The sequence below is a fragment of the Neopsephotus bourkii genome, unplaced genomic scaffold (genome assembly GCF_033783945.1).
Source record: "Neopsephotus bourkii isolate Nb327-2 ecotype Australia unplaced genomic scaffold, CSIRO-AGI_Nbou_v1 NB_384, whole genome shotgun sequence".
NCBI lineage: Eukaryota > Metazoa > Chordata > Aves > Psittaciformes > Psittacidae > Neopsephotus > Neopsephotus bourkii.
Window position 1 is genome coordinate 2,065,286 of NW_026900889.1, and position 72,089 is coordinate 2,137,374.

General features: G+C 45.4%; 1 long non-coding RNA gene across 1 annotated transcript; it reads right to left on the minus strand.

The window, feature by feature from the left end:
- Nucleotides 1–32,704: 32,704 nt before the first annotated feature.
- Nucleotides 32,705–33,787, minus strand: LOC133210017 (uncharacterized). Its single transcript, XR_009724835.1, has 3 exons — nt 33,756–33,787; nt 33,504–33,665; nt 32,705–33,209 (listed from the first exon to the last, which is right to left on the minus strand). It is a non-coding gene; the product is annotated as an uncharacterized LOC133210017 (long non-coding RNA).
- Nucleotides 33,788–72,089: the final 38,302 nt, after the last annotated feature.

Here is a 72,089-nt window from a genome sequence, read left to right on the forward strand (position 1 = left end):
CACTGCATACATTATGCATTTCGGTTTCAGTGATTTCTGAGCCTGTTCACTCTCTCAAGCACACTGCAGTTGTGGTTTGTTCACAGGCAGAGCTAATAATTGCAGTTTCATATGGAAGGGAAGGCATCACAATTCAATAACGAGTATTTGATGGAAGGAGAATACCAGTAAGACAGAGGTCATAAAAATACCATACACAAACCCAGCTGTTTAGCCATTTCCTCCATTGCTCATCACTGCAGTGTCTGCTGGCTGAATGATTTCCTTTCTGTTTAAAGGAAGAGAAACGACCAGGCAACTGAAAAGGAATTAAGCCCTAAAGTGAATGCAAAAGGTTCCCAACCAAAAGAGCATTTCTTTTTCTTGCAGATTGAATTATGTTGGTGGACACTATAAAAACACAGGCCACGGCTAACTGCAACTGTTCTGCTTGCTCACGTTTACAGTGCACTGGGATGTTTCTAAGCAGAAGGTTCTTTTAACCCTGGTTAAGCGGTAAATAGGTGGGGTCTTCTTCAATTGGCTCCAAATTTAGCTTGACCTCTAGGTCAAGTGGTTAATTAGGGGCTGTCAGCTCACTAAGGTTCCTGTGAAGTTGCTTTAAGCTGTACTTAAGAGCTGCAAACCTCAAGCCAGGGTTGCTTTGTGCAAAGGCAATTTGGGGTGTGCTGCTGCTCCCTGAAAGGATGCTGCAGAGATTGCTGCAGATGCAGCCCTGAGGCCTTGGTTTGGATGCTGGCATGGTCCTGGGCTCAGCACAAGGGAAGGGTGACACATTCCCAAGGTCAGGTGGGTACATAACCTTTCTTTCCAGCTCTATTCCGATGGTCTTTTCCACTTCTGCCTAACCTGGAGGTCCCAGAGGAAGGACTGAGCATGCTGTCCATCCTTTCCCCCCCCCTCCTCCTGCTCTGCGGCCAGGAATTTCCACGCTGCTCCTTAGGCGAGGGGTGATTTGGAGTCCCCCAAACAATCATCAGGAAGGAAGACAATAACGATTTTAAATGAGAAGAGTTACAAGTGAGGAGTGGCCGTGCCAAGACGTAATTCATTTCAGACTGCCTGTCTTGCAGCTATCTGCCAATTCCTTCAGCTGTAATCTTCCCATTTCCTACAGGCGAGCTCTTTTCTGCACACTTACAATTAGGTGCGTTTTTTTCTCCCCTCTCTCCCTAACCTCAGGCTCCAGCTTCCGAAAGGAGCTCACGTCCCATTAATTACTTTCTCTTTATTACCCTGTTCTGCAGAGGAGAAGGGGGTTGGAGAAGCTGATTGCACAGAGTCAGAGGGAAGTGTTTTGGCTGTAGCATCCCGGAGCAGTTTGGGAAGGAGACGGGAGCCAGCAGAGCAGTTGCAAAGGGCTGGGGGCCTGATTGAGCTGAGATGTGCCCAGTAGCATCAGGGAGGAGTGGGAGAGAGCTTTGCCGTGGGAACAGAGGCATCCCAGGGAGGCTTTCGGCTGCAGAGCTGACTGCTTGACTTCACCCCACAGAAACATGGAGCAGAGGCGGTTTCCCCTTTATTGCTTTGGGGATTTGATGTGATTACATACATTAACTTGTGGCTTTTCTCTTGTAATTGCTGGTTACTTCCTATCAATGTGTATGCATGGATATACACACTCATAAGCTTATATATGCACACATGTACATGGATATGTCTCTATATAGAAGTGTACAGACTTCTCACACCTTAAGGCAGGTCCTATCAAACACCAGCTACCAGGACTCTGAAAATATGCCCTGGGTGGTCTGGGGAATGGAACAATATTTATCTGCCTATCTCTTATCTATTTGCTTTAGCATCTGAGCTCCACATTTGCGGGCCCCTGGGTAAGGGATAAAGTCACAACCGTTGTCTCATGGGTGCCTGGGTGGAGGGAAGGGATGAAGGCTCAAATGATGCTCGCTTCCTGAGCAGAAGCAGCAGGAACTGGTGCCCGAGCTTCCCCAGGTTTGTATATGAGGTGGTGTGGGATGCATGCCAGGTCACAGGGAATCGGGATTTTCAAGATTTGAAGGTAATTGCTTCTGGTTTGTATCCAGACTATTCCTTCAGTTTCATAAAATACATATTGTAGGAGGTGCGAGAGAAATTATGAGTTGGTTGTTAGGGGGGAAGAGGACCAGGTTTAGGTGATGCTCGCTGTGTATATAGCCTGAAAGGGGGAATTGAAATGTGTGCATAGCTGGGCTGGGTTCAGAAGATACCTGCTTGGCTTGGTGGAGGTAATGAGGGTGAGACACATGGCCCCAATTTACTCATGAAGGAAAGAGGCCAGTTACACTCTGCTTTGCCCTACTCAATGTTATACAGATCAGAAGAGCATTTGGCATGAAAGCAGCCTGAAAAAAACCTGAAAATACATTTATCTTATTCAATAAAATGCCATTGTCTGATGTATCCTGAAGATAAAGAGGAGAGTGAAAGGAGAATGAGTAGCTGCTTGTTTGTATTTGTTTGTGCTGGTTTCATATGATATCAATTCCATTTTTCAGGGGTTCTACAGCTCACCCACAGGGGCAAGAAAGGATTTGTTCCTGACCCTTTTAGCATGATTTAGCTTCTGGGTTTGAGATTTTCTTCCTTTTTCTTTCCTTTTATTTCCTCAGAAACAGTGGAAATTGGCCACAGCTCGGAACAGGATGTTGAGCAAAGCTCACACTCTGCTCCTAGTGGTATTAAAACCTCTTGGATGCCTGGTGGATAGATCATCCCTCCGTGCTCTGGGTTAAACAAACTGATTTAGGGTGCAGAAATAACTTCTCTCAGGTCACAAGGGTGAGGCCTTTGGCGCATGCATGGGATCACTGTGGATTTCCCCCAGCAAATTCCTTGCTATTGCAGGAAACTTGACATTAGTGATGCTCTTGCACATTACAATGGTGGGTCTGTGTGTTATAAGGTGCTGGGAGGTTTCTGTGGTAGCAGTGGATGGGAGAGGTGGGAAATGGGTGCCCTGCACTAAATGCCTCTCATTTTCCTGTGAAGTCAAGGAACTGGTGTGGATGTTGAGTGTGGTCCATTGCAGTCCTTTATTCCCAGACTCTATTGTCTTTACCCTGACATGACAAAAAAGGGTTTCCTGAATGTCTCTCTCCTGATTTTCCCTAAATCCTGGACCTAACAGTGCCTCCTGCCCTGTCTGTGCTCTGCCTGGTTTGCCCTTCTGCACTGAGCTTCATTTCCCCCAGCAAACCTCAGCAATGTTAAGCGGCAGACCACAGTAAAACCTGAATTTGAGCTGTTTGGGTCTATAGGGATATTTAACTCCTGCTGCCTAAGAGTATTGTACCTGGCATTGGTGCAGAGATAACTCATCAGGTAAAATGTTAACCTAGCTGCAGCCAAACTTTGCCATTTGACTTATGATAAAGAAAGTTATCAGCTAATTACAGCTGGGCTTGGAGCCTTTCAAAGAACTCACAAGGGTTTTTCCCCCCCTCACTCTTAAGGAAAAGTAGTGAAAAGGACAATTCAGGCTAGAGCTGAATGAAACCCCACAGATCTCCCGATTTAATCTGTGTCACAGGATCTCTTGTTCCCTGCGCAGCTACAGACCCTTTGGGGACCGGCTGAGGCTCGTACCACGGCACAGCTTGGCTCCGGTGAGGTTTTGACAGGCTCCAAGGATTAGGCAGCAAAGTTTGCCGTGGGGAGCTGTTGGCACAGAGCAGAGTGCAGCAGCTCCTTCTGCTCGTGGTCTTTTTGCAAGGCTGATTGTGACCCCTGTGCCATGGTAGGGCTCGAAGGGGAACTGCTCCACAGCTCGAAGGAGCCATCATCCCATGGGCTGTAAATCAAAACCCCTTGAAACACAAGGCAACGTGTTTCTGGAGGGAGTTCTGCGCGTGATTATGGCCACAGAGGAAAAGCCTGGGTGTACTAAGGAGAGCCCAAAACTAATGTCTGCTCTGTACGCTCCTGAGGCTAAGAAATCTTCCCATGTAACACTGGGATGCAGCATGTAGTGAGACGGAGGATTACAAACCTGCCAAAAAGAATGTTGGTGTTCAAAAGCCGTTAAAACTCATTAAAGTGAATGCAGATTTCACAGTTGTCTCTGCTGAATGACTTACAAGATGCAAGCTGTCATTTGGGTGGTCTTTTCCTCTGGTATCTCATCTCGCCCTGTCACCCCATTGAGCTGCAGCAGAAGCCCAGGGCTTTGCGGATCCGTTCTCTAATACAGAGTGTGGGGGCTGGTTTGATATCATTCTTTTATTATTATTGATTTATCTTATCGATAGCAGCCCTGGAGCAGGGACAATCTCGTCTTCCAGGAATCTCAGCTCCAAATCACAGCCTGTTTCCCAAGCAGTTTTTCCACCCTGGGAACTAAAGCTAATCACAGCCTTTGCAGCCACCCGCTTCTCACCATGGTCCTGCCTGATAATCTCTGCTCAGCTGCATGGGACCCTGCATAGGCTCCAGGACTGGCTGTTTCCTTCTGCTGAGACCACTATTGCCACCTGATAGCCCAAACAATCTAACAATGCTTAAAGAAAACATGACCAAAGGTGTTTTATCATTCCACTGAATGAATTATGCTTCGATACTGCATTGCATTTCAGTTGCTGTGTCTCTAGCAGCACAGAAGGCTGTTCAGTACTGGAAGGGGGCTCATGAGAGAGATGGGGACAGACTTTTTGGTAGTGCCTGTGCTGATAGGATGAGGGGGAATGGTTTTAAATTAAAAGAAGGTAGATTCAGACTAGGTATAAGGAAGGAGTTCTTTACTATGAGGGTGTTGAGGCGCTGGCACAGGGTGCCCAGAGACGCTGTGGCTGCCCCATCCCTGGCAGTGCTCAAGGCCAGGTTGGACACAGGGGCTTGGAGCAAGCTGCTCTAGTGGAAGGGGTTGGAACTGGATGAGCTTTAAGGTCCCTTCCAACCCAAACCAGGCTGGGATTCTATGATTTTTTAAAGGGCCCAACAAAGAGGGCTGAAGATGGGGAAAGGTTTAAAGTGAGCTTGTGTGGTTTGGAAAGGAGAAAAGCAAAAGGTATTTTGAAGCGCGTGCACAAAGCACAGGAAGAAGACTTCTTTCATGGTCTTGCCAACTACCTATATTTAATGGGGAGCTGCCTCAAGCAAGGAACTCCAGCACCAGAGAGCAAATGTGGGTCCCCCACAGCCCAGCACATGCTTAAACTCCTGAACCAAGAGCAATTTTCATGGCGTGGTGTCATCTATCCACCCCAGCCTTGCCAGGATGACAGGGAGAAACAGAATCATTTTCTCCAGTGCAAGAAAACAGCGCGGTGCTGCTCGCAGTGACACGTTAGTGCTTAAATCCCTTCATTCCTGCAGAATGAAATGGATACTGGTGATTATTAATGGACAATAAACTTGCAGACTGGAAAGGCAAAATTCATCCAACCACGGACTGACTCCTATTTACAAATACGTCAGCCCAATGGAAAACTGCTGCTGCAATCATATCACTTACTGGTGTTCCTGAGTAAGTGCTCCTGAATAGTGTTTTAAGGAATTCTGTTTTAGGGAAAAGCCTGAGCTCCTTATGGTAGGGAGGTTAAATTGTTCTGGGTATCAAAGGGTTAACAGTACTTGGGGTTGGTTGCTGCTTCTTCGAGGCACTCGAAATATTCCGCTTGAAACAATGTTCTTGGGAATTCAATTAAATGGGAATTTCCAAGTAAAAATGCTGTTTGTTTTTTATTTTTCCCCAAATTCCCATATTTCTTGGTGATAAATAAAATACTTGAATTAGTATTAAAATGACAGTGGATTTTCTTGCACCATTCAGAACACATCCAGTTAGAAGTTTCTGTCCTATTTATTTGGCTTTTCTGTCTTTGACTTTATTGTTATTGTTATTATTTTGGGAAATATTGCTATTTTGGGTTTTAAATACAACCCCCCCACTCCGAAATACTGGAATTTCCAGTAAACTGAGCTTCTCTTTTTGAGCCACTTTGGCTGATAACTGCACATGTTACGAGCCTACAATGTGGCACAATAACCATACTCTGCTCATGGGCTTGTCCCTTTATGTTTGTATGGAGTTTGCTCTGGAGTTTGGTCCCTATGAGCTATTTCCCATGCAGAACAATCCACTCAGCCCTGTTATTCCAGTAATGGGTGGAAGAGTGCTCACAGCAGTGACATACAGGTGGTTTCGGTAGGACTGTTTAGAGGTTGTTCAAGCAGATTAGAGGCTATCAGCTTGGTCAATGTTTTCAGTCATTCCAAGGTGTCTGAGCTCTACAACTGCAGATATTCCAAGGGCAGGGAATTGCTTTTGTTCTAGTTAATTGCTGAACTGCTTTCTCTGCAGCTGACACATTTCAGGCCACCACTGTGCACCAAGGAGCTGCCCTCACCAGCTGTTAGACAGGGAATTGAGAAGGACATTTACCATGGCCCAGGCTTTCTGCCTTCCTAGGAAGGAAAAAGAGTGTTTTGGATGGATTCCAGTGAGACACTCTCCTGCAGTTCCCCCCTCAAGGATGGCTGATGACCAAGCCTGACCCATTCTGCACTTAGCTGACAGATAGTTACAGGCAGCAAAAAAAAAGGCAGATGGCTGAGAAGGGGAAACCTTTTACAGCCTGGGATTAGTGTCCTCTGGCCAGCTGGCTGTTTGTGCATACTTTATTGGGACAACTTTGAAATGTAGGATAATTTATGTGTTCGATGGACCAGAACCGGCTCTGGGAGCCTTCAGGATCTTCCATCATGCTAAGAGAGGAATAGCTGATGCAGACGTTAGAGACGGCTGTTGGTCCAGAAACCCCTGCTGCCTTTTCACAGCGCGTCTGAAAAGCTCAGATGAATTTAACACTACTCAGGTCCTACCTTTCTCCTCCTCCCCACTCCTGACACATCCACCAAAGCCCTCTGCTTAGCCGGGCTGGAACCAGTTAAAAAAGCTTGCTGTGTTATTGCTTGATCTGCTCTTGTGTTTCCCTTGCTTGCTTCCGAAAGATCAACCAGCTCTGAGTTTTCCTAAGGAAACCTACTCCTGTGAGATACCCAGCTGACTTTGTAGGACCTGGATGGCTGAAAGGAGAGCCAGAGGTGGACAGACCCTTGGGTGCTCCTGCAGACCAAACTCCATCCAACCCGGTGGAAGTTGCCCCTTCCATAGTGCATTTCCATGCTTTCCATGCATTGCAGCAGTGCCTCAGAGGAACCCCCCCAAGCCCCAGGGAACGCTCACACTGAGCATTTCAAATTCAGCTCCAACGTGAGGCTAGACATGAAGAGCTCAGCCCACGTAGGAGCCAGAGCAACCTCCTGGGGTGCGCGTTACAAGAGCCTTCCCTCTTTGCCAATCCACAGAGGTCAGGAGCTGTCACAGCCAGCAGCTGCAGAGCCTGTGCTCTCTGGTTCAAGCTGTTACAGCTTTTAACTGAGACGTGGATTTACCAGGGATGAGAAAACTGAGCTTCAGCTCTCCCATTAACTATATCCTCTTGCTCCCTTGGCAGCTTGCTCAGTCAGCTGCTGCCCACCGGCTCCAGCCGCAGTGCCAGGACTCTGATTTTACTGTGATTCTGTAGCACTTGCAACCCCATCACACTGGATCCTGCATCCAAAGGGGCTGTCTCTGTGCTGCTATCACACTAAGGGCAATAGTTTTCAGCAGGGCTGAGCTCTTCCTGCCAGCTTCAGCATCACACAGTCCTGGCAGTGAAGCAGGATCTACCCATGGGCAGAGTTTAGCTTGTGAAGGTGTTACCTGCTTCCTGCTGGTCCCATCCTGCTCTGAGAAGCAGACATGTCAGATGCTTTGGCTCCTTCCATTCCTTCTCATTCTGCTTGCAAAGGGGTGATGTTATGATGAGAAAGTGTCTGCAGGTCTTCTGCAAGGAAAATGCTGGGCATCTCCCTCCTGGCCAGGCAGGGTGCTGGTTGTTTTGGCCCTAGATTTAGGCCTAGATGTGCCTAAGGACAGCCTTATTTCTTCTTCATACCCTAAAGTTCCTGAGAATTAGAAAGAAACAGCACATGTAAAAGGTGGATGCGCAGTCCCGGCTGCAGGGTCTGAGCCTTGGCAGGCAGCAGTCACGCACACTTCAATGAACCTAACTTTTTTGATACCATGTGTTTTGCATTCAAGCCTCTTCTCTCTCCATCCCACAAGCATTCAGGAAAGATAAAACAAAAATAGCAAGTTTAAGCCAGTCCCTTTGGCTATGCAGTATGAGCATCTTAGCAAACAGTTGATGCCTATATGCTTCTGTCATTCCTTCATTAACTCAGGTTATCAATCAACTTCCTTTAGGAAAGCTGCCTGGAAGAGAGATACAAGCAGGTACAGAGGGAAAACCAGGATGAGTGATGTGGGACTCCCAGGTCCCTAAGGCCAGAGCTGAATACCTCTGGTCTTTGTGCATGAATAGATTCCCCCACAGGAGCTTCCTGCCAGGCAGTTAGTGTCGAAGTAAAGAGAAGATGAAAACAGAACCATGTTTGTCCCTGGTTTGTTCTCCTCCTTCTTCTTCATACGGCTGTAACCCAAATAACTGCCCTGGAAACAGCATTTTCCAAGTGGATGGGTTATCTGCACTTGATCTGCCCACCTGCACTCAAGCCACTTTTGGTGATGGATGCATCCTGTCTCCCCAGCTGGCAGCTCTGTGCTGGCTTCCCATGTCCTGGCTGCGGCTCAGCTCTTCCATTTGCCTCCAGTTCTGCTCCCCTGCAGCGCTGGCGCGGATGCTGCTGCAGGGATGCCCCCACTTTGGGGATTTACCTCCTTGTTTTTCAGAGCCAGATGGTCTCTGGCCTTTAGTTTATCCCCTTGACCCCAGCAGCCTCCTCTGCTACAGCCTTGCTTGGTGCAACTTGAGTCCCTTCTAGCCCTGATGGGACTGCTCCTTTCCTTGTGTCCTCTGAGCCCTCCTTGGTTCTCCCCTTACAGTGGTTCCCACCACCCCACTGACTGGGATGCAGACACATCTCCAGCCCTTCTGACACTGGGATGAAGCAGAGGTAGCTCCTTCCGGCTGGCACCTCAAGTGTTAATCCAAGCCCAGAAAACCAGGGCTGATTTCTTTTATTTCTGAGGATCTTTTGGCTTTTTTTTTTTCTCCTTGTTTTGGTGTTTTTTTGAGCTGTTAAGTGACATCTGAATGGGAGATATGAATATCGAAATGGTTCTTTGCTGAAAGCTGCAGAAAAGCCACAACCCTCAGATCAAACAAGTTTTTGTGCCACAGCAAAATTAAATCCTTGTGATTTCCATATTCTTCAGTCAACAGGCTGGCGCCCAAATCGTTGCCATAGCTACTGAAGTACAGGCTGTCAGGAGCAGGGAGACACGCTGTCCGAGGGTTAAGGAGCTGTTTAATTATTCAACCCAATAGCTGGCAAGCACTCCACGTTGACAAAGGGGGGTCTCCTGCGATCTCCGGCTGGATGGATCACTTTAACCCGTTCTCCTCCCTCCCTGCCACATTCCCTGATGAAAGGGAGAGAAAAGTGGATTTATTTCCCTTTGCTTTTATTTCCCTTGTCCCCCATTACTTATATTCCTCTGCCAAACTTGCTGGACACTGTGTGAGTCAAGGAGTGTAAAATGGGATAACCCATCCCTTCTGATACCCATCCCCAGGCTGTGCCTCAGTTTCCCCACTTCCGCTGCAGAGATCCCATAACTGGCTCTTCCCAAGCTGACCCATTCAGAACGTGCTGTGGTGTGGACACGATCTTGGGGCATTAATCCTCCTTGGATACTTGGGGAGCTCGGCTCAAGGGCTGCTGGAGAATGCAAAGCACAATTGCAAAGTGCTGGCTGAGCAGCAGAGGATGGTGTTTGCTGCCTCCACAACCTCCCTGGGATGGTTTCTCTCAGGTTTGCATGTACAGCATATTGGGACCATGGGCTGCTTTTTCCTAATGTGTGAAACAATGGAAACACTTGGAAAAAACCCAACTGTGCTGGTCAAGACTCCCTCATTAAGGAGAGTTGTGTTTTCAGACACCTTCCTCTCTTTTCATCTCTCCCTTTATTATTTAACTCTAGAGAAACCCATGCTCTCATACAAACTCCAGGGCTTTTTCTATCTGGAAATCATATTAAGCACATTGCCTGGCCAAGCTGCTTTGCCAAGCTGATTACTGTGTTGTCCTGTGATCCGAAAACACTGGGGGTAAGGTAAGGTAACGGTGCAAAATCCACCACTGAGTCATTGCTGGACATGAGAAACTGCTTTGGTTATCAAAGAAATATGTTCAAAGTGGACACTGATAGCCCCTGGGGGTCCAGCTACCTGGCTGGTGCCAACAGAAAGAGACAGATTAATGAGGTCTATGGCCAGTTGCTTCTGTGCTCTTTTCTTAACCTTGCTATTTCAGAGGACTTCCAGACAGATAAAGGACAGCGCCTGGTTAATCATTTATCCATCTGCATATCCAGCCTCTCTTTTCATCGTCTTTTCTGGCCTCAGAGGAAAAATTAACATATGTATTTTCTGGTTTCTCCCCCACAATCCTACGGAAGCAATTTTGGTCGCAATAGGAAGTCCTGTCCCATCCAATTCGGTGGAAAAGAAAGGGAAGAAGCAAGGGGGAAAAGGCAAAAGGAAGCACGCTGGAGTGATTGGGAAGGTCTGCGGGGACAGGGTGCTCCAGCCGGCCCTGGCCTGCCTCGAAGCGTTTTGTGCTCCAGTGTATTTTTAGCTACTGTCGCAGGGTGATTTCCTCGCTGATGGGCTCGAGGTTCATGTTCCACTGCTGGAAAGCTCACTTGCTCCAGTGCAGACCTCCAAGCTCGAGAGCTTCTGACCGCGGATTTTCATCTGGATGCTTTTCTGCTGTCGGGGGCCAAATAGCGAAGCCTTTTCTCAGCCTCTTTGCAGACCAAAGTCCCATCGGGTCTGTGGCCTGACTCATCTCTAGGCACTTTTGACCAAGCCCCAGATGCTCCTCACCACCACCCCTGCTTTGCTGTGGGGTGCTTTGGCTTCCTGGTGATGGGGCTGCCTCCAGATGTGGCTGCAGCCTCCAGCCTTTACCCTCGTGTCCCATCATCACACGTTGTGAAGGATAGAAACACACAGCCGGATCTTCAGGCCAGTGCTTGGACCACAGTGGAGTGTCTGCATCGAGCCTGCTCTCACGAGCCTGTGCCTCAGTTTCCCCATCCTCACACTGCAGTGGCTTTTTATGTCTTGTCTTTTGTTAGTGCTTGACATTACATTTTGTAACCACTACTGGTCACAAAGCTGTGTGGCATTGCAACATTCCCCGTATAATACATCCTTCCTCTCTGTGTTTTCCTGAAAACCCATGTCCCAGAATGATCATGAAACGCTCCAAGAAGAAATGCCAAGAATTTCCTAGTAAATGTCTTGGCTCTTAAAGTCTTAGGTTTTTGTTTTTCTATAAGTAATGAAAATGAAGCATCATTTAAAGTCTTTATTGAGTCTACTAAGCTGGGTTGGATTTCACTGCCTTCTGGTTTCTTGGGAAGGCTGACTGAGCTCGCTCTAATTTCAATCCACAAACCACCTTGGCCTCTTCTGTTGGGAAAGGGAAGATATTGGATATTCATGCAGTAAAGTCTCATTCACCTGATGGGACATCAGAAACAGTGCCCAGGGGAAGAGTTCTCGTGGGCCATACTGGGTTATTTGTGTAGTAATGGGGCACTTTGATTAGAGTACAGTTAAATGGAAGGCGTAGATAACATCTATGCATCATCTCCAAAGGTCTCTTCATACAGTTGTGTGCTGCCACTTGGTTTTTTGTTGGTGCCTTCTCTTTGGTTGATTTATTCTCTTTGGGGACTTACTTGGCTTCAGCTGAGCTACTGCGGCTCTGCATTGATCTGCTTCGGTTGGGCTCATTTAAATAAAATGACATTTTCATTCTGGATGTTGGTGACAGGAAGAGTGATGGGGTTGTGGGGAATGCTCACAGCTGGCAGGTCCATGCTCTTCCTATACATCACCATGGGCTGAGCTACAGCGCTGGCATGGGGCAGCCGCTTGATCCTGTGTTTTCCATTGCCAAAAATGACTCTGGCTTTCGGGTGCTTTGATTTACTGCAACCTGTACTCAGAGACATGAACATTCTCAGTGGTAGAGGTCAGGAAAGGAAATGCTGTCAGGAATTGGGTCTGTTACAGTGTTTTCTTGAGCACTGGGTTTGCTGATAGCATCAGTCCCTACACCCGTTCCAGTCCCAGCCCCATTGCCCACACCGATTTCTATGCCAGAAGCCTGACCAGCACTTTGGCAGTGTTTAAACCTTTCCCAAAGTGAATGGGAAATTCCTGGTGGTGTAACAACAACCTGGAAGGTAGCAACCGTCTCAATGGCTTCTTCTGCTGCCCCCAGCCAGCTGATGGAACCTCTGAGAAGGACAAGATGTCACCTCTGCATCAGTCATTTGTCACTTGTCAGCTCCCTCCCTGGATGAGCAGGTTTTTTCCAATGGCACATCAGGCTGTGAACGTGCCTCAGCCAACTACAGTTAAGGGGTTTGGGCTGGAAAAACCAGCATCACTTAAATCAAGGAGATGGGAAAAAAGCCCTTTGGGTTTCACGGGGGAAGCGGGACTACCAGGCCTGTGAGCACAACAGCGTGTGGCTGTGTTGAGCTTAATTTGCCTAATTGCTGCACGCTGTTAGCAACAGTTCCCATGTTTACCGGTTGAGTCAGTGCTGCTGGTTGAAACTCTAATTCAAAGGGACCTCTAATAAAAACCAGCCTTGGAATAGTCTTTCGCATTAGCTACTGTTGCTTTGCTACAGCAAACATAACACTGCCTTCACTGAGCACTCTCCTGTTTGGAAAAATATTGATCCTTTATGGACAAGGCTGGACAAAAATGTGGAATTTCATATTAAAAAAAAAAAATTGACTTTTTTTGCCCCCAAAACTGTCATTTCTGGATTTGGTGCACAGAGGCAATAGGAAATTGTACCCCCCTCCTTCTATGGTTCTGTCCCTCTTCCTATGGATGGGGTCAAAGATGGAAAACCAATGCTGCTGGTGTGCCACAACACACCAGCAAGGGATGCTGATGGCAGCCAAGGGCAGGAGTGTGGGTGCTCTTTCTGTTCTCAGGCTGATCTGGTGGTCTTTTCCTCCTTTGCCATCTTGGTATGTAGGTGACAAGAGCTAGGAGTCATTAAGCAAGGAACAGGTACCTAATCCAGTTTGAGTCTGATCACCTCGTAGCCAACAGCTCTAAAATTCAAGAGACAAATAGAGCTATCTATAAATACTGAGACCTCACTGAGCTCCAGTACATAAGGTTTCTGATCCCAGTATTTCTGCACAAATGGCTTTCCTAACTTGCTGGCATACATCTCCTTAATTGCCCATTATCACCATATCTGTATCACTGGCATGCCGTCTCACCCTTCCCTTGGCATCACCTTGCTCTGTCTCACAAAGTTAGAGAAAACTTGGTCTAATCTGATCTGGGAAGATACATGGGCTATTACAACACTATCTACGAATCCAGGGCAGTCATAGGCATATCCATCAAGCTATTCAAACTGCTGGGTCTATAGGGCTTAAACTACGACAGGCTCTGGCTCCCTAAATAGTTACAGGAGACAGTCAGGGACTATTGTCATCTTCCTCCTTTTCACACGTGCTAGGTTAGCTGTCACACATCTTTAACTTCCACAGAGGAATTCAGGCTCCTTCAGCCTTAGACACCACAGCAGGTGCTTAAACCCATTATTCAAGCAGAATAACTGGGGTTTTTATGGCATAGAGGCAGGTACCCACCAAACAGGAATGAGAACAGTAGGGAAGGTAAAGCAGGAGGGGGGAGTGCTTGAAACAAGGAGATATAATTAGAAGGCTATGATTTTGCTCAGAGCAAAGGCACTGCTGCTGGAAGTTGCAGCATCCCTCCAATGCGGCACAGGGCAATGCTCAGGTGTACAGGTTTTTGTCTGAGTGACACTTGTTTCTGTGGGACCAGCTGAGATCTGAGAGCTGGTTTTCAGCTGGGAAAACCCCTGCTTGTACTGGATTGTCAGGGAGTCAGGAACTACATTAATAACACCCCACAGACCTCATAAAACCGGAGGGATGCTGCCAAAGGAAAAGGGCTGAGCTTTACAGTTGCAAGAAGAGTGCAGGAGGAATCAAAGCTTATGATGCAATTTTGTGTGAATAAGGTCAGAACATTTTGTTTTGGCCTCATGAGTGGGACTTTCACTGCAGGACACAATGTTGAAATGTTCTGACTGTTGTTTTTGCTAAAGGAGGTAAATCCCAGAATCCAACTGCTTCATGATTCCCAGCTGAGTGGAAAGGATACAGTCCCATGAGGTGTGGGTGCAGGCAATTCCCAGTTCACCCTGGGTAGAAGAAATATTGATCCTGAATCCCCTGTGCTTTTAGAGACGACTGGGTGCTCCAGCTTTGAAGGTCACTCCACCATTCTTCCATTAGAAATGATCAAGGTGCATCCTCCTAATGCATCTGAAAGTCTTGCTCTGCCTTCAGCAAGGAATAAACTCCCACAGCCCCTCTGAAGAAGGTGAAGATGTACCTGAAATGCAGCCCAGACAAATCCCAAACACAGAGCTGCTCAGTACTGAAGGGAAGAGCTTTACTCACCTTTGTACCATGGCAGGGCACTAATGGAAGAAGCCTTCCAGTATCTGAAGGGGGTCTATAAGGATGCTGGGGAGGGGCTGTAGTGATAGGACAAGGGGTAATGGGTTAAAACTTCAACAGGGGAAATTTAGATTGGATATAAGGAAGAAGTTTTTTACTGTGAGCGTGCTGAGGCACTGGAATGGGTTGCCCAGGGAAGTTGTGAATGCTCCATCCCTGGCAGTGTTCAAGGCCAGGTTGGACAGAGCCTTGGGTGGAATGGTTTAGTGTGAGGTGTCCCTACCCATGGCAGGGGGGTTGGAACTGGATGACCTTAAGGTCTTTTCCAACCTTAACTACTCTGTGATTCTATGAATACACCTCTTTACTCAGCAGTATCACTTAATTTCAGCAGGGAAAAATGAGCTCATGAGGACTGCTCCATCCTGCTCTTCATCTCAGGGCAAAGGATGGGTGACAGTCGGACACCAACTCATCATGGTGGCTATTTCTCATGTAGTGATTTACCATCACACTTTCTGCTAAGTGCTCTGTTAAACATGCTCTAATTCCTGCAGTGCCTTTTGCACCTTCAGTTTGAAGTGGTGGGATGACAGGGAGGTTGGGACTTCACTAATATGCAAGTCCTCCTGCCTGTGTGTATTCCAACATCCCATATCAGGACCAGAGTTGGCAAGGGTCTTTTGAAGTGCAGATGTCTTGGAAAAGCAATGATACACAGAATTCTGTTTAAATGATAGTTAATAAAAGGAAAACAACTTTAGGAAATACATGTAAACCGTCCCTAATCACAACCAGGAAATCAACTTTGCTAGCGAGGGGCTATGCATGTGTCTAAGTGGGGCTCGGGGTCGGAACAGAAGAGATGTAGAAGGAATCAATTTTTACCATGTTATGCTGAGCCTCATGCTGACAGACACAAGCCAGCTGTCAGTGTCAGTGCTTAAGGCATAAGCTGACCAAATGGCTCCAAACTTTGGGGCCAAGATCCACTGGCAGGACACCTGCAGCTCCAGGGAGCTCCATCCTCCTGGAAACAAGAAGTGAATGCAAGGAGTCAGTGGCATTGTCTGAGTAGGAAAAGATGTCCTGGATGTGATCATGCTTGTGGATCTGATGTACCCTCTGGGAATTCTGCTGGAGGAACCTGCTGGTTTCTCTCCCCTTGATGTCATCTCATTCAGTGACAATGTCAAACTATGGCTTCTGGCTCTGGACCTGCCAGCTTCCAGCTCTTCGGCCTGGCAGAACCACTGTTGTGCTTCTGCATTCTCTCATGCAAGAGCAATGCCAGTGAATGCAGGCAGTTTGACTCACTAACTCTCTTCCCCTATTAATTCTTCTTTCTTATAGGACTTTCTGATCTCCAGAAAGAGCTGAGGGCAAGGAGAGCCCATCCACCACTTTGGCCAACCACATCTCCTGAAAGCATACAGAGGACTGAGGTCCTGAGGTACCCTGTGATTGCTTAGAGAGATGCCAGTAACATGGCAAAGTACCCAAAAGAGGAAACCTGAAGCATTCAAGCAGATACCATGGTTTAAAAAACCAATCTGGTCCAAAAGTCATCAAAATACCATGCAGCATCATGCAACAGGCTTGTTCTGAAAGCAGGGATCTAGTTCAGCTATGTTCTATAGGGCTCTATGCACTCATGCATATATAAATGTTGAGATCAGCACCGGATGGTGTTTTTTATTTAGTTTCATGCTTTGTTAACTTCCCTAAATTACGTGGAACGCTCTGTGTTTTTTTCTAATACCCAAACTTCTGCCTGTTCCCAATTACCAAAATGAAAAAAAGAAGAGAAAGGAAAAGAAAGAGTCAAGCCTGTGGAACAAGCTGGCACCGCAACCGAGCACTCGTCAGCTACACAATGCATCCTTCCCTCATGGAAACATCAGGAACATCGGAGGTTGGAGAGATGGAGGAGTTAAGGCATGCGGTTGCAGGCAGCAGAGGAAGACACTGACAAAGATAGAAAGAGGTCTTGAGGATTTCAGAAACCCTGAAGGAAATGTCAGAGGTATTTGGATGATGATCATCCCTGTTTGCTGGTTTGGGTACTTGGGGGATTTACATTGCCTTGGAAAAACAAGAAAGCAAATCCTGCAGTGCTTTTCTTTGGGGAGGGGGGATAGTTTGTTAAATCTCAATAGACAGAAACCAAAGCTTCATACTCTGTCAGAGGCTTACCTTGAACAGGAAAACTGGAGCTAAGCAGAGCCTTGAACAGCTCAGGACATGCAGTTTGCTCTGCTTTTGTGTCTTTATCCAGCATCCAAGGTTGCTTTTTAATATGACAATTGAAGATGGTTTTTATTCAATTATTGCATTAGTGGGAGTCTGAAGCAGGCTCATGATCGCCAGGGTTATTGCTGTATGAGTTAATGTTCACACCCCTTTTGGGTGTCCCAGAGGAGCGCTGCAGGCTTACGGCCAAATCTTATTTTGACTTGGATCCCAGTGTGCAAGCCAACTGTTTCTGCATTTCATTTCTGTCATATCCTGTACATTAAAACACCATTAATTCAAACCTTTTGTTTCTAAGAACAACTGTGCTGTAAAACGGCAATAAAAAGCTGCCAAAGTCCTCTTAAACCAGTGTAATATCATGTTCATTCACACAAACTGGGATGTAAAGATGAAAAAAACCCCACAAACATACTGGTTTTTGGTCAAAACCACACTACAAATAATATTTGTTTCCTTTGCAGTGGGATGTGGGAGGATGAATCCAAGAGCAGGTTTCTCCTCATGACCGTGGGTTTACACAGCATCTTCTCCCCCTCTCCTCCCCAGTTTTATCCATTAAATAAAGAATAATCTGTTAAAAGATTTTCATGTGCTGTTGTGAAATGCATTAACCTCAGACTTGTGATGTAAGTTGCTCTGTACTACTTTCATTGGCTTCTCGGTGGTAACATGAGAGGCCACTTCAGCTTTATTCTTACCTAATTGCTTGGTGATTCAATGAGGTCTCAGAGTGGAGAGGAAGGCTGGACCCAACGAGGTCCCAGCATATGCTTGCCTCATGGTGAGCACCAAGGAGACACCTTCAGAGGCACGTTCCCTGGTCTGACCACAACTAGGAGCCAGGAATCAGACATGCAGTCATGAGTCCAACAGCTTTCCCATCTCCACGTGGATCCTGTTACTTTTATCTGACGTTGGGCTTGTTGCAGGGTTTAATTAGAGAGGCAGAAAAGGCAGTGAAGAGTGTTTTCCACGAGCTGAGTAGGGATTTGTACCAGAATTACTCCAAGCATCCCCTTTTCCCTAACGCCCCCCCAGGACCTGGATGCATGTGCAGCCAGAGCCAGAACGGAGCAAAGCATGCCCAGACCTTGCTTTATTCCCAGGGATGGATGGGCACAGCCATCTCCCCACTCCAGACACTGTAGCTGGGAAAAGCACTGCATGAAGCCAGCTGCATCCCTTGCCACAGAGGTGATGTGGCCAGCTTGGCGCATGGCATTCATCCTCTTCCAAAACAGCAGCTCCTGGGCTTTCTCTTGACTTTCTCCTGCAGAGATCTCAGCTTTTAGATTTATGGTCAAGCTAATAGGGAGTTTCAAACAGTGTGATATGCTTTCCTGCTCCACCCAAGTGGGATCTGCTTCCTTGGCTTCCCAAGGCTCTGGATGAGCTGAATTTATAACCAATTTCCTCTCTTCATAGTGTATTTGGGATTATGGTGGTTATTGTTATGGCCAAGTGACAGGAAACAGGCACCCTTAGGTGGGGTTCCTCATTCTCACATGCAGGGACTAAGTGCAGGGTTAGGCTCCTAAGCCAGAGCAGCTGAGTTCCCCATCCCTTGGGGCAATATCCTATGCAGGTAAAGAAGTCCTGGAGCTTTTCAGGCTGCCATCATCTTTGGTGCATGGGCAAGTGTATCTTGCACATCCCTTATTTCTCCAGAGTTGGGGCTTTTTTGCAGTCTGCATTCAATGCTTATGAAACAAGAAGTCAGAAACTGGAAGGAGGAATTAGGGAACAAAGTCCATCAATGGTGCTGGGAGAGTGTCTTTGGCACCAGACACCCAGGAGCCATGAAGGGCACAGGAGCAGCACTGAGCCTCTCTCAGGCTGGATTTAGAAGTGCCTTCAAGTAAGTTTAAACACTCTAACAAAGAAATAGTCATCAAAACATCAAGACTGCATTACTCAGCTTGTGCCCCTGGATCAACCTGCTGCTGAGGAGCTGGAACGCCCTTGCGTTGGGGTCCTTCATCGCACACTCTCTGTCTTTCACGTCAGGGCTGATCAGGGAATATTGTCAGTGGAACTAAAAGCACTCTAAATCCAAGCTCCATGTTGCTTAAAGTCAGCTCAGAAAGAAAGAAAGAAAGGGGAAAAAGCCCAACCCAATACCACCAGGAGAGAGGGAAGGATCTTTTCCCAGGCCAGAAAGATACCAGATGAATTTATGAACCGGTGGTTAAACCAGTGCTTATGGAGTCCAAGATACACTAAGAAACAAGCTTAAATATATAAGTGGGCTATGTTTTGGGTAGGATATTTTGCTCCCATTTGCTATAGCATTGTCTCTAAAACATCCCAAATCACATCCTGATCGTTCTCTCTCTGCTCCCTGGCTTAAAAGCCTTGTTTTGGCTCTTGCTGCAAGGAATAATGTAACGGAGAAGGGGAGGGAAAAAGAATCTCCGTCAGCTGCTAAACATATAAACCTGCAGATTTATTTAGTTGTAATAATCCCTGAAGGAGAAACATATTCAATACTTCATCATCCGAGAAACTGCCCACATCTGTTCGGAGACAGCAACAGGCGGTCGGGAGCATGTGCCAGCAGCAGCTCGGAGGCAACCTGTTGCTGCTGCCCTCCCTCCCTCCTGCTTCTGAACCCTCTCAGCTTGCCTGTACCCTCAGAGATGGTTCCAGATATTTCCCTTCTTCATGGACACACTCTCTGCTTCAACGCAAGCTCTCCTCGGCCGCTGAAGCGCTGATGGGGAAATACCCTGGGACAGCCCGGAACGGCGAGGAGCTCTCGAAGAAACCCTTGGACTGCTGAGCATCCTCCCCAGGGACCCTCCAGCCAACACCATGTGCTTCGAGCTCATTGCAGGGTTGGTTGCAGCTCGCTGGGCTGTTGGCCGTGTTCATTAAAAACCTCATCCGTCACCGCTTGCACTTGGCCGGCAACGTGGGAGTGTCGAGGAGGCAGGACCACTTGGCTCCTCCGCTTTGGGGGTGAAGTGACCTTTTCTTGGGCATGAGCCACTTCTACATTTGAAGCCGGGATGTGAACACAGCGGGATGATCATCTGCTGCACGGGAAGAGAATGGGCTGCAGGACAGGGCTGCTGGGAGAGGGATTGGGGCTAGTAGCCAGGGTGTCAGCGTTAATGAGAGCCCAGGAGAAATTGAGGGGTGACCAGAGAGTTAGGCAAGTGCATGTCTCACAGAACAGGAAGTACATCTCTCCTCTCCATCTCCAGGATGCAGAGGGGGCCACAGGTCCAGAAGACAGCGTTCAGGGATGCACCACCCTCTGGACTCTGCCTTTCCCACAACCATGGGCTGCAACAAACCATGCCTGAAGCTCAACTCTTCTGCATGTGGGGCTGAAGAGAAGCAAGTGTTGCTTGTTGGCTCCTGAGCAGCTGGACTCAGAGCCATGGAAGCAGCTGCTTTGTACTTTGGTTTCCAGAACTTTGGTTGCCACATGCCCTTTATGCTCCTGTGATGTTATCAACAAGCAGGGCCATGTCCAACTGATACGTGTTATCCTGCAGAGCTGAGCTCGACTGTTTCCAATGCGTCATTCACAGTGATTTTGTTCCCTCTAAGCTTTTAATTTCTTCATTAACAGAAGCGCAGAAGTAGTTTTCAATTGCTCAAAGCCCAATTGCATTGAAGCAGAGTTGCTTTTGGCTTGCAAAGTCAGTTTGTTTTCGTTGGAAAAAATGGATCCTGTTTATTTAATTTTCCTCACACAAAACAAAATATGTGGGTGGAGGAAATGGGGCAGATTGGAAAATACTTTGACTGATAAAAAACAAGCATTTCAACATTAAGAGCTTTTAGATCTGCAACTGAAGCCATAAGAAAGTCATCAGTAAATAGTTACTGCAGATATCTGCAACTCCAAGCATAGGCTGGAAATGCTGATAAATTACTGATGTTCTGTGCTAACTGCTGGAAGATGGAGACTACATATAGCAACTGGATTTGCACAGACACTGGGAGATATTAAACAGGGAAACTACAGGTTGGTTAAATGAATGTGTTGATACACCCCCTATAGTTGATGGGACAACTTGTTTCACCCATCTGCAGAAAGCAAACCCCAAATCTTGATTTGTATTTCTTGGAAGCTACACATCAGAAATAAAAGGAATTTTCACCTTCAGCTTTAAAGAAAAAATACTCCTTGTCCAATATAAAATTTTCAGTAAAAAAAAAAGAAAAAATAAATAATCAAGGAACTTTTAATTTCCTATAAAATCATTCGGAGTTTTTACTGGAAGTGAAAAAGAGAAAAGTTAGATTTAGGAATAAGTATTATTTTCTTCTAAAAAAAAAATGGCAGAAAGAATGGTGTTCTGTTGTTCTCATACAGACTCATGTAGTCATACATGTTGCAAGTTGGACAGTAATACCTTCAGGGGGGGTATTGCTGTGTAAAACATCACCCTTTTTATGTAGAGATGATGCTGGCATGTGCTATGGATGCTGCAGAACTTGCCTAAGTATTTGGGTCAATGTACGAGGGAGGAAAGAGGAGAAATTTGGAGCTCGGAGTCCCCATGGTGCTGCTCTGGGAGAGGAACTGTCAATCCAGGTGCCATCACATCATGTCCATGCTGATGTCTTGCCATGGGGCGTGAAATGGTGGCTTTAGATCAGATCTCTTGCTATGAGGTGTGTTCCACAGGCTACATCTCATTGATGTCCCCCACTTTAAGCCTGGGATTCCATCGTGGCATCCGAGAGCATCTCCCAGGCAGCAAAGTCTTGTGTGATGTCAGCAATACCCCAATAAGGGCCTCACAGGGGAAGGCTTTGGGAGCTTCAGCTTGGGAATAGATCTTGACTCCTCACCTTTGAGCTGGGATGAGTTCATTCTTCCAAACGACTTACCCACATCTCAGGTTCAGGGAATTCTTGTGTGAGTCATAGTCTGCTGAAGCGTTTTTGCTCTCTCCCCAGATACTAATATTTTGAACAAGTCTCACTCTTTATTATCATGGAGATATAAGGGAAATATCCCACAAGGACAAGGGTAGGTCTGAACTGCATGTCAGAAAGTTTGCTGTTACGATTACATGTGATGTGTGACCAGACTGTTTGGATCTGTGGTCGGGCCCCAGAAGATGTGTGTGGTGACTGACCACATCCTCTCTGGAAGAGGAATGTTTGAGTTCATTGTGTTGGTGAAGTGCCATGGTTTGATCGTGGGGCGGCTTCATTGGAGGTGGGAGAGGGGAAAGGGGCTACCGGGGCTGAGCTCCACCCCGCACACCCGGCCATGGAGCGCAGCTCGTTTGTCCAGGACACACAGGACTTGCTGTATGGTGGATGCATCATATTTCCATCTGTGATTTCCTGAATGGAAAAACGAGAGCCAAGAGCAACTGCTCCCACATCCCCTGGGGTGGTCCTAGCTGGGGCCAAGGCCACAGATGTGCTCATGCCTCCCCATCACTGTCCTCTCCCAGATGGCAGAGCACCACGTCTTGGAGACTGCTGGGCCATGTATCCGCTTTCTTTGGGCATCATGAGAAGTTTCTGACTTGTTTTTTATCATCAGTTCATCAAATATGCCTCTGGTGGCTCTTTGCTCAGCTGCTGGGGCAGATGTTGGTAGCTGCAGGCAGTGATTGCACCATCCAAGTCAGGTTTTATATCAGGAATGTGACTGAGGCTTCAGTCTCATCTCTCTCTGTTGGCTGGATGGGTCCTGCACCGAATTGGATCAAACTAGACATCTAAATAGCCTAAAGATAGCAAGAGGCATTGCATCTGCTGGCAGGAAGCCTATGGTGTGGTTTGTGGAAGAGTTCCGTGAGACTCTGCAAACACTTGGTTTGGTGACCAGATACTGTTGTGGCATTTCCTTGGAAAACTGCAAGCCCTGGCAACAGTGCTGAAGCCTTTATCTGTGCTGTATGTGTGGTGGTGGCTTTCTGTCCGTTTTCTGCAGCTTTCTCCAGCTGCCTGACCTGAGCACGCATCGTGGATGGTGCAAGCTGGTTGCAGATACAACACGTCCAATCCCATGATCTGAGCAACCTGCTTCAAGCTTTCACCATACTTTACAAACTGATTTCGATAGAGGGACCCTTCTAGTGTTGTTTCTTCTTTATCTATCAGGTTCATACTGAGTATCTTGGGGCAGTATTGGCTTATGTTGCCCAAGGTCTGTTTGCACAGGAGTTAGGGTGCTGCTGCTGTTAATAACAGTGGTGTTAACTGTGTTTGCTCCAGCAGCAGCAGCTGTTAAGCTGTGCTAGAAAGGCAAACAGCATCAGGCAGATGCCAGAGTAGCACACTTGTCCCTGTTCTCATTCTCAGTTTGGCTGGGTTATAGCAAAACCGAGCTTTGCTGCGCACCACCAAAACCGTGCCTTGCAGACATGCTCTCAGACCTAACTTGAAATATCCTCCTTGTCTAATCATGATGCAGTATTTCAATCACTGCACACACTGCATTGTTTTGCATCCAGCCATGTAAAATCCTCCCAAGGTTCAGTTTTCTATAGATTTATGAGGTTGCTTGTGTTTTGTTGCTGGCTTACTCTTTCTCCCCACTAGTGCAGAGGAAACCACTTTAAGACTCGAACCAAAACATCAGATATATGTGGGAGGTTAACTCCCACAGTCACATACTGCCATGTGCAGAGGGGAAGGTGTCTGATCTTAGCAATAAATTGTATGTTTGGAAGAAAAAATTGTGACACCTTGACTTCAATATTGCCAATAAACTACCTGCCTAACAGGGCACTTGGTAGAGCAGGGACGAGTCTTCATGCAGACTTACTCAGTTTAAGACCTGAAATCTCCTAAGGTTTGAGTTTTTTATCTGAAGGCAGTTGTCAAAGCCAGTCAGCAGATCTCTTACTGGGTGAGCCTTGCATGGACTTACACTAGTGTCAGATCCTTCCAGCTGCATCATGAGCATCGCAGGACAAAATTCACCCTGCACACAGGGAGCTTTCCAATTCTCAGACAGCAAAGAGGCATTGAAACACAGAGCAAAACCAGCCTAGGAGTGATTTTGGTGGCTGAGACTCCTCAGCAGAGAAACCTATTGAGGAATGGATGCAGCCAGGCATCATTCAGCTCTCCGAGGGTTACAGGATTTCCAGGCTCTCCCCAGTTTGCCATCAATGGAAGGAAAGCCGGGGCTGTAACCATGGCCTGGCTTTCAAAGGGTGATTGTATGGGTCTGAGATTGCAGCGCGGCAGGGTGGAAAGGGCTTGTCCATAGAACAGCCTCCCTATGGTTCCCCTGTGAGAGCCACGCGGCTCAGTTGACTTTTCACACCTAATTAAAGAGGAAAATTCACCAGGCTCAGGGTTGACTTTCCCGGGATCATGGTACCAATCAGCACACAGCGTTCCTGTGTTCAGGCTGTCGTTACTTTCGGGGCCCAAACGGGGTCAGATGGAAAAAAACTGCTTGACAGAACTGTCTGTCTCGAGAAATATCCTCCCTGAAGAATTGAAGTGTCCAAGTTCCTGGTCCAATAACATCCACAAGTCTGGGCCTTTGGCTTCCCAGTGTGTTACGATCCTTCTCAGATAGATGTGGAAGTGCAGGGCTCTGCCTGGACCTCCTGCGGACCTATCTGCAGTGTGTTATCAACTGCAATGTGCCCAGAGCAGGGCAAATACTGGAGTGGACATGAACAAGTGGATGTACATGTGAGGGCACACGTTTGCTAGTGCAGGCTCCACAGCTTGGTATCCCAAACCTGTATCTTGAAGCAATTGAAGGAATGCTGTGCACAGCCTTCCCTGAGGGCTCATTTAGGTGTCCAGCTTTGCTCTCTAGGCCACTGCAAGATCTCTGCTCTCTGGATTATTCCTGGTGTAATTTTGAAAGGCTCAGCTTGGCACCACTGCGGATTCTGACTCATTCTGCTTTCCCATTCAGTTTGGCCTGTGACATGCAACAAATAAATGACACAAAGGGTACCAAAAAAACGAGAAAGATCATTTCTGTGAATGTGTTCTAGCTGCATAGAATGAGCTTTTCTCCCTTTGGCTGCTTATTGCTTACTGAAGTGGGAGAAGTGCAAAATACAAAAGAAAACATGCAGCGCTCACCCCAGGAAGCTTTGAGTCTCGGGCAAAAGCCACAGTTTATGTCACAAACCCCTTGGGAATGATAGCTGACGCGTAGAGCAGAACAGATACCTTGGAAAACATGATAGAAGGGGCTAACATGAATTGAGAGTTGAGGAAATCCATTTTTAAATGGGAAGCAATTCTTTTTAAGAGTTGGATCCAATAGGAGAGACACAGATTCCTGGGGGAGAGGACGGAAACTACTTTTTTTAATGTGGGATCACATTACTGGTGGAAAAATTGACCTGCAGAGAGTGATTTCCTTCTTTCTGTCATTGACCATCTGCCAAGACCTGATTCTATCTGGATATTAACAGAAGGGCTCAAAACACAAATGCTGCAAGCCCACCTTTTAAAGCTGAGCATTCCACATTGCCCCATCTCCAACACGTCCCAGGCTTGCGCATCCTAAAACATTAACCTCATCTGTGATAAAAGTTTCCCTTCTGAGGATTTTGTCCTTCAATTTGCCCTTCAATTGGAAGGGAATTTGCCCTTCAATTACCTTTTAAGGAATTTACCCTTCAATTACCATTCAAGAGAATTTGCCCTTCAATTACCTTTCAAGGCAACACACTGCACCTTCACACCTTCTCTATGATCTTGTAAAGCACCAAGGTTCAAACCATTCTGCTCTCTTGGCTACTCCAATAGCTTCTGCAGTCCAGGGAAATCGCAGCAGTGTTTCTTCTGTCTTGTCATATGATACTTGCAACATCATTTCACAGTGTCTCAAGCCATGCTAAAGGTCATGAGATGCCTGGAGTTTTTGCTTTGCATTTAAATAGCTCCAGCTTAGAGCATGTTGGTAGTGCAGGCACCGAGTCAGGTCTTGTCTGCCGTTCTCTATTCTTTCTGCCTCTCTCAGGATGGGATTTGCTCTTTCTTGGGGGGGAGGTGGATGTCAAGCTGAGGTTTCTTCTTGTCACAGTGTGATTCAAATGAACTTGGGGGAGAATTCTTCTCAGCAACCACCTGGAATGTGTGGAGGAGGATGTATTTCAGGTTTGGGTTTGGGTTTTTTACAAAGTCTCAGCTGGGTTTTGGTTTGGAAACCCCAAATTCAAATGAAAGATTGGTGACTGAGATAAAATAGATCTGAGATTCAAGTCAACTGGGTTTTGCTTTCACAAACCCCAAACCATCTTGGTTTGCTCTTCACAGAAATGAGGGAGGAAACCCCCCAAACTTTTATCTGACCCCTCCTTGAAATTCTTTTGATGTCCAAGATAAAATGGAACTGAGATTCACACAAAGTCCTGGGGGAACAAGAGGCCTCAAAATAAGAGGTTTTGGCCCTCTTAAGAGCCCTGGATGGATGCGACCCTGCACAGATTGGCAACCCAAATTCTTAAGTCATTGATCCTGCGAAAAGCAATAAATCACATTTGACAGCTTAAGAAAAAACAGTCTGACCTTGTGCCTGGTTTTGATCCCACTGATGCAGCTGGAGACCTCAATGAGAGCAAAAATGGCAGCTCTGAGCCAGTAGCCAACTGGAAAATAGGTGGAAAAGGGTCCTCCATAGACTACTGATATGGGGAGTGGGAAAACGTCTCCCCAGGACAGTGGCTAGCCCTTCAAGATCAATTGTTAGCTGAAGCTACTAAGTAGGTCTAAGAGCAAACACAGAGGAACAGGGGCAATGGGCATGGAACAGATGAAACCATAAACCAACACAAAGACATTTCATAACGAAAACAGTGGCCGTGGCCATTACTGCTTAGCAGTTAGAAAGAAAACAAGTTCTCTGTGCAATGAGCTATAAAACCACAAGATACAAGTAAAGGTATAGACTGATACAACCATGGTGGTGAATTCATGCTGCGAAATGAGCTGAGCATTCAACCTATGAACGACCTATGGGCCATCTCCCAGTAAAGCCAAACTCATAAAGTCTGGGCTTTTTGTAGGCAGGGAGAAGCTGGGAAAACAGCTATCTGTCCCCTGTCAGAAACCCACACAGTGTCCAACTGGTTCCACTGGGATGGAAAACGTAATATCCCCCAACTAAGAAATGTTTACTTCTTACTCCCACCACCTTGTGCATTCAACATCATCAGCTAGTTCAGAGTTGGGAAGTTCTCAGAAGCTCTGGAAGCTGCGCACAGTTTAGAAATGAACCTCGCCAGGCAAAAAGCTTGCAGCCCTCCAGGTCAAGCCCTTTTAAGAACTCTTTTATTGCAACTTTACCAAATCCATTCGGAAAAAAAGAGAAAGAAATCCTCCTGAAGATTACACCTTTGAAACGATAGCTACCTACAAAGTTTTAACACAGTAGTTCAAAGTGTTGGAAAAGACACTTTTACATTTTGCAGAGAACAGCAGGTTTTAATCTATTGTGACTTTTTTTCTCCTCAGCATGTTTCGAGTCTGTTACATGAGTGTTATCTGTCCGGTTTCCAGGTTTTTATAATCCACTGGGGCCTGTGTAAATCTCAGGATTTCCTCTGCAGACTCGGCTCATGTTCCACAGCTGTGCTTGAGCACATGTGTGAGGAAATTAGAAATGAAATCAGCTGATCCAGTGTGGATTAGGGCGAGGAGAGCAACCCAAGCCTTGAGGGCTGGCCTGTCCACAGGGTCAATGCCACCCTCTGGAGCTTGTCCATGGTCCCAATAGGAGAGTGCAAACTTCTGCATTCCTGTCAGTCCTGCTCCACAGTGAGCACCCAGGATCTTTGTGTCTTCTCTTCCTCATCTGCCTGCAGTAAGTTTGCGGTATCTCTTCATCAGTTTAGTTGAGCACAACCAAATGGGAGAAGTGCCATGAGGTGTCAGCTCAGAGGAGGCCAAGTGCAGTTAAGTGAGGTCACGGCTGCAGCTGGGTGACAGTGGCAGCCCCACTTCCCACCAGCCTTTCCTTAAGCTCTTCCCACTGTATTCACTTTGCCCTGCTGCCCCTGATGCACTTGGTTTCTGCAGATACCACACTGAATCATCTTGCTGTCAGCAGCACTGGTGAGTGGACGTTGCAGGATGCTCAGCAAGGGCAGGGTGATGCTGTGTCCCAAAACCTGCCCTTAGGATTGGCAAAAGGCTTGCCCAGCGAGGATGGAATGTGCTACGTGGGCTCTCGTGCCAGCAGCACAGGCAGAGGTGGGCAGGGCTGAACACTGCAGGCTTGGGGGCTTTTGTTTGATGCCCCCATGTGCTGTTCGAGGGGCACGAGGCTGTATCAAAGCCGGGCAGCAGCGTGGGTTTGGCTCTGGGGGTGCCAGGCGGGGGTTAAGTGAGCCCCAAGGGCTCTGGCAGTTCAGGGCTGGCCCTTTGCCCTGGGCAAATCCCACTTCAGAAAGATTCACCCCCACAGCAAACTTTTCTCCCCAGAGATGGGTTTGCCATGAAATCCCCATGCCAGGTGATTTCTACCTGCTTGAAGTCTTGCTTCAAGTGCTCTGCTGGCAGGAGGGCAACCAGAGAGGGTCCATCCCTCTGCAGTGCAGGGGTCAGGAGTACCCGTAGGCATTTGCTGTGGGTTTTCTCCAGCCAAACCATTTCTTAGCCTACCTGCTGCCCCTGAATGAGGTCTGTAGCATCACCAGGAGCACAGCCCAGATCCCCTGCCGCTGGACCATTTTCTGCTCCTATTATTTATGGTTTACTCCTGTCAGAACTCTCCAGGCTTCCCAAAGACGGGAACATAAGGAAAAAAGAGTGGTAACAATGCTTAATATAAATCAAGCTAATTGCAGTGTTGAGCACAGTAGAAGTGGTGCTGTATGGATGGACATGCGTGAACCCTGTAGTGCAATCACCCAGGGCACACCGGTAGATTTAATAAGCTGCTTGCTTGAATGGTGGTTCTTTCCTTTGCCAGCACCTGGGTGATTACAAACACCCATTTATCTCAGGATTGTCTCATGTGGAATTGGCAGCTGGGGTTGCTTAAAACGTCTGTGCAAAGTTGAAGTTCTTTAAAGATTTTTCAAGGCGTAAGCGTTGCATACCACGGTCTGGCAACCGTCTGCTCTGTTTCTGGAACTGGAGACAAAAGGTAATGAGGCCTGGAGAGCAAGTTCCCCACGATGCTGCATGAACGCGGTGCATGAATGTGACATGCATGCGGCTGGAAAACCCCACTCCTTTTCCTTTTCAAGTAGTTGAAGGAGCAAGAGAACGGGAATCTAGCCCAGGTTTTCTGCACATTCAAGCAGCATTTCTCCCTCTAGGCCACGGGCTTATGCGTAGGGAAGCAGAACAAAGGTAAAGCACAACTGTTATGAACTGAGATGAACTTCCAGCCAAAGTCAGGAGAAGGGAGTCCAACTCCAAGGAGCTGCACAGTGCAGAGGCCACAGGTCCTGACACTTCAGTGGTGGGTATCCAGCCAGCACAGCCTTTACATGCACTTGTAGTTAATAAATGCCTGTCCTAAGGGTGGGCTGTGATGCCAGTTTTGGAAAGGGTGGTGGATCTGGTCCTTTGGCTGGCTTCAGAAATACAGATGTACCTCTTAGGTCTGGAAACTGGCTGGCAAAAGGTTAATCACCTGGGACTGAAGGCAAGAGGTGCCTCAAACCAGGGAGTATTTGGTTTCTCACAGGGCAATCACAGCAATTCACTGCAAACCATGTAACCGCTTAGCAGACAGCAAAATTTTGGAGGAAACAGAGCTGGACTTAATCCTGTAACCAGTGCTCCTGCTAGTGTGGAGGACACCCCAAGGGTGTTTCCTGTGATCATGGCAAGAAACAACCCTGAGCACCAGAACTTGGTTTTCTATGCTGATTTCTTGCTCTTCTGAGGCTTTGATGTCTAAGAAGGTGCAAGCTCTGGCTTAATTTTCCTTCCTGATGAAGCATCTGCGCTAATTGGGTTTTCTGGTGTCTGATGTTACAGGAGGTTTTTCACCAGTGCTGAGTTGCGATATTGCTCTGGGAAGTCAGGAAGTAGCTCTGGAGCAGGGAAAGCTCAACAGGAATGGCTGTGAATTGGCTAAGTGCAGCACTGCTTGGCATAGGTGTTCAATAAGCAGCTGTGATCTTGAAACCAGAGACAGTCCTGACACCTTGTGCAGAGCTTCACCTTTACCTGATGCTTCAAGCCAGGGGAGAGGGGCTGCAAAAATGAATCTGAGTCCTTCAGTGCTTTGCTGGAGGGTCCCACCACCCAGACACAACCACAGCTGGTAGTGGGATCGTGGGTTAGGCAGACTCATCTCTACATGGGAAAAAGAAGCCTTTTTGGAGCTTCAGAAGCCTACAGTGCTTTAGCCAGGCTGGGACTAGCAGCCACAGGGATGGTTTGGAGAGACTGAATAGTTCTCTTCCACCTGCTACCTCACTGTTTGGCTCTTTGGCCCTAGTGAGTTCATAGGATGAAGAGTCTCTGTGCATGCCTTTGCATTTACAGGATTGTGGTGGTTCACATGCAGCTCTGATCCACTGTATTCCCTGAACGCCAGGGCAGGGTTAGGAGTGCATAACCCCCTAATGCAGTTATTCCTCCCACCTCTGTGCTGTGAGAGACCCCAGTCCATCTTCACAACCTTCCTGCAGCAAGCCCCCTTTAGCAAGCGCAGGGCGCCTTGTGTTCTGCATCCCGAAGGCTTGCTCTTTGGTGACTCAGTGGACGTGGTTTCTCACAAACCACCCAGACTGCATCCAGATGTCCTCCCTCACATCCAGCTGTTTCGGGGGAGGTAGTTGCAACTACCAGCTGCTTGTCACTGCTCCCCTGCCAGCAGAGCTGCCGGGGTCAGCGCTCCCTCATCCATCTCTGTCCGGAGGAGCCCTGTTAGCAGGGACCTGCTGCTTGCTCCCTTTCCGACTTCAACTCATTTTTGTCTGAAAGAGGTCGGTCAGAAAGGACCCAACCAACAAACCCCTGCCTTAGAAAAGCTCATTCCCTCCAGCTGAGTCTCAGCATCAGCTCTGCCTGCAAGATAAGAGATTGGAAATATCATTGAGCTCTGAGCCCATTCTTTCGGAGGAAAAGAACCTCCTGCGCTACTCATTACAGTGCATAGTTCCTGCACATCTTGCCCTCCCCTCCCATGCTCATGCACAAATGCACTTCCATCCCGAGGGAAACCCGGGCCAGTGGACAGGGCCCTGATCCCGGGCCATGAGCCAGCAGCTCCTTAACGCTAATCCCATCTCTGCCATCGACGTGTTGTGTGGCCTTGGGCAAGGCATATATCACCCCTGTCTTGTTTTCACCCCGGTTTGTAAGATGAGGATAATGATGCTGACTTTTACCTACCTCACTGAGCTGCCTTGAGGATTATTAGATAATGCTCGTGCAGTGCTTTGAAAACACTCAGGGTGTGAAAGCCCAATTATTATAAAATCAAAACATTTTCAGCCCTCCTCATGAGTGGGAACAGAGCAAATGTGTTTCCCAACAGTTCCCAACAAAGCAGCAGCCACTAAAATGCTATAAAAGAGAGCAAATGCAGTGTGTGTGTGTACAGAACAGCAGCCTGGACTCAGCTTGAATTGATTCATGTGGTTTTTGACTTAGATTATCCAAGCTTACAAGGAACAAGGCTCGTATTTCTGCTTCTGATTCTTAAGGCTGGATGGGGGTTCTTTTTCCCCCCTTCTCCTTCTCTCTCCCACTTTTTCTTCCTCAAATGAACCCTTCTGGATCAGCCCTCATTAGGTTATTGGAAGTGTGCTGGTTTTCATCTTCTGGCCCCAAAATGGTGGCCTACATCACTTCATTTAAACCTAAGGCCAAGTAGAAGGGAAAATTGCCCCCTTTTTTTTCTCCCTTTTTTTTTTTTTCCACAATACATTCCCCCTGCAGAAAACCAGCAACACATCTGGATAGTGTTTCGCTAGGGCTGCTCAAGGAATTATCAGAACAGTGTCCTTAGCTTCATATTATGATGTGCCGCACATTAAAAATGACTGGGGGGGGGGGAGCCACAAGAACTATTAAAGAAAAAGAAAGCAAAGAAGTAAAAAAACCACCCCAAACTTCCAACCCTCTCTTAGAAAGAAGAATTTCCATTTGGTCAGAGCATGAAGTAGCTTCGCAAAAGTGATATGAAAGGAGTTAGCAGTTATAGAATCTACTGCTTATTAATCCCGCTTTTCCCATCAGGAAGATGCGAGCAGCTCATGTGGTGTCCTCAGGATATGGGGATCATGATCCTGGGGGAAAGCAGAGGACGGACTCAAAGGAATTGGGTTCTTTCTACCTGGTTGGTGAAAGGAGCCCTGTGTGGCTGCCTGAATGCACCCATCTGTCTGCCTCGCCTGCAGTAACTCAGTCAACTTCAGCCCCCTTTGACAGAGACGCCAAGGCTGGCAAGATCCCGAGCTCTTACAGGGCTTCTGAGAACAGATCTTTGGAAGATCCTGGTGATTTCAGAGGCCATTAAACCTCTAGAATTTCTGGGAAATAAGTAAAAGGGTCTTTGACTGTCCCCAGTCTAGAAATGCAGTTTATTGAGCTCCACTCTCGCAACCATTATGGACGGGACCATAGGGCTCATTTTCAAGATGCACATGGGCACAGTTATCCTCCACTTGGTGACAGCGGACTTAACCATCTCTACAAGCATAAAGGTGCTGTTTCATAAGGGAAAACAGCTCTTGAAGGGACCAAGCAAGCAATAAACTCAAAATGCAGGGTTAGTAAATAAGTTGTGACAAAGAATCTGTCACTTCCTGCCCTTCCTTTCCATGCACCTCTTGATGAGCTGCATTAAAAAGCACCTGAGATCCTTTATTGGCTTGTTCTAAGGGGATATAAACCATTTCTGGGAACCAATAGAAAGCAGGTTACTAAAAGCCATGGTGACAGCTGCATACCAAAAGCAGACTAATAGCAGAGAGACAAAGGAATGGTAGAATAATCTGTATGAAATAAAGATTTTAATAGCAAAACCAAGTCTTCAGAGAGTGAATATGATCCAAAGCAAACCATACCTCTATATATGGGGATCTGGGAGAGAGAGAGAAAAAACATCTCGCATTTCCCCCCCCTAAAACAAATTACTCCTCATAGAGCAGTTTCATATCTGCTGCTAAATTATTAAACTCCTTCTCTAGGGAAAAGAGATAAAATAAACATCCAGCATTTCATTTTCCTCATAAGTGAAGGAGGCTTGGGTGAGTGGAAAAGCAGGCGGGCCGTGCATAACCAGGCAATTGAAATAAAATCATCAGATGTTTGGTGATGCTGAGATGATGTGGAGCCCAAAATAAATCAACAGCTTAAAACTGCTTAAAACAACAACAACAAAATCATCTTATATGCAGTGGGCTCCTGGTGCCAAGTTTTCCCCAGTCAGTGTCTGGAGGAAGTGGGTTGCAACACATTTGATGTAGGAGGCGAAGAATTTGTATGTGTCTGAATGAGGCTAGAAGGGACAAAAAGGAGGAAATAAGCAGTAACTGATATAGGATCATGTCATGCAGCACAGGGTATGGATCAGAGCATATCTGGTTGCTCACATGAGCAGGAATTGCCAAGAAAAGCTGAGGGGTGCCCAACATGAACGGGATCACCCACCAGCTGTGATGGAGACCCACTCCATGCAGAGGCAGGGGTGGCTGGTCTTGTGCCTGGCAACAAAACCAAGAGCTGAAGGAAAACCCTAAAGGCATGCAAGGTATGAAAGATATTCTGTGCAGTAATCCCAGGGTCCTCTGACCTTTCCCAGTCTGAACTTGGCTCATCTCAGTCTTGCTTCCATGCCTGGAGCTTGCCAACTAATCCTGAAGGTTGGGAGGAAGACCCAGAAGCACTGCAGGAGGTGGTCAGTTGGGATGGACAACCCATACAAATGAGCTTGCTGCTTCTGGCCAGATAGAAACTGTGAGAGATGAAGTAGGCAACAGGCTTTGGGGCTGTTTTGTCCCCCTGTCTCCCAAAGCAGCCACCTCCTTCCACACCCTGACCTTACCTTCAGTTGCAGGAGCAGCCATGCAGCCTGGGGCCACGCTATCCAGGGCAAAGAGGCAGCAGCTGCTTTTCCACCCCTTTTTGTATCCTAAGTCATCATTGACTTCACCTGGAGCTGGCTCTGGGGCTCCCCCACAATACCAAGGCAGGCATGGAGAACTGATGTGTCAGATCACAGCAAGGGGCTGTGACAAGCTCTTATCCTAACGGGGAAGGTGCCTGCACCTAGCTCTGCAAAGCATCACTGTGCACCAGGAGTCAGAAAGGGATGAGTCTTTCCTTCAGTCCATCAGTTCTCTGCTGTAAGCAGGTGCTGCAAGACCAGGCTTGTCTGGGTTTGGAAAGTTTGGAATTATTGGGCACAGCCTGGTTTTCCCAATGGAAAACAGAGTGCATGTTTTTGCAGAGCCATCCAAAACTATTGCTTCTATGGTCAGAGTGTCTCAGAAAACCAAAAAGATCTCAGCAGGGTTTCTTTATCAGAAGCCATGAAGCACTGAGATTCCCTAGGGAAGGCACCCGACTTCACCATGACGAGATTTCCTTCCTGATGGCTTCATCAGATTTGTGCAAATCCGCATGAACATTTGGCTTTGTGGATGCTTATCTGAAGGAAAATAAAATCCCACATCATCTGAAATCCACATTTTCGATAGATGTGACAAAAGCTTTAATATTCATTTCCATTGGCAACATGATCAACATGGTTTCCATGGGAAATTGTGAATGTGATCTTGATAGAATATATCCCCAAAATAATGTAGCTCATTAAATGTGGCAGGGATGTAGTAATTCCAGGTAACAAATTCAAACAATCTCTATAGTGGAAATCTCATCTCTTCTGCTGATCCAGGTTATTCACTGAGCCACAGCTTCTTATTACTTCCTGCAAGAAGAGCCCTTTGCAAGCACTCCACACTCTAAGGTTTTTATGGTTTCCACCTTTTACTGTTGGGTGATGCATGGTCAGCACCAGCACCTTGCAAATTTTGACTCAAGTTGCCACCAAATGCACTTTGCCATTTGTTTCCCATAATTTAAACTGGAATATTTCTTTTCAAGGGTGTGCAAATGGCAGGGCACAGAAAAAGGAAATAGGAAGAGAAAAGACATTGCTCTGGTATGCTATTGGAGTTTGAGCAATCCCTTTTGACTCCACAAGCATTGTACTGAAAGAAAAAGGGAAACTTGATGGGAAAGGAAATTTTGCACAGCTCTTAGGCTGAGTTTAACAGATTGTTTGAAAGGGAAGTGATACTGGGATAAAGCAGTGCTTTTCGATCTGGAATCAATACCATCAGGAAGTAGAAACATTTGCCATGAAGTGAGAAACAACACATGGTTATTTCATTATATTTACCTAATAAAGTACCTTGCTTTCAGGTAGCATGGAAAAACAAGGTCTCCTGTGGCATTTAATAAAAGAAGGATGCTTGCAAATGGCACAGCACTTAAAGAGAAATGGATGAGCAATGTTTCCTTCCATTTTTTTCGCTGTGAAACAGTCTCTATTTTAATATGTAGGATATTATCTTTCCCAGGATGCTTTTATTGGAAAGATAGATAAACAAATATTCTTGAGTTTCGCCTTATGATGCTCTGCTGAGGAGAAATATTTCACATGCATTTATGTTGCAGGTTTTAAAGCAGTATATGGGTAACCGAGACTACTCAAGCTGTGATTCCCATCATAGGTGCAAGCCCCTGGACACCTTCTAGCGATGCAGAGGAGGGCACAGGGAGCTGTAAATCCCCTGGTGCTCTCCCCCTGCCACATCTCCCCATGGGTGAGAAAGCAATAAGAAATGCTTGGGAAGTCAGGCTGGCTTCCTAGCTTTGATTGCCACGTGTGTGGGATCTCACAGGAGGAACGTGGGCAGGACAGCAATGGAAAGAGCATTTCCACCTCCACAAGGCATTTAATGAGAAATCAGGCCCTCCTCTCAAGGCAAAGGACCCACTGTCAAGGCTTGGGGTTGTGTAACTGGGGTCGCACCCATGGGTGCCCACACCAAGGGCAGAGATGTGATTGCAAGGCAGGGGGATGCAGGATGCTGTCACCTCACTGCTCCCACTTAGGGCTCAGGGTTGGGATCCTGATGTCTCTGATGCTGAGCTGTGAGCATCGCAGCCAGTTAGACTGAGATCTGGTTACATTACAGCACTGCAAGCAGAAGGGCTGTCAGACCAGGGCTGCTGCTGCTGTTATATTGTGCAGGTAGGGTTTCAGTACATACCTAAAGATTTGTCTTCATTAACATGCCTTTAATAGCACACACATGTTGCTTGAGGTCTGACAAAGCCTTTCCTTCCTTCAGTGAGTGCTGGCTCATGTTGGAAACAACCTTAAAGCTCCTCCATCTCCAACCCCTGCCACAGGCAGGGACACCTTCCACTAGAGCAGCTTGCTCCAAGCCCCATACAACCTGCCATTAAACACTGCCAGGGATGGGGCAGCTACAACTTCCTCGTGCATCCTGACGACTTCCCAAGACAACAGGAAAGGCAGAGGCTGTCCAGTGAAATCCATGTCTAATGGTATTCCAGGGAAACAACACATCTTCCTTAATTCTTGCTGTTTACAGCTGGTTTTAACAGAAACATTTCAAACACTGGACCTGGAGGACTTTTATCCCGCAGCGCTCACTTCCACTTCTCATCACACTCCTTCAGTGCCTGATGTGAATTATTACAACCCAGAGCAGCTCAGACCTTCTCAGCATCCCGAGTGATTCCCAACCAGGTAAACCAGGCTCGTACACAACCCCCTTTGCAGGATAAACCACTCTGAAAACAAACAGGAGGAAAAACAAGACCTGACCCACGTCAAGAAAACACTTGTGCGCATTCTTCATCATTCCTAACCTTAGCCTGTTACTAGAAAACCCCATCAGGGTGTGCTGGGAAGGGCAAGACAACTGCTGAAGAGCTAAAAAACAACTTTCATTTTCTCCTTGAGCCTGCAGCTGTCTGCTGGATGGAGGCATTCCCTCTCCATAACAACAGCTGGAGCAGCCAAAAATGGCACGCCGGGCTGCTGGTAATGGACTGTGCAACTCCTGGATGTATCGGTTACAGGCAGCACCTCGCAGATGCCACTTCCGTTAGAAAAGTATAAAATGGGGAGGAAAAAAAACCCCACAGATGGAAAAATTATTTGCCTGGCATTGGGAATTCTTTTTGTCACATGAACCCTGACATGTGTTACCCTATAAAAGGCAGGCGGGAGAGACGGGGGGGGGAGAAGGGAAACTGGAGGAAGGGAAAATTCTCCATGAACTTGCTTTTCACCTGTTGTCTCAGGACAGGGTGTCTGGGGAAGGAGGTGGGATGTCTGTGCTGGTGGTGGCAAGATGAGGGCATCAGTTCAACTCAGAGGTCTCTTTTCCCATTACTACTTCCAAGAAGGATGGAAGTTTCCCACATGCAAAAGGGGTTTTGTTTGTTGGCTTATCTAGTAATGAAATTGTGTGTTTTGCTCTGGAAAACTGAGTTCCAGCTCAACTTGGCATGAAGGAAAATTTGGTAGTGGGCTCTGATCTGTGCTAACCCAGGGAAATCATCTGCTGGCTAAAGAACGGGATGGAGGGAAATGATGGAGCTGGAAGAGATGTAACAGAAATCCTGGCTCCATGTACATGGAGGTTCCTGTAGGCCAAACATCTATCTATCTATCTATGTATCTATCTATGTATCTATCTATCTATCTATCATCTATCTATCTATCTATCTATCTATCATCTATCTATCTAATCTATCATCTATCCATCTGTCCGTCTATCTGTCTCTCTCTATCTGTCCATCTATCTGTCTGTCTATCTATCATCCATCCATCTATCTATCCATCCATCCATCCATCCACCCACCCACCCACCCACCCTGCCTGCACCCAAACCTGTGATCCCATGCAGGACTGGGTGTCCTGAAGGCACACTGAGGGCTAAAGGCATGGCAGGAGCCAAAACCCCAGTGCTCACAGAGCCACAGAGCCATAGGACAAGGGTGGGAAACATCCTGCAGCCCATGACAAGTGCATGGTGTGCCTGCATGAAGAAAACATCATTAAAACATCCTTTCCACCAAAGGAGTTGTTCCCCCTTTCCCTGTTGTGAAGATATCGATATGAATTGTCAACATCATGTAGGAAATGTTTGCAGTGAATGGTTCTCAGCAGATGCTTTCCAGGTCCAAAGTGCTTGCAAACACTGATTAGTTACAGTACTGCAGCTTATTAATCACTGCCGTTCCTCATTGCTATAGCTCATGTCAACATTTCAGTGCTTTGTCTGGTGCTGATTTCCAGCATAATCCCCTTAATCAAAGCTGCTCCCTTCCAGCACACGGCTCATCCCTGGAGCCTCCGATGGTGGCTCATCTGGCGCGTTCACATTTGAACTGGAGCTGCAGCCAGCGCCTTTCACAAGGGGAAACTTGTTCTGCTATTTCACAGCAGAAGTAGCCAAGAGGAATGGGACAAACTGCCACTGTGCAGGGATGGTGGCTATGCTGGGAGGGGGGGGGCTGCTGGTGGCCAAGGACTGGGGAGAGATGGTGAAAGGGGCTTCTAGGAGAGCTGGATCCAGACCCTTCCCAGGCAGGAGGCAATGGGCAGAGCTTCCAGGTGGATATGAATTGGATGCCAAAGAATAAGGTCCCAGTGAAAAGGGTTAAATTCTGGCACAGGGGCAGAGGAAAGCTGTGAATCTTCCATCCTTGGGGCTATTTGACACTCACCCAGGTGAAGCCCTGAGCGATGTCATCTCATCCTGATGTTATACCTGTTTTGAGCAGGGTGCTGGGTTAAAGGCTTGTTGGTGTCTCTTTGGGATCTGCATGACAGCCCTATAACAGGGCAGACTTCGCTTATCTCCTCTTTATCCTCTCCTTACGCCATTAGCATCTCTGCAGGAGCCTGACATTAATTTGCCTCCAGTTTTGGAGTCTGTGGATTGAAGTTTTTGCACTACAGACCCCAGCTTAGCCCTGGGTCTGCTTCCCAGAATCTGACTCTGCCCATCCCTCCCTCCATTCCTCCTTCTTGCTCTCCTTTTCTTCTTCTCTTCCTCCCTCCCTTTCTCCCTTCTTTCCTTCCTCCCTCTTTCCTTTCCTCCTTCCCTCTCTCCCTCCATCCCACCTCCCCTTTTGTTGAGCACGGGAAGCTGCACAACCCCCTTGCTCCAAAGTGCCTCCCATCAGCTGCCAGACGCAGGTGGATTGCAAGAGCCTTTAGCTGCTTTCTGTTCAGCAACGGTGAGAAAAGGCAGCGAGTACAAAGGAGCAGGTACAGAGGTAACTTTTGCTGCGAACTTCAGCCTCCCCATTAGAGCGAGCTGGAAACGTTCGCTGGTGGGAGAATGTTCCTGGTGACAGGTCCTAAAATAATTGTGGAGGTGACATGAGTGAGCGACACTGATAATGAGCACGAGTTGGTGGAGCTGGCATAATTTTCTGCAGAGCTCTGTGGTCCCTAAGGATGCTTTTACGCCCCCACTGGGCCTAATTTAAGAGAAAGTTTGGGAGTTCGACTTCACCCGGAATCCAGCCGCCTCGCTCGAACTTTTCCCATTACTCTGCTAAAAGATAAACATTAACTCGAGGCTGACTTCTGTTGAGATGGAGTTTCCAGCTCCTTTTCAGTCCTCTGGGGAAACATAATTCCACAGTGACTCACTTGCAGTGTCCCAAACAAACATGTCCAGAGCGGTTGGCGAAGCGATGTGTTGTGTCCTCACCCATTAGGGTGATCCCAGAGGAGGTCACCCCTCTTGGCTTCCACCTTCCACCACTTTCAACAAGGTGGAAGGAACAAATGTCATTCCTGATGGGTCATTTTGCTTATTGCTTTTTGGCAATTGCTATACAAATGATGGGGAGAGAATTTAGAGTCAGAAAACCCAGTCAGGACCACAGGGTTGTATTTTTGTGAGGATTTTAAGACATGTTTGCAGCATAGATAAAAACCTCAGTGTATTCACTGTATACTGCATATTCCAACTCTGGAGGTTTAGATTAAGCCACTTAAATGCTTTGAGATGAACAAACCTCTTTGGTTTTGGTCTAAACTCCAACCTGGACATGAGGCTGCCACACTGGAGCTGTTTGGGGAGCTCATGATTCAGAGCGGAGATCTGCTGCTTTATCACCCACCAAATGGAGATAAATTCAGAGTCAAGTTCCTCTTGTAGAGCAGATATAAACTGAGCCCAGCAGCAGGCTGTACCTGATCTTGCTTTTAGGTCTTTCAGTTAGCTTCCAGTCCCGCAATTGAGCCACCAGGATCAGAGATTTCCCATGACACAAAACAGGAAAGAAGCTTACATTTTGCTAAAGAAATCATCAGGACCATACCTGAGTATCCCTTTAAGTTCCTGCATAACTTGTATGTCCAAACAAGCACATGTACTTCCCTTTTATGCTAATCCAGCAAGAACACCCAGACTCTCCCGCCTGAACATGGTATTGTATTTTGCAGTAAGCTAAAGGAGCACCTTCCCTTTGTGCTGGCTGAAAGAACCTAGACATCACCTTTGAGCTCTGATAGTAACTAGGGTGGAGACTAAGTCTCCAGAAGACATCAAGGATTGAGTCCATTCTGATGGATGGTGGCTCCTCTGCCACCAGCTCAACTGCAAGTGGGCCCTAAGAGAAATCAATGGCAGTTTCCCCCTCTTCATGCCCAAAGTGTTTCCATCCCACTAATCAAATCACTGCCAGATTCATAATTCTACTGTGATTCTGCATATTACAACTCCTCTCAATGCATTAAAGCTTTTCCAACATTAATTTTCCAGATAATTTACAGTTTTTCTCTAAACTAATTAAGTCACTAACTAATTTTCTGACCCTTCCCTTTTCATCTAGAAATTCATTTTATGGAGAGAATTACCAGCTACCCTCTACTTTTCTTTCATGTATGTTTCCTCTAAAAGCAGCGTAATTAGCGATCTTCAGCTTTAACGCCTCCGGATCATTGCAAATGAATGATGCTTCCATAATGAATAACCTAATCAACCTGATCAGCCTTTATTATTTCCAGGCAAACTGCAAAGGAATGATCTTCAGAGAAATTTCCTTCATTTATGGAGCTCTCAACATAAAGTATGAATGGTTTGGAATGAATTTCTTTACTTCTACACATGTACCTCCCATGTACATCACAAACACCCAATTCAGACATAGTATCATCGGAAAAAGTATTGGTTTATTCATTTCTCAAGTGGTGTCAGTGTTTAGTACAATTCACAGATCCTTGGGAACTATCGATTTCGATCTTCTTTGCTTGTGCTAAGTGCAATTAATAAAATGCATTGAGCTTTTTTCTCGTTGGAGATAAGGAAAAGCATTCACATGGTGCTGGCACTGAAGTCATCTCTAGGCGGGCACTGTGGCCCCCCGATGGCAGGAGGCTTTGCAGCTCTCATTGCACATCTAAGAACTGTTATGGACCTTTGTTCCCCTCTAGCGGCCTATCCACAAAAACCATCTCAGAGTCCAAACTGCTGCTTCCTCAGAGGTCAGACCCTTTTCCCGCTTTGCTTCTGCAGGCTTGGAGTTCAAATACCGAGGTTAACATACCTGTGCACTGCTGTGCGTGCAGGAGGCATTTCCAGCTGCCGGTTCAGACAGGATGAGCATGGGTGTTAAGCCAAACTGTCTTGGAAGAGATTTGCCTGTCACTCAATGTAACATGAAATCATAAGTCATTGGGAGTCAGTGAAGGAGAGTTATTAATACTGAAAGGATCACCTTATGGGATTCAGCATCACTTGCCTTGAACTGATGCTGGGACAGTGACTGGGTACCACATGGTGACACTCCCCTTGTGAGAAGATGGGCTGGAGAGCAATCTGCTGAAGGGAAACTGCTCTGAGATAGACGTGGTTTCTCATCCTGCCCGCCTAATCCCTCAGTGTCCCCTTTACAGGCCCAGGGAGAGGGGACTGCCCAGGGTGATGCAGCACCCATGTGCTCTGCTTTGAGGGTCTGGAGCTGGGAACACTCCTGCAGTGTCTGGCTGGGCTGGTTGTGGTGGTTTAGCCCTCTAAAGCAAGCCGAGCAAAATTTGCCTAACCCTCCCTGCAAATCTTCTGTCTGATTATGCAGACTCTCTTTAGAGTTGAAGGGACGAAACACAGATAAAATCCCTTTTCTTGGCTCCATGGCCTGCACCTCCGGAGTAGTTCATTAAATGATTAACAAGGGATAGAATCGGCGGCAGGATCGCTCTCAAGTCGTCTTGCTGAATTCCAACAGTGGCCTCTAGTGGTGTCCTCTATGAGTGGTCCTTCCCAAGGCTCTGCTGCAAAGGGGAACGCTAAAGCAAGCCTGAGCAGTGAGTAATAAGAGAGTTAGAAGATAATTCATGAGCTTGAAGGACTCTTCTGGGAATACAGCCCCCTTGTACATCTCTGCCCAATGGCTTTTCTGCTCCTTACCAGCCCTGAGCTTTTCCTGAGCTAATTTTACACTAAAAATTAGGGAAACAGTAAGTTGGGATATTTGATGCTGTTACCAGACACGGGCTACAATTACAAAGGGAGAGGAAGTTCATTACATATATATAGATTAATCTTTGGGACGAAGTTTTATTTTAAATATCTAGTTGTGATTTCTCCTGTTACTTCATCATTTCTCATAGTCCTCACCCCAGGACACCAGGCTATCAGATGGTCACTGCTGCTTTCATCTGGTCCCACTGGAGACCCTTTCCTGTTATTAATGTGAAAGAAAAACTACACTCATGTGGCAAAGGAGGAAAAAGCCCTGGTATGGATAAAGGTAGATCGGAGCATTGGGGGAAAACATCACCCAAGCCCTAGCTAGCAAATATCATACTGTTTTGAAAGAGAGTTTATTATTGCACTTTATTTCTCAGAGTTCCCCTAGCTGGAAAGAGGAACAGAGTAATCTGCCTCAGAGCAGTATGGGCAGAGCAGCCCAGGAAAGCTGTGTGCTTGTACACCTTGAATAACCCCTTTCCCCACATCTAAGCATCTGTTTTGGATATCTGACAGGGTTGTGAATGGCACATGCCTGGTTTGATCCCATCTCCAGGGTACAGCTGAAGAGTTGCCATCTCTATGACAGAGGATGCTGTGAAGTCAGTGTATTGCAGAACAAATCTTCACCCCATACCTCTGCTTGTCACTTTAGCCTTACAAGAGGCAGGAACACTAAATCATCTGAGCTGGAGTCTTTCATCCAAAAGTAGGCTTTGATTTCCATCCGACAAGCTAAACTCTGGCTGCCTGATTAAATTGTCTTAAAGCACTGAGAACCGAGCTCTGGGGATGGTGATGGGTGCCAGCTCTCTCAAAAGCTGTGCTAATCACTCCAGGTGATTATTTTGATTATTCCTGCTTTATTTCTCTTCTTTTGCTGCCAACTTCACCCCCCTGCTTTGTGCAATTGCCTGACAATTCACTACGGTGCTCTTTTGCTCAAACTTAGCAAGGATTGAAGTGATGATAAATAATGATGCTGAAGAAGACAATGACAGAATTTGCTTTGGAGATTTGGGCAAAGCAGTAAATGACATATATTCCCTTTCAAAACTGAAAGAGAAGGGCTGTGTGAAGTGTTTTCTGGAAGGCTGGAAAGAGCTCATCAGGAAGAGACATCTCACAAAAAAGCATCACTTACTTCTAGTGCGAGTCCTTCAATCAAATGGAAGAAAAGGTGGAAGGAGAAGTTGTATAGCGCTCTTTACGCATGTTCCTGGATTTATAGAACTGTTTATATCTGGCTTTGGGGGCTGAAAATTGGCTCTTCTTGCCCTGACAATGAACCTGCATGAAGCAGTGACCCAGTGGCTATGTTGTGCTGATGTCTGTAGCTTGCATGGCCCTGTTGTCATGGTGAATAACTGCAAAAAGATGGGGCAAACCCAGTCCAACCCTCTGTGGGAGCATCCTGTGGACAGTGCTGATAACTCAGCCTTAACTGGTGATGCTGTGGCAGGAACAGTGGGCTTACATTCCCAGGCTCTGCTCTGGACCAGGCTAGAGGAGGAATTTCCCTTAAGGAAGCAAACAGGCTCATTCTAAGAGGTCTGGGCTTGTGGAGGAGTTGATGGCTGCAGGAGAAGGGTCACCTTTGCTCTCCGGAGATGCTGATGAACAGAAGCGCTGAAGCTCTGCCCACTCTCCATCACTCACTCATAGCAGGGAAAGCTGTCCCTGGACTGTGCTTCACCATGCATGACCCACCTCCATTTTCCTCAGGTGCACAATGATCTTCCCCGACCTTCCAGCACACAAGCTGTTCCCACCGAAGAGGAGCTCAAGCTGTGCCACAAAGTCACTTTTATACTGAGCGTTGCAGTTGGTCTAGGAAACTTACCCAGGAAAAGCTTCTTTGTGAGCTCTGGGGCATCTCAGAGTGAATCCACAGTGTTTATCTCAGTGCTCTCAGGGACTTTAAAGACACCAAATAATAAAATATAGGACCTGAGGATCTTTTGGTTTGTCAATTAAAGCAAACAGGGTTTGTGCCCCAATAGCCCATCCCATTTCACACCCTCATTTCTCCCTCTGAGACAGCGAGGTCATGTAAAATCCAACCACAGCATATGACTGAAGATGCGGGAGTGGAAAGTGGATGTAGCTCACAAGGGGACCAAACACATCGTGATGCATTTGTAGCCGTGTGTCTTTTGGTCCTGCCCTCCAGTGTGTCTGTCTGGAGGCACATTAAGGGAGGAGACACGATGCAAATGGGGAGCTGTGAAACCTGCAGTGATTAGCCCAGGGCACATCCTGTTCTCCTGTCTGGCACTGGGTTTCTAATTAAATAATTGCAAGCGTTGTTTTCCCATATGAAATAGTGTTCTCTTAATAAATACAGCTCATGGGAATTAATTCTGAGTCAAGGCTCTTGCAAAATAAATATAGAGCCAGCCTTCATTATTGAATGGTGTTTTGCTGGGGGTGAGGGGATAGAAAGAACTGGGTTTTACGTATATTAAGCACATTAGGCTGGTGATAAGAACATGGTAAGCAGCAGACTTCACTTGTGTCTCTCTGTCCTTGCCTATCCCCAGTTTCCCATCACATCCTTGTCATTTCAGGCAGATTCCTGTAAGTCAGAAGCTTTCCTGAGAGGTGCAAATCAATCGGAAGCACAATCGCCTGTGCCCAGGATTCAGGATAAGGCTCAGATAGGATGATAACTGACGTGGACTGAATAAAACATTACAAGCAACAACAGCAAGCCCTGTGCTACCCATCTGTCTGCTGTAGCCATCTGCTTGCTGTTGTTACAGACCACAACCTCTCTGGGAGAAGACCCTGTCTTGGTTATACCCAGGCTTTGTGTTTACCAGCTTGAAGTCTACCTGCTACAAAGTACAGAAAATAATGAGGGAGGAGAGGGGCAGGTTTTATAGCTCAGGCACAGAGCTGGAAAGCGGAAGATCAAAGTTCAGTTCCCTGTTGGATGTCAAGCAAATAGTATCACCTGTCTCCAAAATAATGGTAATGCTATTGCTGTAACTCATAGGATAAAGGATAAATGCACTAATATACATGATAAATGCCAGACAGAATGAAAGACAAGGACAAAAAACATCAGAGAAGCTGAGCAAGGTCTCCTCAACCTGATCTGCACCTAAAAGGTCCCTCCTGCTGAGCTCACCAGGGTGCAGGTCGTGCAGGGCAGGACTGCTTCAGAGAAATCAGAGCACCTCTATGGGTTCACACAGAAACGTCTCTTGGTTCAGAGCTGAAAGAATGGAGCGACTCCTTGCCATTTTTTCCAGGCCAATCCCATATGCTTGTGCATGGTACCCTGCAGGAGCCCTGCATGAATAATGTCCTCCAGACCTACCCTCACTCCCTGCACAGGCCTGGCCTGCAGTGCTGCCTTTTAGATGCTGGAAGTGTGGGAAATGAAAACTTCAAGGAAGTTCAGTTTTTTAAACCTTGACCTGCCAAGAAAGCCAGGAATGAATTCCAGGTCTCCATTCCTGAGTTTTACAAGCAATGACTGCAGCCAGTGGGTAATTTACTACTAATTGTTTTTTAATTTCATGCTGGGAGGAGAAATACAGGCAGTCCTGGATGGTGAAGCACAGGACCTACCAAGTTAATCACTGCTGCATTGATTGAATTGACTGAAACACAGAGCCGGTGTCAGCAGAGCTCTTTTTGTCTTAGGTGCATCCACTTGTTAAAAACACATTTGAGCTTCTAGCATCAGAGGAGAGAAGCAAAGAGGGCTTAAAATAAAACCATCTGCATCCTGCTATGTGCTCCTGTGAGCTGGGAAGACAAAAGCCACAGTCTCCTGCATCCTTAGCCACTGAAGATAGCAAAATCACAATGAGGGTTATCAAGCCTGCTTCTTGCTATAGCTGAGCCTTTTCCTTCCTGTAATCCCATACTGCAAATTGAGTCCATCTATTCCGTGCAGTATACCTGGTCTCCAGTGTGATTAATACAGGCAAGCTGTGAATGATCCTTACGTTAGTCAATACAGGTATCAGGGTTCTGGTAGCTCAGACTTAGTGGATGCTATTAAGAGGGTAAACCTCACCTCATGCCATCCTGACACATAACAGTGGGATAACTAATAATGCAGAGCTGCATTTTGAGGATCTTAGGCAAAAGATACTGCCATAAACACTAAGCAGTAGTAACAGAGATGGATGGAGCAGGTGCTGATCTTTGAAGCTGAGTTAGTTGTAAGCAGTAATTGGGGAAAATGGGATATAAATTGTAGTGCGTGACAGTTTAACACCACTCCACTGAAGTCAAACGGTATCTTCAAAACGTGCTTTTAGCCACAAACCGAACGTTTAGGCTCACCATCTGGGGATGAGAGTGTTACCGTGGTGCTGCAGAAATCCTCTTCATTCAGCGTGGAGCCCAGGGAATTCCTTCTAAAGCACAAGAACAGGTGGGAAAACGTAAACGATAGCGTTTTAATAGCACTCACAGTCCGTGTAAGAGGCTAGGCTGGCACGTAGGACACCTGGCTACAAAATGTACATGCCAAAATGGTGTTCCTGATGTAATATGCAGTCTATCTTAGGTACTTAAACGGTCCTCTTTGCTATAAACACTTCACACCATGAATAAAACCCCTTTTTTTTTGGCAGGATGCTAGAGATTGATCTTCCCTGATAGCCAAAGGGGAAAAGAATCCATAAAAAGACTACAAAAATTGGCTACAGCCAATGTCACCAGAGAGAGAAGAGCAGCCTTATGATACGAGCATTTCCAGATGGACAATTCAGAACAGGCACAATACAGCTGCAGTGCAAACACTCGTGTCACCCATCCATTTCACCTCTTGGGGAAAGACTAATGGTCCAGGTTTGCCAGTCCCTGTGGGCTTTTGAAGAGCTCTGCCCCCTTGCACTGATTGCACGGAGCAGCCTGGGAACGTTGCCATTTGGACCACTATAAAATCAGATTGGCAAGCATTAGCGAATAACTGGATGAAACATTACTACAAAAGTCCTAACAGGTCCATTCCATCTACACTTTGTATGCACCAAAAAAATCATTAAATAATTCTTTTGTCATCTCCTATTTCTCCGGTGAATGATTATAGCATAAATCTTTATCCTTTTTAATCTTATTTATCCTCACATTGCCTCTGTGAAATCAGGCAGTGCTGCCAGGTACAGGTGAAGCGGGGCACAGGGAGATAAAGGAGCTTTCTCAGGGTGCACAAGAGTGTACCCACACACAGTGTGTTACACAGACCCAGCACACTGACTTCTACAGATCCAATTTACTTACTTGTTTGAGGGGTCTTCCTGCCTTTAACACGACATCAGGGATGCGTTTTCCTTCTTCTGTCTGCCTGCAGAGTGCTTCCATGTAGGACTAAACCCAAAGTGGGTGAATCCTCATTCAACACAAGTGCAGAAAAGGGAAACCCAGCACAGCACAGGCTGGGAGTGACAGCATCCCAGTCCCACGTGGGTATAAAGATCTAATCCTTGGCATGTGCCAACGTGCTAGAAACCCTTCATTTTGCAAACATAGCCATCTCTGCTGATGCTCACTGCAACCTCACCATGTTTCTTGACTCAGGCATCATCACCTGCATCTTATCATCACTTACAGCTCTGTCTAACAAGAAAGTCAGTGCTCAGGTCCAGCAAACTGGGTGTCATTTACACATCTCTGCCTCCAAGCCAGCTCTTTGCAGAAGCAGGATCCATATGTCTTTCCATCCCTTTACAGCACTGGCTGTTCTGCTTGTTCGCACTGCGCTCGCTGCGTCACAAACAGATCAGCCTCAAGCACTGAGGGCAAACACCTCCCTGAGAGAGCTGGAGGTTCAGGCACATTCCTGTTGACTCCTTGTTACTGTACACGTAAGCCTTGTTCTCACTTAGAGGAGCAAAATGTCAAGACAAGTTTAAATGTCAGGCCTCACGTGAAGCTTGTCAGCCCTGCCGTGAGCATCCTCCATGGAGCAGGGATCAGCCACTGCAGGATGAGGCATTGGAGAAATGTGCTACCCTTCCCTATGCATGCGGAACACAAGAGCTTTGTGAGCCTCAGGGACCACAGTGCACCTTCCTCATGCTCAATGATCAGAAATCTCAAGTTTTTACTAAGCTGCCTAGGAAACCCCTACCCTGCTGCTGTGGGATATCAAAGAGGCTGTTTGGGTACTTTAAACCATGAGGAAGGGTGCCCAAATTGGGGCAGCAATAATTAAAAGGACTGGGTTTTAATGTTTCTTTTTGAATTTGAACTTTAAACAAGAATGAAGCTTGAAGATCTTGGTAAGATTGTCCCTAGAGATGAAGCTTGTGTACTGCTCAGGCACATGAGCATGACAAACCTGGCTTAATGCTCTTTCTTGCTAGCAAGCTGTCTTCCCTCTCCTAATCTGAAGTGGGATCATGGAGCAAAGAAAATCAGAGATTAAGTGGTTTAATCAAAGTGATACAGGAAAGGGAAAGAAATGGCTGTGCTCTGTAATGGACCGTTAAATAGCAGGAGAGATGGGATGGGAAGGTCTAGGGGAAGACAAGGTGGAGGATGAGGAAGAGGAGGAAGGAGAAGCAAAGCATGACTCTACAAAGTTTCTTGCTGAGCCTCTGGCTTGCTCCGGACTTGCAGGTACATGCAGAGCTCAAGGAGGGCTTAAAAGTCCCTGTGGAATGTGGTGCAGGTTTCACACCGCTCCATGCTGCAGTGAGGGATACATGCCCACTGGGAGGGAGATGCTCCAGAGGATACAGCCCACAGTAACCATGCCAGAACTGCATCAGGTCATTCATCCAGGATGCATGGCTTCCCCAGAAGCAATTAGAAGTGTAAAAGCTGACAGCCAGGGTGTGAGGGTGCTCAGTCTCTTCCAGTTCAGTTCCTGTACCAAGCCCCAGCCAGTCACAGTGCTGCTGCCTTTCCTTTACCTCCTTCCTAGCTGACCAAAGCCCAGCTTCTTTCAGGCTTGCTTGGTAAAGTCTCTTACTACGTGTCTAATACAAGAAAGGAAAGTTAAATAAGGTGAAACCTCAGCAAACTCAACCCAAACCTTTCCTTCAAATGGGGACATGTAGTAGCCACCCTTGCTGGGACTGTATTATCAGGTTTCAGTGAACATCTGCTGCTGAGAGGTAGCAGGATGGAGACATTCCACATGTGGAAAAAGGAGAGAATTAAATAAACACAGTTGTTGGGAATAAATGAAACTTTATCTAGGATGATGTGAGCTACGTTTACCTAACACAGTATGAATAAAAACCTAATGGTGAAAATCTGCAAAGGTGGTAAACACATTGTTCCCTGTTATAGCTGTTTTCTTTATAAGGCCTGGTACTTTTTTGCTGAAGGGAAAAAAATGTAATGCTGTTAAATGCAAGGTACAAAGACTGTTGTTTGCATTGGAGCCTAAGGGATTCTGGTCGCTTGATCCCTTAATTCCTGTGGAAATCCCCACTAATGTAGTCAGCTTACTGTGCTTTCTTATCTTGGAGATGGATTTCCTGACACATCTGAAATGTTTCCTGAAACAAACAGGCTCTGGCAGAGAAGCCCAATGGCTGCAGTGAGACACGATTCCCAAACCCTTCCATGGAGCTGTACTGGGGTTTCCCTTGGCTTTGGAAGTGCCTCAGGCTCCTCTGTTGGGTAAGTGGTACCCACAGCCAAGCCTGGCCCCAAGGCCTGTCTTTAGGTCACAGAGCATAAAAGGCTGAAGACACCCTTTTTCCAGAAGGGAATGATGAATTTTAAGCACAAAATAAATGCTGATACCTTGAGACAGAAGAAAACAAGCAGCAAAACCTGGCAGAGCAAAGGGCTTGCTATATAGTCAGTCAGCAATTATGTTCCTGTCCTCTCTTTGTCTGCAATATAGACCCATTTTAACACAGGAATCTTGACTGTTTTACCACTGATCAGGTGTCTATAAATGGCTCTCCAAAGAAGCACAGTTATTCAACATGAATGTGCCACGACCAGAACTCAGCAAATTATTCCATCATATCTCTCAATATAATCAAAGCCTGAAGTCTGCAGACCTGATATTCATGCTTAAACTCACACTGTATTGTCTAATTCTCATCCAACATTACTTTTGCTTCCATGCTGTTTTCAGCCTAACCTGTGCTTAGCTTTATGTGACCTCTCTTCTGGGCACATTCCCTTTCTGGTTGGTAATTTAGTACTGCTAGGCAGATTTCATGCAGTCCAACCACAGGAAATGGTTATTGCTTTCTCTTTGGCACATACAGAGATTTGCAGAGACATTGAGCATAATGACTTTGTTTTTTAGTTCTTAGTCCTCAGAACTGACACTCTGTTTACGGAATTGCTCCTTGGGCTTTGCTGGCATCACTCTCCTAGAGCTGAGATTTGCCCATTAATAACCCTGATTTTTCCTGGATTATTGCTTTCCTCTGAACTGATTTCCCACTGAAGCTGTTTCTGTGGCTCAGCTCTGGACTGCTTCCTCATGGCTCTCTCTAAGCCACATTTTGTTAATCACTGATTTAAATGAATGGTCAATTTATAGGAGCTGTTCCTTGGAATTAGATTTCAACTCTCAGTGGTTTGCTCCCAATGCCAACACCATCAGGCCCTTAAATAGCCATGAGGAGTGCTGTGCAAGCAGAGTTATTGTCTACTTCATCAAGTTAATTTGTCCAAAAGGCTTCCCAGTGCCTGGGGGCTTTGGAGCACCGGGATGGAGAGTGGACAGGTCTACTTCTTGCTTAACTTTCCAGGTGGCATCAGATGCTATTTTTGTGAGTTAATCACCATTAACAAGAGAAAGAATTGCAAATCTGTCCCTTGCTGTCCCATTAATTAATAGCCTTTATGCCTCTCCTCCATGAATATTATTATCATGGGGCAGTCATTTGCCAGGCAGTGGGGCTGCCATAGAACAGCCCAATTGCACTTGTTAACACTTGACTCAAACACCAGAACAACCCATTAGGAGACAAGCAGGTCTGTACTGTGCTCAGTGAGGGGCAGAAATGGGAACCTCTGAAGCTCCGTGAAGGATACAACTCAGTGCATCTGTACAAATAGCTACAGCTCTCTGTGCTTGGTGACAGTGACACTGATGCATGCTATAGTCTAGGAAATGATCTTCAATAAACCTGTGTGGTGTTTCCTTGAATGTCACTTGACAGCTGAAGCAGAGAAAGCTAATCCAAGCATTCATGCATTGCTGTAAGGTGGCCAATATCACATAGCTCAGATTTACATGCTGAATGTTGGTGAGTTTCCTCCCAACTGCCATGACTGCTTTTATCCCTTTTTGCTGAGGCTGATGCCTGCTGAGATTCTGGTTTAGACAAGGTGATCTGGATGAATGGCTGTTTGCATTTGACCAGGACCATATTCTGGGTGTCAGCTTAATTGCGCTTTAATTACTCTGCTTTTGAGAGCGGAGTAATTAGCCTGCTATGGATGTTGCAGCATTGGCAAATGGGAAAGCTGCAAAGCATTTAAAATTCTGCGTCTTGACCAGGAGAAGGGGTAAAACCTGGCACTTCTCAACCTGCCTGAAATCAAGAGTTGCAGACAGAGCTCTAAGGCAGCCTCATGCCTCCCTTATGGTTTTACTTCCTACAGGGAGGAAATCAGATTCGGCATAAGTAGAGATCAAACTTTTAATGATGGTGATTAGCTTGCAATGAATGCTGCATTATGGGTGTACTCAATAGCTTCTTGGGCTATTGAAACAAAGCCAGGGTATTTTTCAAGGCCATTAGAAAGATGCTTCCTAAACCACACTTTCCCTTTCTGAAGTGTCTGTTTAGTAAGAAAGTGACCAAAAATTCCTTCAATAACTCTAGGTGCCAGCATGGCACATGTCAGTGCTGTCCTACGTGGGTGCCTGCTGAGTTTGTGAATGCAAAGTGGCTCTGATTCCAGTAACTCTTGGACCAACTGTTTAATCTACATCACACCCAGCAGAAAGAGAGGACCCACAGCAATTCAGCCCCTGATTTCCAAGAAACCTGCAAAAAACAGATTCAAGAAAGAACAGAAGAAGGGTTAGAAGGTTTAACTGTTGTCACACATCAGAAAACACACAGAGGGGAAAGACATAAAACAAGACTAAGTTTTCCTGCTCCTCACAGGCCAACTTGTCTAAATATATATGTGCATATGCATATGTGCATTTACATATGTGCATACACAATTATAAATAATGATATGCATGTATAGACACATATATCCCTATAGTTTTTATATACGTAAGTTCTGTAGGGGTAAAACCGTTCTGTAACATAGAGGGAGCTATAAAAACAGTAGATATGGAAAAGGAGCGTAAAGCAATCCACTTCCAAAAACACAAGCACTTTCAAATTTGGGTCTCCAATCTGCTGAGGAGAATGACTGAACCGAGACTACATCTGGTATTTAATTCAAGCATTGTGCTGCTGTCAAAGGAAACCATGCTGGCAAGCTGGATTTCAGCCTGCCAAGATCCTTTTGTAAAAACACAATTCATATCCTAAGAGTAGGGAGGAGGAGGGGAAAAATAATCGAGAAAATAAAGACATAATAGCACAATCTCTGTGGGCAGATAAAGCAGAGAAATGGAGTTGTCCTGGATTCATTTATCTTCCTATTTCCCTCTGCTGTGATTGAGGGCCTGAGACTGGGGTAAGATGTGGATCTCTCCATTCACCTCCATTTCATCCTGGCTGGGAAACCTTTGATATCTAACAGTATTAATCCCTACTCTTGCTTACTCAGACTGGGGGTTATGACCAGCCAGCAAGTAAGTTTAAACAAATGTGTAAACCTATTACATGTAATCCTCAATGAGAGTATTACTGGAGTAAAATCTGAGCATGGGGACCTCGTGATCTAACACTAAATAGCTGGTTTCCTTCAGTGTGAAGAATGACTCCATACTATGATTCAGGTTTAATATATTGCAGATCTGGTTTGCTCTGGCTAGACTTTATGTTCTTGCACTCTTGGGGCCCTCAAATTTTCTCTTCTGTCAGAGAGAATTTATTTTTCCATGAGCTCAAACTGTTGCAATGACATTTACTCCGCAAAGCTGGAATCCCCTCCAAGGAGGGCAAGGGGGATTTTAAAGCTGATTTAGGTCCTTTAATTAATGAGGCTTCATGGATTTTGGCAGCGATTCTCAGGTTTTAACCTGTAAAGGCTTTAAAAGAATATCCTGAATCAGTCACTGATTATCCTATCAGACAGGAGACTATACAATGAGCTATTCCAGTCAAACAGGCCTGAATTTTATTCCAGAAGGGACCATGACATTTTCAAAGACTGACATGAAGAGAAGAGTTGTAAAAATTATTTTTGCTATTGCTCAGTTTTACTTTTCCAAACAGACCTGAAAATCTTTTGGACTGGAATTGCATCATCACATCTTCTGTTTTTCCTTTCATATTCATATTTAACTACAAACCCTTCACATTTACCGGTACCTATTTTACTCAAGTTAGAAAAGACATGAGAGGGTGACTTTGTGCAGCGCTCTCCAGAAGGGACTAGGGCTGAAAACAGGAGAAGAGGATGAAATTAACAATTCTATGAAGCTCTATTTCAGATTAGCTGTGTATAACAGCAGAACATATGGACTGGCTTGATCTTAAAATACTCCACCAAAATCTGAGCTGTTGTCAACTTTGCTGTTTTCATTGCGGACTAACTTGAAACAATGATGGAGATGGTTCAATTTATCAGTTACATTAATTCCTTTGTATAAATATCAGAAGAAAAATCAAGCAGAACTTTATATCAAAGCATCATTCTGAGGAATGAAGTATTGAATTGTGTTAGGAAGCAACACAAGGCATTAGTACAAGTATCGGGGATGCATTTCCTCAAAGTCTAGGCACGTACACAGTCCCTTTTGTTCTGTTTGAAATTCACCTTGTGTAGACAATCGGTAAGATGTAAACCACAGTAAATCTCTACGGATTGAAATGATTTTGTGCAAAGGTCAACAGGACAATCTACAGCCCATTTAAATCCCTCAGTCTTGTTTTGACAGCATAATGGCCTTGAATGACTGTTTTGGTAGAATAGTCCTTCTGCATGATACTAAATTTCACCCTGTAATTCAGGTCAAACTCCTCTTTATTATGGTAAAGACGTTGCTAAGTAGGTCTTTGTGTTTAGCATACAAGTGATGAGGTGCACTTTGTCTTTTAGAGACAACATAAGATGAATTCTCAAAGCAATTTTTCACTTTGAAAATACTGGTGAGTAATTGCAGCAAACTTCAGACCAACTCATACTCAAAGAGACCTCTGTGCTCTGCTGTCATGAAGAGGGACCATGTTCGTAGCTGTCTGATGTATCAGCCACAGAGTGTCATAACCTCTTCCCTTGCAACTAAGTGAGGTCCATCCTGGCTCCCAAGGTGTTGGCAAATTTAACATGTTACGATACACTACTTATGCCTGATTATGGACCTGTCTGGATGGAGCATCCTGCTTAAACTCAGCCTGATGGAAGTAACTAAGTAGCTCTTAGGGTAAAAAGGAGATCTTGCTTCAGAGTAGGCTTATTTCCCCTATGCCAGTCAATTACTCATTTTGGAACATTCTTAATTTTATGTACATTTTAAATATTATGTATTAATACCAGACCTTGGCACTGTCTGTATTCATCTCTGGTATTATCAGAGACAAAAAGAAAACCAGCATCAGACCAAAGTCCTATAATAATACATCTGCTAAGTGACTACAGTCTTGTCGCTCCTCAGAGTAGTTAATTTACAACTGCCCCCTGGGCACTGAAAAAATGGTAATAAATTTGTGACAAAAACTACTCCATCATTTGCTGTTTTTATCACAAGCCAGAAAATCTGAATGGCCTCAGGCCAACAAATTAATTGAAAATTCCAGTGAGGAAAAACATTTATCACAGAGTGTTTTCAGAGACTCCTGTTGATATCTCTGAAAGATGCCCACACGCTTCTTTCCAATAATCTGAGCTTCTATACTAGCTCAAAATAGCACTGTCTTTTCCACTGGAGGCTGAGAGATTTGAATTTAGCCAGCTTCCCAAGCAAAAGCTTAGAATAGTTGCCAGTGCCTGGGCTTATTTCTTCCATAGTGAGGCAGACACACAGATCTGGGTGTTCAACCGCTCTGAGAGCCTGTGCAAACCTCAGTGTAACATGCACCTGGATTTTAAACAGGTGCAGATGCCATGTTAGTACAGCTTGTAGGCATATTCAAGTATAATTCTTGCTGAAGAGAGTGATGTTGAAATCCGAAGTGCAAGGATTTTCCAGAACTTGGAAGGGTCACCCAGAAGACCTCTTAAACATGTTTTAGAAGACAGAGGGATTCCACTGCTGTGATTTTAAGACATAGACTACTGAATCTGTAACTGGGATCCTAAAGAAACCCCCCAGGCATCAGATCTGTCAACCTCCAGTCTGGAAAATACGTTGAAGCAATCAGGCCACTAATACACCCTACCACAGTATGCAATGAATGGTCACTATCACTATGCATAACCACAACGAGGTCATAACATAGTTACTTGTATCAATATATAATTGAATTGTGGCTTTATTTCAAAGCTTTCCTCATAGATTTAAGGTCTCTACTAAGGAAGGTTTGAAGCAAGGCTACAGATTGAGGTGAAGAAGACAACATTGCCCTGTTTTCCCTAAGACAACTCAAGTGTGTGAAAAAGAGCTCAGTGTTGGTGATAGGCACCTCAGCCACAACATACATGCTTTAATGAACAATTACATCTATTTTTTAAATAGGTAAAGGAATTTACTTTCACTTGCTGGGCATATTTTAGGTTTTCAGTAGTGTAACTTAGATGAGGTTCAAAGCTGGTACAGTGTGCGAATAAAGCTGGAGTAATGTACTGCTGTACATCTTGTCCTGCAAAATGTGGGTGATAGGAAAACACTGATTTCCAACTGGAGATAAACTACTCCTGGTTGCCGGAGCTAGTGTAAAATGAGGCCAAAAGAGGCATTTTGGAGTGAGGCAGAGCTGCTGCAGCACCACGGAGAGCTGCCTCTCTCCAGCTCCCAACGTCAACCATGCAACCCTCCTCTCCAGCCTCACAGGGAATTCCTTGGATCTTGAACCACCTCTAGAACCAGTCAAGGAAAATACAGGCAATGACTTATGAACACTTCACACATCAACTGGCAGATGAACAGACAAGATTATTGCTTTAAAAGTCCTATTATTTGGATGTTGATGAGATCAACGAACACTCCTTACGAAAGCTGTATCACTGTGTCTGTGCTGGGAACCAACTCCTAGGGGTTTCATTCTGTCCCAGCTTGCTGGGAAGGGAATAAATTCAGATGCTCACACTGACAGTATTAGAGTTTTAAATGGCTCATATACTTCATGTTAGGTTTCCTCATAGGGCCAGTCATTGTCTCTAATACCTAAATAAAGCTAATACCACAAAATTTGTAATGTTTATTACCCATCAGACTGGTTGAAGTATTACCAGATTACACTGGAGATGGCAGTGCCAATAAATGATAAAACCAAAGGCCTATGAAGGGATGGATCTTCAGTAGACATAGCAGTAGGGGGGTTTTGTTTGCCTTTGGCAAAGAACAGCTTGTTATTTTGCTATTCAAATTTTGGCTTGAGCTTAACTTCCTGCCAGTGAAAAATCTTTTTTGTTTCTGAAGCTTATTTGACCCTAAAGCATATATCCATAAAATACTTAGGCCACCCTGTTTCTAAAATCTGAAATAATATTGCTAAGAGAGCTGGAATGTTATTCGTTTCCTCCTTCAAACTACAGCACTAACATAGGTAAAAGTAATGACATTTAATTGTGGTGTTGAATAAGATCTTAAAACTGAGGCCTTCCATGAACATTTGCTTTCATGTTCCACAATGTAATAATATTTTTACCTTAGAGCAGACAGAGACTGATGTGAAAAGAAATGCAGCAAAAGCAGTCATGAAGCCATTTCTGAGAACTCAATCATTTGCCTTGCTGTAACTAGATGAAAACATAAGGAAGAATGACAGGTCCTGAATCCAAGTACTTACAGAGTGCAGATAAGGTGTGTAGTAGACAATAAATAGACCATAGCTTCACCTCTTTCCTTATTGATCAAAAGGAAGTGGAATAAGTCAGACTGACTGTTCTTGATGCCTCTGGAACAAGACTTAAGACATGATTCCCTACTGACACATTTAGGTGACAGAACTCCCTTTGTATCTGTACATTAAAAATGATTTGCAGCAAGGTTTTCTGACATCTGAGCATCGCTGGGGAAGAGTGAACTGAGTGGCTCTATTTCCATAAGAAGCAATCTGGAATGTCAGTACAAGCTGGGATATGAGGTGTAACTCTGCTAGAGAAAGGGTGGCTGTCACAGACTGAAGACTGGTTGGAAAGGACATCAGCCCAGATCAGTGGGGGGGATCATCTATACAAGACCATGACCCACCAAAATAGTGTTGTGGTCCTTAGATAGGGAAATCACAAACTGATTTAAACTGGGTGGCTTTGGTCACCATGCACTGCCCTTAATTCCCATGGCTATCAGCATCAAGAGTATTGTCACATTTCAGCAGCTACTGCAGGGGAAAGGTTTGCTTTGTAACACCAATTTGCAGATTCCCATACCATATGCAGGGGAAAAGTCCTCTTTGAATCATACTAAAGAAAAGCTATTAACATTTGAAAGTGAAACAGTCTGGCAGAATGATTTCCCCTCCACAGAGCACAGCTGCAAATGCCTTCTGTACTATTGCTTTTATCTTCAGTAATAGTAGTGCTGCTTGTTGGGGATATCTTAAATTTGCAGAGCCACTTGCAGTGTATCTGTTAAATGTTTCTGCTTCGCAAAGAAAACAATACCCTGTCTCTTATCTATATCACTCAGGCACTCATTTATGCAAGCAAGAAAAGATGTATGTATATATCCAAGGGCATAAGAACCCGAAGCACTTGGATTTTGAAGTATAAGACAATCAGTAGACCCTGTTCTTTTTTTTAGCTACCCCCTGTGAGCTCCTTTGTGACTTTTGTCAGAACACTAAGATTGCATCTCAGATGTACTTGGGAAAGACAGCTCTGTTGGGAGGAAGAAAAACAGAAGCAAAAAGGTCATCTGCTTCTTTTAGGGAGACTGAGTCCCAAATGCACAATGAAGAATACTGTTCCTATTTTGAAAACACTGATAAGGCTGTGACCACTTTCCCCACTCCTGAAAGCAGTGAATCTCTGGGAGGGATTTGTTCAGCTATTCTTGAAGTCTGCTTTAGAGGAGAAAGAGGAAAATAAAGATGGAATTCTTCAACTAAATCTACACCTATATGCTAAAAATAATGATTTGATGCCTTTTTTTTTTTTAACCCAGAAAGAGTTCTGTGACCTACATTTTGTGGCTATTTGTGAGATCAAGATACAGAAATATAAAAATAGAACAAGTGTTGCAGCATTTTTCCTAACCAAGTGTGAAAGCACAGCTCAGCCTGAGGATTCTTGCTGAGTTTGCTGTGGTTATCTGGTAGATCCAAGAATTTCCCCTTGTGTGAGTGAGTTTTTACTGAGTATAAGAACTTTTTGCATAGCTTAGGGAAAAAAGAAATCTGTGTTCACGTCTGAATTTGATGGAGTAGGTCTCCTCCTTACTTCAGCTGTGGCAGCAGAATGAGATGTATGGTTCCTGAGTCAGCTGCCGTGCACTCAAGCAACATCACTCAATCACGTTTCTTGACATCACTACCTGTTACCATCCTAACCAGCCTCATGCAAGTGTATTAGAAGGAGCAGATGGGATAGGTATAGTCTTTTCACTGCTTCTCTTTGAAAATAAAACTTTTGGAAACTTCCATGACTCCCTGGACAAAATGATGTCCTTATTCAAGGAGCTCAGGTGGTCTGAAGGCATGTAGAATGGAGGGGAAAAAAAAGAAGAATGGTTTGTTTTATACAGCTGAAGGACTTCCTGTGCTTAATTGTTCATCTTATTTTGAGACATGCTCTTAAAAAAAGGAATGGATTTCCGAAAGAGATCTCTGCGTTATCTGATGTAACTCAATTTGTGTAACTCCAGTGGAGTCCTCAGTTAACTGTTTTCAAAGTCATAGTCTTCTGTGAGAGAATATAACTCAGTTCATCCCTTTGCCAGTGAGGCAAAATAAGTTGATTTCAAGTTGAAGAGAGTGCACACAAATGACTCAGCTGACATGCAGCAATCTGATTTACATCTCTCCGATTCAAGGTTAGAGACTAAGAAAGCCTTTACTGAAAATAAATGCAGTGGATACTATTGGAAGTTCTGCTCCGGAGCAAATAGACTGTAGATGAGGAACTGGGTCTGAGCTTTTCTGAAGTCTTACTGAACTCAAAGTAAAATTCATTAGTTATTTCTTCTCTATTTCCATTCTGAATTCACAGTGTTTATCAAATATGCAGTACTACACTGTGGACATTTACTGCAGGGGCTGACTACAGAAGGTCAAATGCATGACAGAGTTGGAGAGGCTTTTTGCTGCTACTGGACATCCTGCTATTGTCCAGATCAGACACTGTCAAACCCCACTGCTGAAAGATTTTCAGGCAGAGGCTTCCTGACAAGCTCATACCTTCCGTTGCCATTATTAATACCTTCCTCTTTCCCCAGGTTTCATGATGGCCTGAGACAAGGAAGCTTCTACATGAATACAATTAGCATTTGCATGGATCAGTTCATCTGTCCAGAATCAATCACTCACATTAGAGCAAGATCGATGCTCAGAATGATGAACATCAAAGTCCTATAGCCCTCCAAGCAGCACTTGGTCAGGGCTGCCTCTTGCCTGAGTGATTAACAGCAGTATTACAGCGGAGAGACTGAAATCAGAGAACACAAAAGCAAGTCGAGCTTCTCTTGGGAGGATCAACACTCTGTTTTCCCCTAGAAGAAGGTCTTCTGTTGCTGTCTGATGCCTGTTGTACTTCTGAAGGTTGACAGAAAAGACAGCAGGGGCTGTACACAGGCAGAAAAGGTTAGGATATTTTTTATTTGGAGCTTATTTTTTTCAACCTGCATAATTTATGGATGAGAAACTGGCAGTGCAGCAGGCACAGAATGGGGGTTGTACAGTTGGCCACCACTGAAGGTCTGGTCCACTGGCTTTACATCATGCTCATTTTGTTCCTTTTCCAATTTGGAGCTGGTTTATCTAATTCATAATATGCATAAATTGCCTCCCAGACCAGCACTGACAATGACAATGCAACCTTTATTCACCTGGAAAGAGTCCTTCTTTGTATATCTTCCCATATCCAGCCAAAGAGAGACAAAGCACATGGGGAGAAATGACATCTTCCATCACACCAACAGACGTGATTGGCGGGGGGGGGAGTGGAAAAACATTCAGGCATGGAGATCTCCTACAGAGTGAATGAACCTGCTCAAGGCCTGCTGGTGTTGCCTGATAAATCAGCTTCAGTGCAACTGAGGTTGTCCATATCATCTCCAGTTTATTTAGGATGGAAAGTTTTGTCTGCCTGGTTTGGTGTGCACACAGGAGCTGTCTTAGTTGTGGGTCTGAAGCCTCTATCCCTTTTAAAACGTATTTTATTATGACAGCTATGTAGTGGCTGAAACTGGAGGGACATAGGATGTGTTTCATCTTCCTTTTCAACACTATAGCAAGACAGATAAAAGCAGCGTGAATGGTGCCTCATATTGGATATTCTTCCCTTATACTTTTGAAACCTTGCATGTAGACACAGCGTAATTATATTGTAACTGATTATACCATAGTGCTACCTGGTGTGACACCTAATTAGAAGAGCAGGAAGAGCACACGGATCTTGCATAAACAGCCCTTTCCATAGCAGCAGTCTTTGCACTGTGTTTGAGCTGTAGCATTCAGCGTAATTCTTCTGCTAACCCAAGGCTGTCATCTGAACAATTGTATTAATTAGGAAAATCATGAAGAGATGTAAATGTGCATATTTATGTGGACTCTGAAATGCATTGGTAGGAATGTGAAAGGATCTAAGATGATGTGTATAATTGCATGCATTGTCCACATGATTCTCATTTATACTGCACTGATACTGGAGCTTTCAGTCTTTCCCATGGGCTTTACATTTACCATTGAATAGCAGGAAATAGCCTCTAAGCTGTGCTATGTATCTTTTCTGAACCTTTCAAGACTCTGGAAGCAGGAGAGTAAATGTGATGTTCCCTTCCAATCTCACAGGAACATCTAGATGTTCCTATCTAAATGCAAACAGCTACTGTGTATGGAGGTGTGATCCAGATGACGATTCCATTTACCACCTGCCTCTGCCACCTCAACATTAACCATGAAGCACCTCTGCACCCTGAAGACAGCAGATGAGCAATAGTGCCCAACTGCCTTTGTAACTTTTGGCAGAGAAATACTGACATTAAGATTCTTTGCATTCAAGCATAGCTTCCTACAGTTAACCAAGATCATACAAATCCAGGTAATATATCTGTAGCCAAAACCCTTTCAAACAGCAGAAGCCCTATCCCCAAAAAGGAGACAAATACTTGGTGTTGGGTTTACATTCCTAGTGGGTCTCTGTGAGAATACACAGACAAATTGAGTTGAACTGGCTGAAGACAAGAGTTACAGGGTTAGAAAATTACAGTTAGGAGTTTGCCCCTCTTCATTTCCCACCGGTGCAGATGCTTTTGAATAAGAACATCCATCCCGGGTTTAACAGGCTTTAACAAAAAGCTCTTAAATATATACCTCCATGCTAAGTGCCCCGTGCAGACATATCCTCATTAAAGCCCTCAAGCCAAAGCTATAAATCACCTAATAAGGTGTGCTGTGGTGCATTAGACTCAGTATGATCTAATTTCACATCTAAGGTGTTGAGAGCTGGCTGCTAGCCACAGAATTGAGACAGCATCCTTCATTAGGGCTTGATACATCTTACAGATGTGCATGGCAGTGTTTGGGAAAGCAGAGTTAAGGGCTCTTCATGTTCATAAGAGGATGCTTTCGTTGGGCTTTGTTTCGGAAATAAGAGTGGTGTTTCACACTCAGAACACAAACATGACTTAGAGCTTCAAGAAATTCATTTAGGAGGAAAGCTTAAGAGAGATAATGAAGGCACAGTTTGGTTAAGCTAGATAAAAGGAACCTAATTGTCTACTAAAGGAGATGTATGCTTCAGTGCTCACTCATACTGAGGAGCATTTACTCATATGCGTCAAGATCTTGAAGTCCATGTTATTAATCACTGAGGTCAGCCTCTAAGAGATAGATGGATGACTGAAATTCAGCACATTTGCAGGTAAATGCTTCTCACAGTGAATGGATGATGCAAAAAATGACCCAAATGAGAAAGAACTGAGATGACATTAAGAGCATTTCACCAGGGCTAATGAGATGGAAATGTTGGAAAATATTGAGCACTTCGGATTTTTAAATTTAGATTGGACAAAATGCCCATAAAAATAGCCAAAGGGTTATTCTTATGCTACGGACCACATTGGATGAATTAAGTATAAATGATCATGACTGGAATATCTCTAGGATATCAGTCTGTTCTCTGCAGTGCAGGGATAGCTTGTGATTCTCCAAGATTTCCTTCATCCTAGGACAATGCACTGCATTGAAGATCAAGCCCCGATGTTTGTTGGATGCTGGAGAAGGTCAGGTTCAGGCTAGGAACAAAGCATCATCCTGTGATGGTGATCCCTATCTACTGAAACCAAATACCAAAGGGTAAGGTGGATTCTCCAGTACCAGACAGCTTTAAATTGAGACCAGGTGACTGGACTTGCCTGGGGCAACTCCTTGCTTTGTGTTGCTGCAGAATAGATAATACCTACCTTTTGTGACTTGAGACATCTAATGCTCCCTAGATCTGAATCGTTTGGTTCAAGCTCTTCTCCTACTCCTCTGTCGACTCAGCCCTGAGCTCTCAGAGCTGTGAGAGCAGAGAAGGTCAGCAAGCTAGACAGGGACCTGGATGATCAAATGGATTTCTTCTGGTGGCTCAGGCTTGGCTCTCTGCCCCTCTCCAAATCCAACCCAGCTTGTCACTACACAAAATAAAAGCTAGAAAGGAAAATGAGGCAGACAATAATTGTGGCTGTCAAACATCTGTTGTTGCTTGAAGCAGGGAGAAAGAGAAGAGGAGCCTCTTTCTATCAGCTGGTATTTGCTGCCAGTCCTCCAGTAAACTGGAAATTCAGGATGGATTTCTGTGTGTTTATCTGCAACCTGACGTTAAGCAAATTGAGTTAACATCAGAATAGATTGTGTTGCCAGTTTAGTGGATGCAATGCAGAAACTGTCCTAGTGCAGACTATAATTAAAATGGTGAAGGAGGAAGATAAATCTGAGGTGGAATAAGAGAAGGAGAGTCAATCATTGTCAAGCAAAAACTCCACCATGCCCCAGCATGGGATGAAGGACTCCAGGTGAAGTGTGGACATCTTGGGTGTAGTCTTGTTTCAGCTGTGTAGAGGAAAAATTCCCAAATGAAAGCCATGACCCCTAAAAGCAAAGGAGAGAGAGGGAGCACTTAAATGATAGTGAGGAGGCTGAGGTTGTTCTTGAACTGGAAAGAGCTCAGAATACTGAGAAATTCAGAGTTATGACATCAATGGAAGGTGGTGGGATCACCAGCCAGTGGCTGCAATCAGCCATCCCTGGGAAGAGCAGGTTGTGCCTCTCTGAGACTAAATCCCATCCTTTGGACAGCAGAGCCAAAAGTGCAACAGAGAGACCAAAATCCTCCAATGGCATAAAATTCCTGCTGATCGGTGAGCACAGAGGAGCAATAGAAAGCCCAGGAGCACATGAAAGTTTCCTGGCATGGGACCACTGACACCCTTTCTCCTTGTAGGAGGATCCTCAGAGCAAGCTGCCATCAGGATCCCACCACTTCCTTGAAGGGTAGTGGGGGGTGTTTGTAAAGTGACAGATACAAGGTAACCCAGCTAAAATCTGCTCTCATGATCTTCCCCTCAAATGCTTTTCTCCTGCAACATGGGGGGGGTTGGCAGTTTGAGATGCGAACTTTGATCTTGCCAGCATGGGTTAGCAGCTTCCCAAGCCTCCATCCCTTGTAGCTGTCTCCTTCTACACACATCTCCTACCCACTCTCCCTGGAGCTGCACTGTGCAGGTAAGCTGCCAGGTAGTGTGGCCTCAGCATACACAAAATAAGTGCCTGTTCTGGACAGAAAATGGTTGTTCGCAGAAGTTGCGGCACTAATTTTATCACGATTACATGTTCTGGAGGAGCCGCCAAGATTATCAAAGGAAAGGAGGAAAGTTGCCTAAAATGGGTAAGTAAAATCGCTATAATAAATCCTCTGTCACCTGATGAAATACTTTGCTAAAGGTTGCAAACACTGAAATATTTAAGGAAAACACTATTTTACAAGGAATTATTGCCTTGACTGTGTGTGAATCTAATTGGGAAATCTGTCATCTTCTTTCTGACATTTGTTCTGCAGAGGGAAGGAAAAAAAAACCTGTTAAAAGCTGCACAAAGATAAGCAGTGGTAAATTTACCAACCCAGCACTCTTCAGTGAAATGCTATAATAAGAAGGAAACAAGGGTAGAGAAGAACACAAACTTCTTATGTAAGTTATGTATCTCCATGCTGTTATGTAGGATGCTCCAGCCACAAGTCAAACCTATGTGACCACAAGTCCTACTTGCCAAGAGCATTTTATTCTTCTATTAAAGGGAAAAGCTCCTTTGCTTCTCAAGCATAGCAGCAGAGTGAAGATCCTCCTGTATAAAGATGAAGAAGACAAACAGTAAAATAAAGCTGATAAGTTTTAAGGAGGTTGCAGGGAAGATAAGCCCTTCTCTAGAATCTCACATCCATCACAAAGTCCATTTAATGCTTTTTTAAGGCTCTACCTTGAGCGCTAAAGTGGTGCTGCCCTTACGACTGAGTGAAATATCTGCTGTAACACAGACCATTATATCTGCATCCAGATAGGGGTAAGCTTTACCAGAACCTTAGGAAGGGCACAGCACCCACTGGGAAGAGGATTAGTGGTGGAGGAAGAAGCCCACTTATTAAACCTTTTATTGACGAGGACCTGAAGGAGACATTATCCCCCCTTCCAGTGTCTGCTTTAGTGGAGGATTGTTCACAGGGAAAGCTCCTGTTGCCCTCAGCTGTAGTGCTTTTTGATGGAAAGCTCAGAGCAAACCTTCTCAGGAGGGGAGACTGCAAATGAAAGAGGGTTTAAGCATAAAACCTCACATTTCCACAGGTTGCATCCCTCTCTTCCTTTCACCCCAGCCTTCATACTGGAGGGCAAGTGACTCACTTTCAAAAGACTCCTTAGCAGGTGACTGCCTAAGTTATCAGGAATTACACATGGTTTAAACTTCAAGCATATTCCTGAGACACCACAGTGAGCAAATACAGGTTAAAAGTCCATTTAATTACCCAGGAAAGAGCCAGGAGGAGTCAGAGTCTCACAGCTCCTTGTTCATTCATTGTCAGGGAGATAATAAGCATTAGATTCACATCCAAGATAGGATGAAGGCTGAGGAACACCTCTGCCTGAACTTCCTTATTACTGCAGCCTGGATAATTTGGCTTAAAGTCATGGCTCTTCATGCTTTCATTAAGTTTCTCTTCAGTGCAAATGACCTTAACAATCATGGTACTGCACACGCATCAGCATCGCTGAGGTACAGAAATCAGAGCCTTGTGAGGCTTGTATGACAAAAGCAGGCATGACAGGAAGCAAAGTGGACTGTCTTAAAAGAAGGAATGTTACATTGTTCATGTCCAATGAACCTGCCATGATCAAATCCCAGCTCCAGCTAGCATTTCCCTTGTTTGCAAGTCCCCAGCTATTCATTTCCATGAGCTGTGTCCAGCTGGACCCTGGGAGTTTCAGTGACAAGCTCCAAATTGTTTCCATTTTGATACAGGATAGATGACATCGTGATGTTCTTCTGCTTCTGATGACACCAGGTGCCTCAGCTGAAGCTCACTAACTAAATAGTTTTGTTAGTAATCACTTCAAACGTTGGTTAGGCAATGGAGTGATTACTGGACACTGTCAGGGTGCATGCTTCACACCAGGCAAAACAAACACGTTATACCTCCCTGTCTGTTGCTATTCAGGAGAAATTATGACCAGCCAGTTGATGATCAGTCCTTCACCTACCATCAGATGTCTTGGTGTGTGTATGTGCTATTTTCCACATCTGAGTTTGTTTTCTTTCCCCCTAAAAATGCTGGCACACACCTGCAAAGGCAGGCTATCAGCATGGAAGGACAGAAAATGTGTTTTCAGGCTGCTGAAGTAGAAATAAGGAGTATTTTGAAAAGCAAGATAGAGCCCTTCTCTCTGCTACATTAACAGCAGCAGTAATCTCAGCTAATGCACTGCCATGTGCTTTTGGAAAGGGGAGGTTTGGATACTTTAGGGGGGGTTCATTACTCCAAAGAAATTTCATTTAGTTGACCAGCCTTGGTTATGGTTTGAAACGTGGCATTAGAAACACAAATATATCCATCTCTGCCAAGCTTTATCTGCCAGTCTCTTTGAGGAGAGCATTTATGATTCCCTGAAGCAGAAAATGAGAAGGTGAAACCAGAGCTGTAGGAATGAGGTTTCAAGAATCAAAACAAAACCTCATCTGAAATCGAAGTGATTTTCCAATTTCACACAAAGGAAACGTTCTGAGCATAAAGAAGTAAATAAAAAGTAAAATACATATTTTCTAAATGTTGGTCTCAAAAATAAGAGTCTCATAAAAGCTACCAACACCAAAGTGAAACTTGCTGGTCACTGTAATGGAGCTTTTTTCAGTAAACAGCTGGCTTTTGTAATGTAGTGCAAGGAAAGATAATCAGTTCTTCTTCAGTGTTGTTATCAACTCACATTTGCGGCTCTACAGAACACAGTGTGCCAGCAAAATGTGCCCAGTACTCCCAGGGAAAAGAAATTGTGCAAGTATTGATACAGCATTTCAAAAGAATGGATTGAAACACGTTAAGTATAAGCTGATTAAAAGAAAACCCGCGTAATATTTGTTCTTCATACAGCAAGACGCGCACAGTGCCAAGAAGAAGACGTATTCTACCCCTTAACCAAACACTTACTAGCACTAAGCAAGCCTGCTAATGAGACTGGCTCACTTGAACACTGAAGCAAATTTGACTGTTGGATTTAATAACGATGCTCTTATGTTCCACAGATTGGCACATGCGCACAGAGATTGTTTTTAATATTTCCTCTTTTTTGTTTGTGTCTGCTTCTCATTAAAAGTACCTCACCTCGTCACTGTTGACTCCACCAGATCCAGACCTCAGCCCACAGAACACACTTCTGGAGGTGCCAGCACCAGTGCCATCTTCATTTCAGTTTTAGAGCTCCTCGGCAGCATGGACATGCTTACAGGAGGATATTTAAGTACTCTGGGGAATTATGGTGATCTTTCCTTAGAAGAGAGCTGAGAAGGTTTACACGCTCCCTACTAATTAATGATGGTGGTCTCTCCATTGCAACAGTAGATAACAAGCAATATTCATGGAAAACCAGTCTTTCCCTGTCACATCTGGACTCCCTGTGTGTTGTGCGTGGTCCATCAGGATGGCCACGTGATGCAGGGTACCAGAACCTTTTACAGAAGTGCTGCCTATGGATCAGGTACATAACACAGAAAATCATGAGAATTCACAGAAAGAGCTTCATCTGAGCTACAGCTTTGGAAAATCACCTGCTTTTGAAAATACAGAATCTCACTTTTCTCCCAACAGATGTAAGCACAAGGTTACAGAAGAAAGACCCAAGAAAATATGTTGCTTGGGCATCCTCTCATTGAAAACAAAGCACCCTAATTAAATGAAAATGCATCTAAGTATCTCCTATTAGAGCCTGTCAGGAAAAAACATCTATGCAAACAATTCCAAACACAATACAGAGAAGTACTCTGCTTTAAAATGGGGAAAAATGTGCACATACAAATGTCTTCCCACACATATTCTGCAGTTAACCACTGGTCACCTCAAATGCTTTTCCTGTTTCATCCCTTGGATGCAATTCTTTGGAAAGGATTTGCTTTGCAGCTGGAATCCTGCCATTGTCCTCTTCGTTTCAATATGATGGTGAATTTCTCTTCAATATGTCTCAGAGATTCAGGGTGCCAGTTGAAGACTATGAGAAAAGCAGAGTGTGGGCAGAATGATTTTAATAAATGACTCCTCTTTAAGCATAATGGACCCAAAAAGCTTATAGAATCAGAGCTCCAGGATGCTTCCTGTCTGCTCAGTACCATTTGTGCTGCTGAAGATCAATTGAGTACAGGAAAAGGAGGAGGGACAGGGATGGTGGGGAACAACGGCACCAAGAGGTCTCTCCCACCCAGTACTGGAAAGTCACAGACCTCTTCATCATCAATGAACTGAGTGAAAAGCAGTTTGAATACTTGCCATGGAGGCACATCCCAGCAGCGCGAAGGGCTCGCTGGTTTTAATGGTCATTTAGCCTAGTTTAACCCAATTTACTCCAGTTCAACTCAGTCCACCCAACCCACCCAAAAACCCACCAAACCACACCCACACCCAACCACCAAACCACACCCAACACACCACCCACCCACACACCACACACACCCCACACACCAAACCCCCACCCAACCCAGTCCAGCCCAGTTTAGCCCACCCAAGAAGAGCCCAGCTCAGTTTAATCCACTTCAGCCCACTTTAGCCCTGTTCAGACCAGTCCAAACCACTTTAGCCCAGTTTAGCTGGTTTAGACTACTTCAGCCCAGCCCAGCCCACTTTAGCCCAGTTCAGCACTGTTTAGCCTTGTCCAGCCTACTTTAGACCAGTTCAATACTGTTTAGCTTTCTCCAGCCCACTTTAGCCCAGTTCAGCACTGTTTAGCCTTGTCCAGCCCACTTTAGCCCAGTTCAGCACTGTTTAGCCTTCTCCAGCCCACTTTAGCCCAACTCAGCACTGTTTAGCCTTCTCCAGCCCACTTTAGCCCAGTTCAGCACTGTTTAGCCTTGTGCAGCCCACTTTAGCCCAGTTCAGCACTGTTTAGCCTTGTCCAGCCCACTTTAGCCCAGTTCAGCACTGTATAGTGTTTAGCCCACTTCAGACCACTTTAGCCTAGTTTAACGCAGTTTACCCCAGTTCAGCCCAGTCCATCACAGTTTAGCCCACCCAAGCAGAGCCCAGCTCAGTTTAACCCACTTCAGCCCACTTTAGCCCTGTTCACACCACAGGGTGTGAACCCACTTTAGTCCTGTTTAACCTGGTTTAGCCTAATTCAACCCAACTCAGCCCACTTTAGCCCAGTTCAGCACTGTTTAGCTTTGTCCAGCCCACTTTAGCCCACTGAAGCCTAGTTTGGTCCAAAAAAAGCTAAGCCCTTTAGTTAAAAAAAGGAATCCCATTCCATGAAGTCCTTCAGGTAGGAAATGAACTTCTCACTGATAAACTACATTGCCAGAAAAACCAGCTGAAAACCAAAAGATGCTGCTGGTACAAACTGGTGTATGTGAGATGTTGCCATTAAAGATGCAGATTAGCCATTCCGGTTCAGTGCTGGGAGAACAGTACTCTCATGTCTGTAGAGAGGATTAGATGGGTTTATTCAGAGGAGAGTAAGTTCTGTGTAAAGATACACAGAGCATCAGAAGTACTGGGCAAAAATCAAGGCTTTAATAACACTTTGTCTACCAGACTGGCAGTGAAATAAGTTTGCTCTGTGGCTATTGAGAACAGCTGATTTGAAAGTCATGGATAGAGCAGTCCTTCTTTCCCAACCAGGCTGTAAATAGCAAAGCAATGCTCATTCAAGGTAGTGATGAGCAAATCCAGCCCTTGTCCTGTGCTTTTCTCCTCCAAGAGGGCTTCCAGGAGGCAGAGTGGGCTGTCAGTGCATCACGATGGTAGGAATAACACAGGCTGCTCAGTAATGACCAACTGGGAAGATCTTCATGCATGTCTGCCTCAGGCAATTCAGCAATATGACAACAGATGGGACTGTAATTACAGCCCGTTTGAGAGATTTATAAAGCACTGATTTCAAAGGCATTGACTTTTCTTCCTTGTAAGGAGAATAACAAAGGGAAACGAAAACACCTCAACCTCGCTGTGATTCCTGCTGCCTGGCTTTCACAGCATATTCTGCAGGCAAAGTGAAAACATTCGGCTTCAGCCAGCCAAACTGTGAATGTAATTGAACACAGTAGCTGTCTTCCAGTTAGAAGCTGAGCTGAAGGATGCTTTCTGTGAACTTCAAAAATGCTTAAAACAAACGCAAGCCAATCATTAAAAACAAGGAAAAAAAGTCCCTGCTGCATATGGAGTTCCCTGGAGAAGCAAAGATTGGAAACCAACCCCATGGCCATGGCCAGGGCTCATGAGGTGGAGGAGTGGTAGATCTGTAGTCAGTGTACTCTGGAGCTTTGAACACTGAACAGCAAAAAATTGATCCATTTATTTCTATGGCAACATGAATAAGTCAGGACTACACCACAGCCCAAATCTCAGCTGGATTTGAAATCTCCAAGTGACGAGCAGCCACCCTCATCCAGCAAGCTCAATGGTTTTCTTTAAAGGTGAAATAGTAGAGCTCTTACATTTCTTTTTTCTCAAACCCCATGATGTTAAATAAATCCTTGGAGGAAAGCACAGTGTAACCTTCAGCAGGGGATCAGTTGAGTCTCAGAAGCCACAGCCTCACCCACCACAACTGCCAGCGCTGTAGCTTGCTGGGATGAGCATCTTCACAGCATGGCCATCCTGCACTTTGGGACCTCTTGTGGGGATGAGGAACGGACATGACTCACAGTCCCAACTGGCTGTTTAACCGAGGACATACTTCTCTCCTTGTCACTGCCTCAGGCTCCCGTTCTGGAAGAGCAAAAATATCCATCACCACATAGGAAGACTTTGAAGCACCAAGGAGTCAGCTTCCAGCCTGGCAGCCTTGCCTGCTTTTCAGTGCTGATCTCATCAGTTTTGACATTAGTCCTGTTGTGATTATGAAAAGTCTGGGTCTAATCCTTAACACAAATCAATTTTTAAAGAAATGGCTCCAGAAACAAACTGGGAGCAAACTGGATATTTGCTCCTTCTCTGTTTCTGTGCTCATCGGAGTTTGAAAGGTACCTCTGTTGCACTACTCCGGTCCTTCTAATCAGAGGCAATCCAACCCTTAGGGCCTCAGTTCCAACACATCCCTCTAGTTTAAGCCAGGCTTGGAACCGAGTCTATCACTGAGATGGTTTATGCACTATGAGTGTGTGAGTTCCTCCCTCGCCAGCAATCCCTCTCTGTTCCCTGCTGCCAGGTTCAACAGGAGAAGCTGCTAAAAGTTCCCCCGAGTTCCTCCTTCTAAAAATATTGATCCGAATTCATCCTTTCTGCTTCAGCTGAGTTTTGGCAAGGCAGCTGAAGAACCACAGGAGGGGCTTCCCGTGCAACCTGTCTCACACATATGCACTGGTTTAACACGTATTACTACCATTACGTTTGTCAGCAGTTTCATCATCATTCAACGCGACAGTGGGAAATGTACCCTTCAGGAATCGTGTTGTGACACTGAATTTCTGTATGCGACAAGGATGGCAAAATAAATAGACTTGTATCCAAGTTAGGGCTATCTGAGAGGTGTTTTTACATGGAGAGAACAAAATAAAGTAATGCAGGCTGAGGCTTTTAGTTCAATATTAGATCTCTGCCCTTTCTAAAACCTCAACACAAAAAGGTTAAAGCTATATCAATTACACACCTATAAAATATGACATGCAGCAAAAAGGGGACATCTGATAGAATTACAAACCAGATACTGGCACATCACTGCTGTGTGCTTGTCCTCCACACACCTCATCTACCTCACACATTGATCCTCCTCACAACACATCCGGGCCATCAGCCTTCACACATGAAGCTGCAGGTCT